Raw genomic sequence first — 56,756 nt, forward strand, 5'->3', positions numbered from 1 at the left:
GAGATAAGTTATAGGGGGAGGTGGATAATGTTTTGTGAATAAAGTATGAATCTGTTTTTGCATATATTATACAATGTGTTCATACCAATTGTACTGTTAATACTTTAGTTACCAGTAAACATTAATAAAAAGTGTTTGCCCTGTTTATTGGGTTTGTTTTCGGACTACAGGATAAACTAAAAAGGTTATAGAAAAAACTTGGATATATAACATGATGGCTTTTTACAATACCTTGATCAGGCAAAATTATTGAGGGTTGCGTACAAAGGGAGGGTGAGGTTATATTACCTAATTCTCATTATTTCAGCTAGTTAGTCTGGTCGCTAGTCTATGTATGTCTGAGTTGGTGTAATCTTAATTGAAGGACTTGTAAGAGTTGGTTCAGTCCTAATATAAGACTAGTAAGATTTACAAAGTCTTAATTTAAGAAAGACCAGTAAGATTTGGTATAGTCTTCATTTGAGAAGGACTAGTAAAATTTAGTAAAGTCTTAATTTATAAAGGATTAGTAAGAGTTGGAATAGCCTTAATTTGAGAAAAACTAGTAAGATTTTTTGAAATCTTAATTTAATAAGGACGAGAAATAGTTAAAATAGTCTTAATTTTAGAAGGACTAGTAAGGGTTGGTATAGTCCTAATTTAAGAAGGACTAGTAAGGGTTGGTATAGTCCTAATTTAAGAAGGACTAGTAAGGGTTGGTATAGTCCTAATTTAAGAAGGACTAGTTAGAGTTGGTATAGTCCTAATTCAAGAAGGACTAGTAAGGGTTGGTATAGTCTTAATTCAAGAAGGACTTGTAAGGGTTGGTATAGTCTTAATTCAAGAAGTACTAGTAAGGGTTGGTATAGTCTTAATTCAAGAAGGACTAGTAAAAGTTGGTATAGTCCTAATTTAAGAAGGACTAGTAAAAGCTGGCATTGTCTTAATTCAAGAAGGACTTGTAAGGGTTGGTATAGTCCTAATTTAAGAAGGACTAGTAAGGGTTGGTATAGTCCTAATTTAAGAAGCACTAGTAAGAGTCGGTATAGTCTTAATTTAAGAAGGACTAGTAAGAGTTGGTATAGTCCTAATTTAAGAAGGACTAGTAAAAGCTGGCATTGTCTTAATTCAAGAAGGACTAGTAAGAGTTGGTAGAGTCCTTATTTAAGAAGGACTAGTAAGAGTTGGTAGAGTCCTAATCTAAGAAGGACTTTTAATTGGGTTGGTATAATCCTAATCTAAGAAGGAATAGTAAGAGGTGGTTTATTCCTGATTTAAGAAGGAATTTAAGAAGGACTAGTAAGGGTTAGTATAGTCCTATTTTAAGAAGCACTAGTAAGAGTCGGTATAGTCCTAATTTAAGAAGGACTAGTAAGGGTTAGTATAGTCCTAATTTGAGCTACAAATATAATTTAATATCCCTGAGCAATAATCTGCAGTAAAGCCAAGGGGCCAGATGCTCGGTATCCTCAATAATATACCTTTGTCGCATCAAAGTTTACATGAATACCATCATAATACCTTTGCCCCCTTAACAGACCATCATAATACCTTTGCCCCCTTCACAGACCATCATAATACCTTTGCCCCCTTCACAGACCATCATAATACCTTTGCCCCCTGCACAGACCATCAAAATACCTTTGCCCTCTTCACAGACCATTCTTTGACCTTTTCCCCCTTCACAGACCATCCTTTGACCTTTTCCCTCTTCACAGACCATCCTTTGACCTTTGCCCTCTTCACAGACCATCCTTATACCTTTTTCCCCTTCACAGACCATACGTTAAACTTCGCCCCTTCACAGACCATTCTGATACCTTTGCCCTCTTCACAGTCCATCTTTATACCTTTGCTCCTTTCACAGACCATACTTATACCTTTGCCCCCTTCACAGTCCATCCTTATACCTTTGCCCTCTCCACAGACCATCCTGATACCTTTGCCCCCTTCTCAGGCCATCCTTATACATTTGCCCTCTTCACAGTCCATCTTTATACCTTTGCCCTTTTCACAGTCGATCTTTATACCTTTGCCCCCTTCTCAGTCCATCCTTATACCTTTGCCCCCGTCACAGTCCATCTTTATACCTTTGCCCCTTTCACAGACCAAACTTATACCTTTGCCCCCTTCAGAGTACATCCTTATACCTTCACAGTTTTTGTTTGTTGCATTTTAGAATTTTCAAAGGGCCTGTTCACCAGCCAAAAATAAAATCTTTTTAATACCAATATCTTTGCATCTTGATGTCGAAAACCTTTGATATCACAAGCTATGAATTGTGTTAAATCAAACAGTATCACCGCCGGGTAGGAAAAAAAATAAGTTAGAAAATTAAAGTTTGCGAAAACTTCAAAAAAAAATGTTCAACAAATTACAGAAAAGCTAAAGAGGGCGCCAGGACAAACTCCTGAAAGACAAACTCCTGAAAGACAAACTCCTGAAAGACAAACTCCGGAAAGACAAACTCCTGACGAGACAAACTCCTGACGAGACAAACTCCTGACGAGACAAACTCCTGAAAATAAAAACTTCTGAAATACAAACTCCAAAATATCAAATTTAAAAAAATGTTTCACAATTTATATTTAATCTAGCCGCAGCGCTCGGCCTAGAAATTGTCATAACTTAACCTAACCCATGGCTGCAGCGCCTGGCCCCCTAGCATGTCCTAGCCGCAGCGCTCGGCCCCCTAGCCTGTCCTAGCCGCAGCGCTCGAACCAGAAAGTGTCTTAACCTAACATAACCCTAAATAATAAAAAATAAATTATAAAAAATTTGCTGGTTATTCTGATCATTGTAATACTTTGCTGCTTGAAACATATTCAAATTACTAAAGATTGAGATTTTTTTCTAGGATATTTGCGGATTTTGTCTCTTAAAGTTTATGAATTTTATCATATTTCATTCAGAGAAAAATTTCATAATTTTAGGAGTTTGTCTTTCCGGAGTTTATACTTTTTAGGAGTTTGTCTCGTCAGGAGTTTGTCCTTCCGGAGTTTGTCTTTCCGGAGTTTGTCTTTCCGGAGTTTGTCCTGGCACCCTAAAGAGCATCAAGCGGAGTTTAAATTCATATTATATTAATCATATTTCAACGAATTAGGGAGTTTAGAAATTATGGAGAGTTTAGTTTTTGTCAAAGTTTGAAGAATATTTAGGAAAAGTTTGGTTTCTTTATGCTTCAACAATCCTCTGGTTTACATTTTGATAAAATTTAATGTTGGCAAAGCAAACATTTTTCTCATTGTATTGTAAAATCTATCAAAAAAATGTTCGATTAACATCATAAAATCTAAAAATAAAGATTTTTTTCATTCTTAAAAAAAAGGTTCACGTATTCGTAAATTTTCACAAATTAGAGAAGAAATAGTAGATAAGAACCTTTCATAATATACACCCTTTAGCTATCAAATATTTCCCTATAGCAAAAATATTAAACTGTAATTATTCGATAATCAATCAAGAACAGTTGTTTTTGCAAAGTTTTTAGAATTAAATAATATCAAAAAGTTTTGATTCTTTTTACAATTGCCATTAATATTTTACGTTTTGGCTTGTGAAGAAAATATCCTAATATTATATATATAGCCGCGAGATTTAAGGCTTTGTTTATGTCACACTTTTGTGCGTTCTTCAATGTGCTTCCTAAATGTGAGTCCTCAATGTGCAGTGTCCTCAATATGTAATGTGAGTCCTCAATTTGCGTCCTGAAAGTGAGTCATAAACTTTCAATGTGAGACCTCAATATGAGTACTAAATGTGCATCTTCATTGTAATTACATTATCGATTGTGTTTTATCCTTTGTGTCCTATTAAGTGAGTTTTATTTTTCAACAGAGAAAATGTTGATTTATGTTGTAAGCTTACATGAGGGTCCCCTATATATTATATATATACAGTGAACGCCATCAAACTTAGGTTTGAATGTCGTTTTTTTCTAAGGATTTTGAAATTTGCAATTATTGCAAATGTTCAGAGTTTGTTTGGATTTTGCTAATCTTAAACACTTGATCTCGATATCCAATGAGGACACCTCCCTGCAGGGCCAGGATGACTTTCGTAGAGAAATTAAATTAATCCGCAGATCTCTTCCTAAGATGGAGTTAAAAATTTGATCCCCAGATTCATAAAACAATAGTTCTGAATTCAAGCCACTTTTTTTAAATATCTTAGTCCAAGCGTACGTTCACATTTTTAGCCAAATCTTAGGTTTTAAAGCAAAAAGACGACAAGAATTCTAGTGTTTTCTGGTTCTCACTGTATTATATATTCCCCTGGTTGATGTTCAGGTTGTCACCTTGTGAAAGCTGAATATAAAGTTTATTAAAAATAATATGAAGTCTCAGGATTCATCAATTCATGTAATAAGGGCCGAGGGCACAAGTAGGGGCGTATACAAGGAGGGGGGGGGGGGCTTTAATGGCAAAGCCCCCCCCCCTTGCTCAATGCCTGTATACGCCCCTGGTCACAAGGAAAACTAAGAACTTGGAGAATGGGGGGGAGGGGGGGATTCGATAATACGGGGGAACATTCGAAATCTTTTTTTTGTTGCAGAAAATAACACATTTTTGAAGCCATTTTACTAAATTGGATTGTTCAAATAAATTCTAGTATTTTTTTTCGATCTTTAATATTAAAATTTCTTCTTCCTGTAAAAAGATAAATTTTTGGGTTTGATTCATTTTCATAATGAAATAAGACATATAAATGTTGCCTATAGCCGGCCAAACGGCTGGACCAATTGGGCTAAAATATTTGTTGACACGTATATGGGTGGCCGTGTCATAGGCTAAAAAAATCAATTTTTTTCAAAAATTTTTTTTACACGAGCAACGCCGGGTCCTTCATCTAGTTTTAAATATGTAGTTAGAGAGTAAATGGTGGTAAGGCCTGCATCTAGGATATATCTCTATCTATTACTCTATAGGATCAGACCTAGATTCCATTATTCTAGAATCAAATATAAATAAAAATAAAAATAAAAAGGGTTGGATGAATTTTATAAAGTCAAATACTATCCGTACCAAATGATAAATGATTTAAAAGTTTTGTAGTTCACTAGTTCACTTATAAGATTAAATTCTTGAAATCAAACTTTACGAAACATTATTTTATAAACTGTCCTTTTTTGAAGGACAGTTTACACGAACATTACAAATTTTCTTTCCGAAAATTAATAGTTTTCAATACAGGTTCTGGCATCTTGCGGAATTATGCCGAAGAAACAAGAATTTCAGCTAGAATTTCTTTTTCTTTTTCAGCTAGAACTAAAACTTCTTCACTGATTATACAAATAAAAGTTAAAAGTTATTGTCTTTTGAAATTAAGCTAACAATCTTTTTCATGTTTATGCCAGGGTGGGTTTGAAAAGAAGATTTTTTCTTTGGCTGAAATGATATGATTGTAAAAATTAGATATTGCAATATTTTTAGAGTTTACTAGCTGGAGTGCCCGGCATTGTGGAATTTTAACAAATCTAAAATTGACAAAAAATTCGGATTAAAAAAAAATTCGAATTATCCTCCTGGGTTCCCATGGGTTCCCTACAAAAATTTCAGTCCATTTGTTCTAGCCGTTTGGCCAACTACAGCTATGGACGAGACTGTAAAGACAACCTAAAACTCTTTAAATTTTATGATTCCAAGTTTAAGTCTTCTGCATTAAATATAGTCGCTAAATGCTTTTTTTTATTGATTTTACACAGATAGAAGCAAGTTAACAATTTTATGGAAGAATGAATATAAGGAAACAGACACTTTATTGTATATACAGTTGTCTCTGAAGTCTCATCCTTTGTGGTTAACCCTGTATATGATCAAATAGCTTTATTATATAGATTAAAAGTGTGGGTTGATGATGATGAAGGTTTTGGGAAAAGGAAAAACCCCCGGAAGTTTAATTTCCGTGATAAACACGGATACTTATTATGGGGTAGAAATAATGATAAAAATTAAGGATTCGGTGATGGACCAAACCTCTGTAGAGTAAATAAAGCAGATGTTAGTTCCACATTTTATAGAAAATATATTTCGGTCTTGGTTGACCCTCGTCAGTTCTTAAGATTGTTTCTGTCATGAAGATTATAGATAGTCAGATGTATTGTTTGAATACACTAGGATTTTCAAAATATATTTCAACCCCATGGGATTGGTGAGGGTGCTTAAAACGCTTTTGTTGCCTATGGGATCAAATCAATTCCTTTTAGAATACATCTTAAGGTCTGACCGATAAGAAGCCACGTGATCTCTAACTTCTGGAAAAGAAAGATCGCGAAATTACTCCTGTTTGTCGAGTCCATTAGCGCCTGATCCAATCAGGATTCAGTCATGTGTTTGATGTCTATTCTGAACCAATAGAAATAGTATGGCGGTAACATCTATCTTTCTATCTGTCTCATTATTGCTCTTTATCCAATTAGAGTTATGAATCCTTCAATCGGCGCTATCAGTAAATGGAAATATTCTTCTACTGAAACTATGGTAAAATTAGTGTACGTGTAATTTGATCTTTCATGCTAGATGACAATGCCCGATTCACAATGGTACCATTAAAATCTTTTTCTTATCAAGTAAGAATTAAATATGAATGTTTACAATTTTGAAACATGTTTCTTTTCCATTTGGATTTTCTACAAAAGTGACTTGCGCATTTCTACTGCAGGAAAATATATTAGAATTATCAGAAATAAACACTATTAAATCTCGAGAAACAACATCTTCCACATAATTGACCAGATAAAGGTTCCAAGGTACAACTTCAACCGGGCATTGCCATCTTTGCACCTCTGTCCCTTTAGTAACATTAAATTTAACCTAATGTCTGACCGCGTCAACCTTGTTGCACCGGCTAGTCCTATTGAGTGTCTGCTTTATTTACCCAATGTCCGGGCGGTACAGTACAAAGGTTGACCCGGCTAGGAAATTCAAATGTACTACGGCTGCCCGTGGGCATAGAGAATCAATTAAACTTAATCGCATGATCGCCACTAGGATATTAAGAAGTTTAGAAAGTTTTAGATTAGTCATATTCTATACAATATGGTCTGGCTTGCTTTCTTTGTCTTAATTAATGTTCCTTTCTTTATCAGTATTATACCTTTTGAATTTGAACTGAACCCAGCTATTTAACAGTAAAATAGATGAAACGTCAAATATTTTGAACTGTGTAATTGGCATGAAAAGAGGGGATTATGGATTAAGTGTGTGCTCCATATTGTAGGCGGGGGAAATATTCCCATAAGATATAAATTTTCTTAATTCTAATATTTAGTATAGCTCTAAAAACTCAGAAGTTCATTACGGGCATAATTAACCTTAATTTAACTAAAATCCTTGAAAGAGCTCACAATGAAGATGGGAGAAAGAATATTTAAAATTTCACAGCAAATCATTGGAAGAAAAATTGTCCTTTTGGAGAGCTGGCTTTTTAATTCTGTTATTTATTTTATGGATTTGAGTGTGTAAAACCGGATATGGTTTAAGCTGGAAGTGCTAGACCGGATATGGTTTGAGGTGTGTTAGAGAAGCTTAGATCAATACAATCCAGTTGTGGGGGGGGGAGGTTTAGGGAGGTGGAAGTTTTACTTCCAAAGTTTGAACCTCCCTCCCCCCTTCTCTAGTTGACTTACTCCAGTGCAGAAATTCGAAGTTTTGAATTATTCTTGATTCTATGATAAGTTTTGTGCCACCATCCTTTCCTAAACAGTATAGATCCTCCTCCTCCCTCCTCTGCTATTCTGTTAATATCATTCTCCGATATATCGGAGATTTAACCTGAATACACATATATTTCAACGTATATTTATATATATAATATAGATATATATCCACGTATATTTATATATATAATATAGATATATATCCACGTATATTCACTTTAAAAAAAATTATATCCTTTATAACTTTTTACAAACTGTTAATCTACAATGCTTTTTATACTTGAAATGTTTGATATGAAATTAGAGATTTAATTCCAATATGAGCATTTCTAAAACAGGTATTTTTTGGATCTATAGTTTTTTGTACTTCGTCATTAGCCAAACATTTTAATCTTACAGCTTTTAAACTTAATAGTTTCTTGTTTCTAGTTTCTAGTTTCTAGTTTCTAGTTTCTAATTTCTAGTTTCTAGTTTCTAGTTTCTAGTTTCTAGTTTCTATAGTTTCTAGTTTCTAGTTTTTAGTTTCTAGTTTCTAGTTTCTAGTTTTTAGTTTCTAGTTTCTAGTTTCTAGTTTCTAGTTTCTAGTTTCTAGTTTCTAGTTTCTAGTTTTTAGTTTCTAGTTTCTAGTTTCTAGTTTCTAGTTTCTAGTTTCTAGTTTCTAGTTTCTAGTTTCTAGTTTCTAGTTTCTAGTTTCTAGTTTCTATAGTTTCTAGTTTCTAGTTTCTAGTTTCTAGTTTCTAGTTTCTAGTTTCTAGTTTCTAAAGTTTCTAGAATAGTTTGGCTTTGAAATCAGTCTCCAACCAGCGCTGATATAAATCCCCGTCACTTTTTATTACGCTTCCTTCTCAGAATTATATAAAATATTTTATAAAGTTCAAATTGAAAAAACACAACTTAGAAAGGATGTAGGACTAGGTACGTACTTTACGATTTATGGGTTAAAACGTTTAAATTTAAGGTAACAGATAGGCCAATAATGTTACCGTTCTTTGTTTCATTAACAGTCCTTTGCAATTGTTTACAAAATGTTACATTAATTTATAAAAAACAAACTTTTGTTTGTTAAAGAAACCTCAGCTCTGGTTCATTAACGGAACCTCAGCTCAGGTTCATTAACGGAATCTCAGCTCAGGTTTGTTAATGGAACCTCAGCTCTGGTTCGTTAACGGAACCTCAGCTCTGGTTTGTTAATGGAACCTCAGCTCTGGTTCATTAACGGAACCTCAGCTCTGGTTCATTAACGGAACCTCAGCTCTGGTTTAATAATGGAACCTCAACTCTGGATTATTAATGGAACCTCAGCTCTGGTTTATGAACGGAACCTCAGCTCGGGTTTGTTAATGGAACCTCCATTCTGGTTCATTAACGGAACCTCAGCTCTGGTTTGCTAATGGAACCTCAGCTCTGATTCATTAACGGAACCTCAGCTTTGCAGGTTCGTTAACGGAACCTCAGATCTGGTTCGTTAACGGAACCTCAGCTCTGGTTCATTAACGGAACCTCAGCTCTGGTTTATTAGCGGAACCTCAACTCTGGTTCATTAATGGAACACCAGCTCTGGTTCGTTAACGGAACTTCAACTCTGGTTCATTAACGGAACCTCAGGAACCTCAGCTCTGAATGGAACCTAAGCTCAGGTTCGTGGACGAGTCCCCAGCTCTGTTTTTTTAACAAACCACGCGGCTCTGAGATCGCCCATTATTACCACAACCCAACTGCCAGAAAGCTTTTACTCTGCAAGATCTCTTACATAGAGGTTTCTAAATTATTTTTAGCTGGAGCAATTCTGATTGTTGATTTAGAGAGGGATTGCTAGAAATGGCAGATTTATTGGTTTTATCCGGAAATAAACTTACAATTTCTCCTATTACTTGCAAAAAGAAACTTAAATAGATAGATTTTAGAGATTAACTGGGTATCTCAGAAATTGCTGATTTGTAGGTAGAAAATCAAGAAAATTCATTTATACAAAACTAACTGCACTGTGCGCCTTTTTATTTTTTTCTCTCAATTAGATTCACAAAATTAAATACAGCAAAATTGCCTAGTGGAAAACTAAACTAAGAATTCTTCCGTTAAAAAAAAAATTGTTTTAAAACTTTTTTCTTTTTACCATTATTTTTTCTCTACTTATCTATTTTACTCCCATCTTAACGGACTGAACCACAATTTATAGCTATTCCCATATTCTCTCACATTTAATATCTTTTGTTTTCTGTCTTAATAAGAACAATTCTAAATATAGGAAATACAATCTTTATAAAAGAAAAGATGGAGATGAATGATTTACAAATACCGAACTAGATTAATATATTACAAGAGTAGAAACTTTTCTTTTTGCAATGGTTTCACTGTTATAGAACTAAATCAAGATATATCTATTTCTCAGGATATCTGATTATGTAAATGGATAACAGCAGTCAGCCAATCCAATAGCAGGCCAGGAAACAAATAAAACAAAACAATTTAATAAAATGCAGGAGGATAAAGGACTGTGGGAGGGATCTGTTGATCTTAAGATTCTTGTTTTTGTATCAAACAAACAAATATGCAAACTAGAAATAAAGATGCAAAAAATGTGTATGTTTTTAAAAGAAAAAAGAAAACTTTAAAAACATCTGACTCTGAAGGGATTAACTCTCTCTTTGGGATTCATACTCTCTGAAGGGATTAATAATCTTTGAAGGGATTATAGTACTCTCTGAAGGGATTAATAATCTTTGAAGGGATTATAGTACTCTCTGAAGGGATTAATACTCTGTGAAGGGATTAATACTCTGTGAAGGGATTAATACTCTCTCAAGGGATTTATACTCCCTCCAGGGATTTATAATATTTGAAGGGATTAATTCTCTGTGAAGGGATTAAAACTCTATGAAGGGATTAATACACTCCGAAGGGATTGTTACTCTGTTAAGGGATTAATACTCTCTGCAGCAATTTTCAGCATCAAGGTGTGTGTTTAATCGATACAAAAAGAGTATTATAGTTGTGAATTTTATTCAACACCTTTTTGGTTAATCCTATGTTCGTGCAATGGATTTTTTTTATATTCATTTAAAATTTAAACTTAATTTAAATTCCAGAAAGTTAGTAGTGGGAATAAAACATTTGTAATTCTTTTTTCATTTCAATAAATAGGTACAATTTGTCTAAAACATGTACTATACAAACTGTAGACACACTTTCAAAAGACCTTCCATTGAGAAATGTCCAATTAACAACGATACATTTTAAAACTTTGTCCAACAAATGATAAAAAGATGCATATTGTAATTGAAGAAAATTGATATTGATATCTAATTGTGTAAAGTTGGAAACTGACTTACGGATCTGCGCCGGCGAGAACATTTTAAAATATTGTTAACATCCTTATTATCATTAATTGATTAAAGGGTACCAAGGACAAATAATCAGATATGCCACCATTCAAATGGAGGGTCATTATTTGCAAATTATCTTTTTTCCATCTCATAATCTGAGTTCTTTTCCCTTATGTCCATTTGACAGCCCAAATTTTTATTTTGAATAATCTTTTTGTTTGTTTATTTTCTTGTGATTTTTACATTTTTTTTAATTTTTTTATCGATTTGATGGTTATTATATCATTAGAACTGACGAGGGTCAACCCAGACCGAAATATATTTTCAATAAATGTGGAACTAACATCTACTTTTTTACTCTACAGAGGTTTGGTCCATCACCATCACTGAATTTTAAATGAAATTTCGTCTACAGGACCTTTAAGAGTTTTACAACATTATTGTTTTAAACTTTAAATTATCAGATATTGTCAAGGTTTATTTTTATTTTGCAAGGATGTTTCATGACTGCTGCAGTTGGGATCGTAATGAATAATTAAAAGGTTTTAAACAGGTCTATACACACTTCACAGTACATAACATGCTTACTGCAGAGTGCTTAGAAATACACTTTAATAAATTAATCTTATTTTGTTTATTCATACTTGAACTTTGAAAATACGATAAAATTAAGAACGTAAAATTTTCTTCTAAATATTATATTTTCATTTTCAAAATCCTTTCATGTTACTGAGAATTTAATAATGTAGTCTTGAGTTTTCATATTTAAGAAATAGCCTGAAATTGATATTTAATTGAAAAGATAATAATCAATTTTTTTATGGATGAAACTTTAACGACAACCTAAAGCTATTTCATAACGACGAAAAGGTTAAAGTTGATAATCTTTTAACGGTATTTTAACGGTAGTTTTGCAGAATAAAAAATAAAAAATTGAGAATGATATAACATATATCGAAATATATATTTCAATACTGAGTAAGATCAATTATTTCCAAACAGTTTTAACTCAAAAGGTGTTTAAAAGGACTTTTTTATTCTACTGACTTAAGAGTTAATTACATCATATATATATAGTGGCTTTAGTTGACTCAGTGTCCGAGTTTAATGAGTTTGAGCCGCGTCTCAATTCCACCAAAATCCGGTTTCATTTGAGCCAAGTCTCAAATTTTAGCCACGGCTCAAATTCTTTGAATAAGACCTCTGACCTGGCTATACAAATATATTAATTATTTAATTGGTTTCCACAAAAATTCCGTTTATAATTTTGTTTTATCCAATATTCATAGCAAGGGGACTTATCTCCGAGAAGATGGGAAGGAGCTTAGAAATATGTAAAATAAGTCTCAACATTTATCTTTTAGAGTTTCCCTGGCTGCTGGTTAATATCCGGCTTCATATCTTGTTCTAGTTCCTCAAATAAATCAGGGAAGAGGCAACTGCAGGGGTATATATCCCACCTCCCACTTTTTAAAAAGATATCCCCCCCTCGCTGCTTACAGGTACCGTTTGTGTTCGCGAACCAGAGGGTGGGGTAATTTTTGAAAATATACACCTCTTGGGAACTGGAGACCAAACGTCATAAATAGTCAGGATATTTGCTGATACCCTCCATTTATTATTATACTCTCATGTAAATAGATAAGAAAAGATTATGGATATTGTTAAACTGTTAAATTGTTTATTTAAAGTATAAGCATCAAAGAGATAAAATTCTGGACAATTTCTAGGAACATTTTTTTTTCATAATGTCTGTTCTAGACGCAGCGCTACGCCCCCCTCCCTCTTCTAGACGTAGCGTTTGGCCTTGTCTGTCTCTTCTAGACGCAGCGCTAGGCCCCCTCCCTTTTCTAGACGTAGCGTTTGGCCATGTCTGTCTGTTCTAGACGCAGCGCTAGGCCCCCTCCCTATTCTAGACGCAGCTTTTGGCCATTTCTGCCTAATCATTTGAAAACAGTTTGATATCAAAAATATTTTTTTTAATATTTCAAAAACCAAAGTTTTTTTTATCTTGCGTGAGATGTGAAGAAATGTTACATGTCAAAACTCATTAAGATTTGATGGGGTCTCCCCCCGTTTCTCATTTTTCTTACTCCTCTCTTTTCCCTTCTCTTCTGAAGTAAATAATTATAAATAATGGTTTATTATACAGATGATAAATGGATCCTTTTTCCCACTCAGCATATTTCAAGTCATTAATATTTTTGCATTGTTAATATATATTTTGAATAAACCAATGAGAAGAACCGTGAGTTAATTTATTATTTAGTAATCAATTTATAAACATTATTAATTTGTTTAATGAAAAGCCATGTTTTGTAAGTATCATGTAACGTGTAAGTATTTGGTTACTGTTTTTTCTCCGAACCCAGTTAAATCTTAACTTCATTTTTATAAATTCTTAAAGAAATTTTTAATTACAAGCTAAAGATAAAGATTTAACAAGAAATTTCTTTAACTTTTACGACCTTTTGTTTGTTTGTATAACACAAAAATATTCAAATGCAAAATTGGCGGATTTTACTGTTTTCTTTTTATGATGATTTCTAAAAATCTAAAGGAATTGAGTCTTTGCAACAAACCCTGATTTTTTAATCAAAATATCTTTGGAACCAAATGTTGTAGACCTTAGATATTTCAAACTATGAATTCTGTTAAATCAAATAATCAGAGTTTGAAATATCAAAGGTTTACAACAACGGGATCTAAAGATATTGGGGTTTAAATATTTGATTTTGTTACAAAGACTCAATTCCTTTGTCAAGGCTTTGTACATTTTTTCAACCAGCTTATTAACCTTCCGTCTAGGGTTTCAAAATTTTCGTTCAATCTCTTTCGCGAAAATGTGAACGAAAACGAATATTTTCGTTAATTTTCGTTAAAGAAACATTTTAACCCTGTAGCTTAATTAATAAAAAAGTTATTACGCATTTCTGATCGGTTGACTGTCCTCCACTCTACCATATGCATAATATTTTTTTTTATCACGCACCTCTGACTCTTTAGTAAAAGTAAATTTAACCTAATGTCTGACCGCGTCAACCTTGTTGCACCGGCTAGTCCTATTGAGTGTCTGCTTTATTAACCCAATGTCCGGGCGGTACAGTACAAAGGTTGACCCGGCTAGGAAATTCAAATGTATTACGGCTGCCCGTGTTATGGCAAAATTTGTTCACAACTATAATTTTGAAAAAATTTAAGCATTCTAATGTAAGTCGTTTGTAAGTTATTTAGAAAAAATAAAGGGGGGGGGGTGTGAAAGCCGTGATAGGGTTATGAACTGTTTGATTGAATACTATATTACAGCATTACCCACAAAGAATGAGACCTAAGAGATGACAGTCAGAATTTTTTGGGTCTTTGTTTATCCATGAAATGTTCCCTGCAGCTTAAAAAATATGTTTTCTTTGCCAAATCATTGAATATACCATTCAAGAACTATATTCAAGACAGAGAGTCAAGTTCAACCTTCAGATCTTAATAGTTAAAGATTTTCAAATTATCATTAAAGTCTCATCCTTTGTGTGTAACCCTGTATATTCAAGGTTCAACAACAACAACAACAGGATACCATTACTAGATCTGGAAAAAGAAATGCATAAAATCACTGATAGCCAGTTTATTTTGTTAATTTTCATACAGACTATATTGAAACTAATACACAGGGTTATCCAAAAAGGATGAGACTGTAAAGACGACCTAAAACTCTGTAAATATGACTATGCAAGGGATTACATAAGCCTTCTGCCTTAAATGTAGATTTTTAATGGCGTATTTGATGATAATGGATACAAATTTCGATTGTATCTAACAAAAATTTTGCGAAAATGGGCTAAAAAATGTCGTCGAAAGTACATCGAAATTCGCAAAAATTTTAAACGAAATTCGTTAAGTTTCGTTCGTTCATTTTCGCCAATTACTTTTAACGTAAATTTCGTTGGAAACCGTTTTGTCGAGCCATGGGAGGTAAATATTTTGTTAAGTATATTTCTAAATTTTAGATGAAAGATAACTTTAAGGTTTTCATTTCCATTTATCAAATTTTGCCAAAATTGCATGCTTTACACTGCAGGGTATAAAGCACATTTTGCAAAATTGCTGAAAGAGCAATTCTCAATTTATGATTTATTTCAGAAAGAATGTTCAGAATATGGATTGAGGATAGAATAATGTTATCCCTGCTCCCCTTGAATACCATTATGAGTTGACAGGTTGAGCTAGTTTTATACTAGCCCTCCCCCTGTCCCCGCCCATACACCTCCTCGAGGTCATAGAATACCTTCAACATCATGATGTCAACAACGACGCTCTTGAAGATGTTGATGATGAATGTTTTCATCATTCTTCAGACAATATCCATCACAAGCTCCCTTCTCTCCTCCAATAGGTTAGTCCAATTCACATTGTTTTCCACAGAAAGGGATGGTTCATTTGGTGTACTATCCCGGTTTACCATATGTAGGCTGTATGTACTGTACACAACTGTACACAACTTCCCCTAACTGTTTAAAAATCTGGCCAGTACATCAAATGAACGGAAGTTTTTAGTGATGCACACAGGGATCCAAAGGTTGCCAGGTCTCAGACAAAATCAAGTCAAGAGTTTTTCCAATTACTTCTTAAAAACTAAGGTTTAAAAGAAGAGCTAGCGATACAAAAAGTGATGGTGAGTTGGCGAGGCAGAAGAAGGGCCTACGCGTTATGATATTCCAAAGTCAACCCAAACCAAACCATATATATTTAGCATGTTGCAAAGATATAGTTATAATAAAATTTAAGTTTGTGACACAAAAACTCAGTTCCTTTTACAAAATTCTCTTTGAACTTTTTAAATATATCTTTATCTGCTTACTTGCTGCTGCTGTACATTACTAGTAGACATGGAAAACTTTTTCATAGAATACTTTTTTAAGACAATATTTTCTCAAAAAAAATAATTTTACAGGGATTTCTCAACTTTTAATCATTACATTCCTTTAAATATAAACTTTACCAGAAATAAAAATGTATTTTTTAAATTCAATATGCTTACAAAAACATATTCAACTAGTTTAAAAAATATTATTTAAGGTATAAAGAAACTGAGTTTTTGAAAAGTTTCTTGTTTTCTAATACTTAAATCTATGCAATAGGATAGCGTAGACTGTTAGATCAAATAATCTTATTTTAGAAAATCAATGGTTTACACCTTCAGGTTGCAAAGATATTATTATTAGAAAATTTGAGCTTGTGGCAAAACTCAGTTCCTTTATATTACTGTCCAGTAAACTTAACACTTGGAGAATTGAATCAGAACATCCTTTCTTTATTGAGTAGAAAAGTGACCATTTTCTATTATGCAAGAACATGTTAAACAATCCAAATAGTCATATTTTCATACTCATCGTTACTTCGGCAATTTAGAAAAGGAGAATGGTTTTATAGATTCAGAGCTGGGGAACTTTTGTGCTTGAAACATAATCATGTTCGCTTGATCTCTATATCCACTGTGAGAACTTTAAATTTAAGAATCTATAAAAGTTTAAAAACTATACCTTTCCACATTCTTATTTTATTTACTCCTCCCTTGATCACAGGTTTCTACAAACCCCCCATGATTGGGTTTGTTTATCATGCGGGATATTAACTGAAGACTAAATTAATCTGAAGATTGATATAAGATATCAAGATTGAAAATTGATCTTGATTTCGATATTATCCACAATACAAGAGTTCCAAGCTCAGGATATATTTGTTTAAAAATCAGAACTTAAGTTTTATGAATCTCAGAATTAAGCATTGATCTCCATCCTTATACCGACACACGGATTATATGGATTATATCTTCTATATCACGTCGTGGTCTGTGGTCACAACCTGCAGGGGTAACTTGAATCCTCAAATTTAAAAATGCCCACATTGGATATGGAGATCTCCAGAAATCAATTGCTTTAGATTCGCGCCATTTTATACAACAGTTTTGACTTTAGATAAATATTTATTTATTTGAACATATGAATAGTTGCAGAGACGTCTTGCTTCATTGCTTCTTAGAGATGTTTTAGATTAGATAAAAAATATATACCCTCTAAAGCATCTTATTACTTTTGAAAAATTTCAACTGAGCTGAAAACTTTAGAATAGTGGATATCAGGATTAAGGCTTAATCCACTCTTTTTCTTTCTTTCGGAATTAAATATTGCTGAATTTAATCTTCAGATTAATTATCCGACGGGATATCTGGATATTTCATTCTAAAGTTTTCAGCTCTGGTTGGATAATGATCTTGACAGAAATAATTGCAAAGACGACTTGCTTCATTGCTTTTTGGAGATGTTTTAGATTAGATAAGAAATATATCCTCTAAAGCATCTTATTACTTTTGAAATATTTCAACTGGTTGGATAATGGATATCCCTTCATTTTTTGTAATCAAACTATTGTTAATAAAAGATTATTTCGAGAATATGGACTGTTCAATTTTAATAGCCTTTATTTTTATAAATAGATCTCATAAGTCATAACCAATGTATATCAAAAATGCTGATAAAATGCCAAGTTGACCAGAATAATAATAAATAATATATTCTTTAAGGATTGTTTTATGATTTTTAGATTGATTTATGATTGTTTCATTATATCCAGACTTTTCCAATTTATTTTCTATTTGATGATATATTTTTTTTTTATTAAACAGCTGTTATTAGGCATTATTCTACTGTCTATGGATACTTAAAAACCTTTCATTTATATACAGTTTTACCAATTTTAATAAGGAACTATAATTACTTCCCTCAAAATCTAATTTTCAATACACATAATCTTTGCAACCTGACGGTGTTCACCATCTTTAAAATTTCAAACTTTGAAAATTAGAATTTGAATACTTAAAATTCTAATAATCATTAACTTTGCATTTCAGATTTCTTATTATCATTTCGAGAGATTTCTAAAAGTGTTGATCTAACAAAAAAATAAAATCAATAGATAAAAAAAGTCTGAAAAATTTAAGGGTTGAAAGGAAGAGTCTGATAAGATAAGACCATGACGGTTCCAAATTGTAAATACTTTCTAGTTTGTGTTTTGCAGACTTTTCTAGATTCTGTTGAATGAAACTATGTAGAAGGAATTCCATATTGTTTTTAACTGGTATAAATCACAAGGGGAATACAGAGAGAATCCAAACACATTAATTTCGAAATAAAAAACATTTAGAAAAAAGATAAAAGAAAAGCTAGAATAAAATGTAATTTGGATTTAAACTGTAGGAAAGTTTATGCACAATTTCACAACTCTTGCTTTGAATATAACATTTCAGAAGTTAGAATTTAAATAAAAATAGTAGTTCATTTTTTCAGGATTTTCTCCCTTATATATATCTGTCTTTTCCAAAACATAGAAGATGGAAACAAAGTCAAAATCGGTTCCGATCTATTTGAAAAAGCACAGATCATTTCACCTAACAAGTTTATTTTATGCTAAGAGCTATTTGCTTTATAACAACATCAAATACACATAAATATTGCTTTACGGTCGTCTTCCTAGTTCATAGTTTTATGCTGATCACTGAATATACTATAGTTTAAACAAATTGATTTTAAGGGACTGTTTAGGTAATTTCAAGTGACTCTATATTTATAGAGCGGGATGTCCGATTCAGAATGGTACCCCTAAAACTTTTCCATGGCGTGCATGAGATATTCATTATTTTCCCTTCGAAAACAGATTTGTTTGCATTTGCTTGACATTTCTGCTTCAAAACATTTAAGGAAATTTTCCTAAATAAATTTTCGAGTTAGAAAAGCGAAGATACTCCTCTAAATATTGATCAAATAAAGGTTTAAAGGGTTGTGAGTCTGACAAGCCCTTTTTTTAAAATGGAAGGTCATTTTAAATCACAACGATAATCCCTTTAAATATATCCCTTAACTGGAACAGATAATGGATTAACAACACAATAGTTTCAGTACTGATGAATTGGACTTCAACGACGTGAATATCTCTTCTATTCTCAACTCCTTCCAGGAGGGGTATGATAAGCGGGTTCGACCCAACTACGGGGGTAAGTAAATCAATCAATCAACATTCATTGTACAGTGTGTCCCGCTAAACATGGAAGAGAAAACATGTAGTTTTCTTGACATGTACTGCAGTATTCATTCAGGAATCTAATTATCTTGAAAGAATTATCATATGGGGAGTTCTAGTATGTCCGAAATGTGGTCTGCCTTTTTCATCTGCAACAGGAACTGAACTCTGGCCTAATAAAAATGATCAAAACATTCTAAATATTTTTCATTTTTAAATAGAAACTGTGCAGGCTCTCATTTATAATGTTTACAGGGACATACTGTATACATGCATTTAACCTTATAAAGTCTCTCATTTATAATGTTTACAGGGACATACTGTATACATGCATTTAACCTTATAAAAAAAATAAAACATGATATATTTCTAAGCAATCTGTCAAATTCAGCCAAAAATGAAAACTTTGATTTTGTTCACATTAAAAAGAGTTTTTGCCAAAATATAAGTTTTGTGATCGTTCTTTGTTTTGTTGAATAACAATATGAAATGATGGTTTAGATGATTTGAAGAAACTTCTGACAATGTTCATGTTAACTGATTGTGAAATGTTAAACATTTTGTTTGTTCTAAGTAAATCTTTGATATACTGGATAGTATAAAGTAAGTAAGGAAAGGATGCTTATATCTGCATAAGGAACCAGCTAAGGGGTTTACATTTCCTTAAAAAAATATCTCCCCCCCCCCTCCAGATTTTAGGTATATTTGAGCAGAGCAACAATTTTTGTTTTAGGTATTATTAACTTAATTGATGGAAACTATTTAATTTGGAATCTGTATCAAAACGGGTGGAAAAAATTCCAAGTTGATCTCCAATTTTTCCAATTTTTTTCCTGAGCATCAAAAATGATTAAAAAGTCCCCCAGGGGAGGGGGATGTTTATTCTTAAATATTTATATCCCTAAACACAAAGAGAATAGAATATATATTTGAGTGGAATTTACTAGAAAAAAGTGTAAAACGGCCATTTTGTTGTACTGTTCCCATACTGCAGGTGTACTTCACATATTTATGCAATATAACCTTTTGGGCCCTGGAATATCATTTTATAGAAAATCTAAAATTATTGTTAAAAGAAAACCAAATTATGAAATAGGCTGGTTTCATAATTGACCAATGATCATTTCACATAGACTCTATGCCTTTCACTTTACAAACGATGATTTTCCGTTATAACTATAAATCAAATGATGTTTTTTATTTACCTAATTAATTTTATAAAGTTTATTTAACAGCTTTAACAAATTCGAAATTGAAATGGATAGTCTAGGGAACATACTGTATTAATGTGCTCTAGTGCATATAAATTGTGAACATTTACATGATGTGTACACTTTGAACTCCCTTTCAGGCTGAAAGGAACTGACAAAATTCATACCGAGTGATTGTCTAAATTCCACTCTAATATATATTCTATTCTTTTTGCCTAAACCAGTATACAGTATTAAGGTCGCATTTAAAGGAGACCATTTATTATGGAAAGCCAACATAGATCTAGTGGAAAAAGAGCTCACAGGAAATATATTTTTCAAACATATTTGCTGTAAACTCAAAATTGAAGTTTTCCAATGGTTGTAAAATTGTTGAATGTGTAAAGTTTTAACTGGTAAACCAGTCAGGCAAATTGGAACTTCAAATAACAGAAAATTGATCAAAAATTCACTATTCGGGTTTTCTACTTTTACCAAGCAAACTTTAACAAAATTTTTATTATTTCTTAATTTAATTTTTTTAACTGGCTGGCATCTAAGTGTAGGTGGATTGAAATATTCTACCTGGGTTGGAGTAAAACCTGTTCTTTTATCAATACAGAAGTTAGGAATCATTTACGGCCCGCTGAATCCGAAACAATAAATCACCAAAAACCAAGACTATTTGGTCTAAATAATCTACAGCTTTGCTCTGACCACCCCCCCCACTAAGCCAGTGGGGTNAACCCGATGTCGTGGACCTTTGATATTTTAAACTATGAGTTTTGTTTGAATAAATAGTCTAAGTTTGAAAAATTAGAGATTTACACCACTACCAGGTTACAAAAACATAGGGATTAGAAAATTTGAGTTTGTGGCGAAAGATCAGTTCCTTTTCAAAAACTAGGATATTATGTAATTTTTGTAAATAGGTGAACACTGAACAATCCCGTATCCTTATCTTTTTTTAATAACGCCGTAATTTTACTTTTACAGAAACCTGTAGTTAAATTTATAAATAGTCCCTTTAAGGACACTGTTGTGACAGACTGGATATTTTTAGGATCAAACTTTCCCCTGAGTTGTTGTTTTAAAGATTTAGATGATTGTGGTTTCAGGTCCGGCAGTGAATGTAGGAGTATCAATGTTTGTTTTATCTATATCTGAACTCTCGGAAGTCAGCATGGTTAGCAAAATAAATATTCAAACTCACTCTTCAAATCTCGACACTCGAAAAGAAAAATAATAAGAATATTTTTCGAAGGCCGAATGCTGAAAAGTGGCATTATAAAACATTACTTAGTTACCAAAACAGGTTTAAGGAAAGAACATTTCTTTACCATTTGCTCTGCACATTTTGCTGATAATATTTATTTTGTTTTAAATAATTTAACCTGGCGATAAATAGAAGTTTCCTTTACCTTCTAGAATTTTTGTTTACTTTAAATTTTGGAGAACCCCTTAAATCTCACTTAAACCAGTGGTAGGTTCAGGAATATGAAAATAATCAAAAAGATCACGAGGAGTTTTCAGTAATACAAATACAAATTACATGTAACAGACACTGCCAAACTTTTTTTAAAAGCTTTGAGATAAAAATGTGTTACACTTTAGAACGATATGTAGTGCAACACATCTTAAATTTCAAAACGAAGATCTTGTGTTTTCTGTGGGTGGAATCTTAAATTTATAATCGTTTCACAAACCAAGGATTAACATCTTTTGGTCTGACCAATTGAGATGAATGGTTTTGTCGCCACAAAAAAAGTCTAAGCAGTCTGTCAATAAGATCGCAGTAATTCAGTTTATTTCTTTACCAATTCAAAAAGTTTCCATTGTTGATACAAAAGTTACGTCCTCTGATTTGGCCCAGATTTGTACAAAAGTTACGAGCTCTGATTTGGCCCAGATTTGTACAAAAGTTACGAGCTCTGATTTGGCCCAGATTTGTACAAAAGTTACGAGCTCTGATTTGGCCAAGATTTAGACAACAATTCACACTGGTTCCTTTAAAGGAAAGGTTTTGGCCTGAAAAGTGAAAAGGCTCCACATAAATCAAGAGAGTTTTGAAAATTGGATTCTCTTAAAGTTTGCGTTATAACACTAACTTAAAGGTAGTGTTCGCGAAAATGAAAGGGGGTATAGGCTTATGTCAAAAAATATTCAATGGTGATTGCTACAAATCTTACTTCTATCTGTTGCGTCTATAATAAGAAAATTGATAAAAACCACTCATACCGAGGAACGTAGCGTCCAAACAAATTCAGAAAAAAACTTAATTTAATTCCAAACAAATTATTCAGATATTACAACCTATAATCATCGATTTTTTCTGCTGTATATAAAACAAATAAAATATATTATGAAATATCTATATATATACAAATGCATTGAAAAAAAATCAATGTTTATTGGTTTTAATATCTGAATGATTAGTTAAGAATTAAATTGATATTTTTTGATCCATGTCGAATATTGCAACTTTCTGAATTTGCATGGACGCTACATTCTTTGGTTTGAGTTTTTTTCAACAATTTCTCCTTATAGATGCTACAGAGAAAAGTAAGATTAGTAGCGATCACCATCAAATATTTTCGACGTAAGCCTTTACACCCTTTAATTTTTTACGAGCACTCCTTTTGACTGAGACAAAAAGAAGAAAAACAAACAAAATACATGCTTTGTTAACTAACAATGGCTTTTGGTTAATTTTTGCTTTCAAATTCTGTCAGATATTCTTTTTCGATTATGAAATAGATTTAGAATATACAAATTTGTAGTATTCAAAACTTTTTAGATTTGTTGTGGATAAAAATAAAAATGATCCTTAATGATACAAAATGAATCAAAAACCTTTGATCAATTTTGGTTAAAATACTTTTTTCACTCCTTCAACTTTGATTATTTTGTTATATTCGAACTCCACTGTTTGTATTTTTAGATAGGTTTTTTTTTTATTTTCAAATGTAGTTAAATTTAAACTTTATAAACTATTTGGTTTCACGGCCAAATTTAGGGATTCAGGGTTTGAGGATGGGAAGAATTAAAAAAAATATCAACATACAGCCCATATGAGGCAACCAATAAACACCATCATCTTAATAGCTAAACCAAATTTACTTTAAAATACATAGTTTGGAACATCTTTTTAATTGGGCCCGGTAAAGATTGTTTTTTCTACGCAACACTTTTTTTTAATCAGTATCATATTACCATACAAGTATTAGGTATCTAGTTATTTTAAATACAAGAGTTGGTAGTTTTTCTTATTTGTATAATATTACCATTCTTTCTTCACATTATACTTTAGGTTTTTATATTTATATTGTTTAGCTAAATAAAGATAAATTACCAATTTTCTTAAGGTTGGCTTCCAGAATTTAGATTTTCTATCTGCAGTAATATATTCATTAATACATTAACAGCAGACTGTTATCTTGTAACAAATATTAAATGGTCAAATATAATTTGACAATTATTGTGTAAATAAAATACACCTGAATTAGTCTCATTTCTCTTATTTTAAAATATTTTTTTCTACCACTTTAAACTTTTTAAAGCAAATATTTTTTTTTCTTTTGTTGCATTTTCATGGTTAGAGAATAATATTTTTTCGGAAATGAGGAGTTCTGAATACTCAACACTTTCTTATTTACTAATTAATTTAAACTGAAATAATTGTGAAAATTAGCTTAATCATCAACAAACCTGAAGTAGATTTTTTTAAAAATAATTATTTTCAAATAATAAAAAACACTATCATGTTGAAAATGATTATGAAGAAAATACTGTACTCTCGTAATTTCTAAATAAATTAACCAGTTAATTGTATAATTACAGGGTGCATTATTAGACTGCTATAATTATTGGTAAATAATTTATAATAATACTAATTAAATGGATTCATTATTAAATTGTTTCACAACTACTTTTTCGCTACCAAGCTAGGCGTGAGTTTGTCAAATAACTATAGGAATATATTCTTATATCTGTACAGCAATTTTTAGCTTTATCTAAAAATGTAAAAGTAAGAAAAATTTAGAATTTTGATATAAAGAAGTTTTAAACCACTTTACAAATGAATGAATTCAGACAAAACAGTTGCAAATATAATGTTTTGATTTTCTTTTGATGAGATGCTTATCACTGAGTTATTTTTCAATGCAGAGAGGTAAAAATAAAATATGTTATTTTGGCATTGCGTCTCATATGTGATTTGAATGCGTTTGCAACTGCTGTAAAGTTTGAAATGTTGGTGATTTTCCTTTGTTAGTGATGATACTTAAGCACTATGGATAGAAAGGGAATTTTCCTTTCTTTTTTAATTTGATTGATTGATTGATATAGTTGACTGTATAAGTTCCTATTGTCTAATATGGCACAATTTATTAACTGTCAGGATTTTGTAGGAATCCCTGTGACTGTTGGGGTAACAATGTACATTCTTTCCATCAGTTCTGTTTCTGAAGTTATGATGGTATTAAACCAAGTGGAAGCCATCAGTATCAAGTACAAATGGAAAAAGTTTAAACCTGCAGCACTTCTCTATTTCTTAAATCATTTGTTGCAACATTTAATGAATTTAATAACGTACAAAGCAATTTAACTTCAATTCTGTTTCCACACAGATATACTGGTGTATTGATGGCTTTCCAAATTCTATGTGCATTTGTGTTAATGCTATCTTGAATGTTAAAAAAAGGTTAAAAAACAAGGTCTTGGTTAAAATCTAAATTGTTCGGGTTTCTGTTTATGCAATTAAAAAATAAACGATTTATGATTTATGTAATGCAAAATAACCCCTAAATTGATTTATCTTTTACTGATTTGAAAACCGAGACCTTCTTGGACCTGTGGCTGTTAAACATGTACACTTCTAATTGTCTTGTACTGTCCTTCACACCCTTGCAGTACATTCTACTTAAGGGCATCTCTATTTAATTGAAGAGGAAGCGCTCTGTAAATGCACACTGTTTTATTGAAATTTATTTCAGTTAAAGAGTTGCACCATTTTATTAAAAGAAAAGAATTTCTTTTTCTAACCAAAGTTTATTCAATTACCATTTTTCTTCATGTTTTCAATTACAACTTTTCCTCTCTGGTGATTTGAGTGTATTTGCAGTGTGCTAATACTTGTTCTAGAAGCTATTAGATTTACACTGTAAAAACCTTTATATTACACTTCATCTATCATAGAAACAAACCAAGAATATTAACATACACATACAGGAACTCAAAAAAATAAATCAAATATAAGATAGTGGAAAGTGCCGATACACAAAGAAATAAGCATGACACAAGAAAATATGAAAAACAAATAAAATTTTACAATGAAAGAGATTGTAAAACCAAAAACTTTAAATATAAAGTTTTCTTTCATTCCACTTAAGCACATCTCAGAAAATGTCCCAGCAATCCCCCAATATTGTCATAAAATGTCAAATTCTGGCATCGGAACCAATTTTCCATGCACTGAACTTTGCTGACACAAATTTTGCATGGGTTGGACTTTAATATTCCATTCAACTACATTAAATTCAGTAATTCAAAATATGCAGCTTGGTCTTAATGATGAAACTATATTTGTTCTCGGCTTTTCAATTCATTCTCTTAAAACGTAAACCGCTCTGTCTAGTTTAAATTTGTCAATTCCTTTAAACTTGATCGAGTCAATTATACAAATCAAAGATTTATTTTCACAAAAACAATGGAAAACATAATCCAGACCAAGGGTGTAATGCAAGGAAAGTTAATTGCGGTCGTGTATACTCTGCGTACACATTGAAACCAGTTCTCTTTGGGCGGAATTTGTAAACAAGAATAGATGCATCAGTGTTCGTTTAGTATCCGAGGAGGTTAAAAGAATTAAATTTTGATAATTTTGATAATTCACATAATATTTTTTTATGACCAGACTATTTCATTGATTTTTTATGTGAAAGATGGATCCCATGTCAGGCTTCGACATCCGTCTTGTGTTTAAATTACCGCCCAGAGACAGTACACTGCAGTACAAAAGATGTGTACACTTCTGAAATAACTTTCCTTGCATTACATCCTTGACCCAGACTGCAGATTACTCCTATCCAGATGGACAAATAGTGAGAAACCTGTTTCCTCAAAATATACGCTACACAGTATACATAAACTGTTCACAATTTTTATTAATCGAATATTGGATTAATATCCCCACTAACTATCAGTCCTAACTTCCCACCTCCCACCCCCCTATTTGGCTTTCCTGGTTTTCAGTATTGGTTCTGTGTTCATGGTTATGTTTAATAGATATTGTATCAATTTATTAAGGTTAACAATGAACTTCAAAGTATGTTGGTATCAATTTCTAAATTTTAAGTGTTTACACCAATTTCATTTGAAAGGGGTAAAGTTAGGTTAGCCTATACTAAATAATAAATACTTGAAGTGGTATTTCAGAATTAAGAGCACTGTTGAATTAGCAGTAAAAGTAAAATAGATAAATGTTTAAAGGAACAGGGTCTTTCCATGTAACAGGAAAAATTATTAAACATAGAATCTACAGCTTTTTGCTTTCAGGGGCTTATATAATTTATTAATTTATTATTTAATTTATTAATTTATTTGAAAAATGTGTCTGAACCCAAGGTTGGCAAACACTGTGAATTGTATTAACCCCTGTACAAATAATCTTTTATTATATAATATATACACATGATATATAGATCCATTGGCCTAGCTATGCATCTTGTATTGGAGAAAATAATAAAATATACAATTACTTTTGTACTCCTTGTGATGGTTTTTATAAGCAATTTTATTACAACTATTTTCTTCTGTTTATAAATAATTAATCTTTCACCATGGATTCTTTGTTTTTATTTGAACTAAGGCTGCTTTAAAAAATGGAGTCTAATACATTTAATACTGTAGATTTCCCGAAGTTATTCTTTATTTTCTATTTCTCAATTGATTTTTAGCCTTGAGCTGTTTGCTTAGGGATATACAGAGGGAGCAAACCATTCAACCCTAATTCACTTTCACATTTCTTTTTATATATTTAAATTCAAATCTTTAAAAGAGAGGAGAAGGCAAGCTATATGAATTCCTTATATCAAATTGAGATTTTGTGTAATTAGTAATTACTAACCTTATTCCGACTGAGGGGGGGGGGGGGTCACTGTGACCTATATTTTTTTTTGCGATAACTCAAAAAGTATTTTTCTGAGGTTGTCCAAATTTTTTGACTTTTCTAACTAGGGTTTTATTCCTATTGCCTAAGAGTAAGTCCTCAGGCATACTGCCTGAATGCATTATTTTACCTTTACCAGACTAAATATAAATAAAGACCTACTTTATAACTCTTTGGAAAGACTACAACACAAGAAAGTAGATTTAAATTCAAGTCTTTAATTACGAAAAGAATGTTATAAACATAAAAATTACTGAGATATTCATAATTTATTTTTTCTTCACAATTTTTATTAATATAATTGTAATTTCAAAATGCTTTCTGTAGTTCGATGTTGCGAACAAAATGTTTTTTTTTTAACAGTGTGCCACATGTTTTTTTTGTTATAATTTTCTTTTCTTAAAGGGACTGTAAGCGTAATTTCAAGTGATCCTTCATACAAATATGACAATACCCGATTCACTGTGATTTGAAGGTTTCAAGCTCTCAAACAAAAATCTATGAGAATTTTGCCAATTACTTCTTAAAAACCAAAGCTAACAACGAGTGCTTTATATAGTGCTAAACTGTACATGTAAAGGTCTAGAATAAAGCATAGGTGAGTTAGAGCGGTAAAATCAAAGCCTAAGGCGTTGCGACACTTCAAAGTCGACCCTGTCTTAAAAATTGATGACATTTTTTTTCACAGCGTTATCCTTTAAACCGTTGACTTATCATCAAGGCCATAGTACTCTGTGTGTTTATACCTTAAACAATGACCCAGTTATTGTAAAACGGTTATTGAACTCAACACAGCTGATTTTTCATATATATAGGGTTATTAATCGTTTTTGAAAACGATCGTTAAACGATCGTTTTTTGTTTCGTTTCTTTTTTGGAAAAAACCATCGTTTTTAAAAACAACCCACTCGTTTTGAACTTTTAGAAAACGAATAGTTTTTTTATACGATTGTTTTCAAAAAAACTATCGTTTTTGAATTTTTTTCATTGATAAATATGTTAACGATCGTAACGAAGTGACGTCGTTAACAATCGTTAACGAAACGGCGAGTTTTATAAAAACGACCATTTTGCAAATTGATTGTCTTGAAAACGACCGTTTTGAAAAAACGAACTTTTTAAAAAACAATCGTTTCGTTTTCCTTTGTTTCTGTTGTCGTTACAGAACAAAACGATAGTAAAACGTTAACATCCCTACATGTATACCTTGACCAGATATTTTTTGTCCAAAGAGGGTTTTAAAAATGTGCTTCTATGTAGAAAGAAACAAATAAAATTTAAAAAAGTTCGCAAATTAAGTTTTCAAAAATTAAAAATCATTTCTGTAGATTAATATCAGTCAAAGGTTTAATGGAGTACTGTTGTGAATCCGACATTCCAGTCTTTTTAAATGAAGGGTCAAGTGAAATTCCACCTACGGTCCCTTTAAAGTAAAAAGGATAAAATGATTAAAAGCCCCCTCCCCTCCTCTCCCCTCCCCTCTCCTGTTTTCTCTCCAAGATAGAAGTTTATAGGGCAGATAAACAGTTGATAAAACTGGGTTTATCACCAGCATTACACGCCTTCATTTTATACACTGATACACTCAACCATCTCTTTTCACAACAAAATTTTACCAAATAAATTTAGATAACAAAATTCAACAAATAACTAGTTATTTTTGTAATTCTAAAATTATTTTCCTTTAAGCAAAGTTCATAGTTTTTGCCACAAACTTAAGTATTCTAGTTCCTTTATTTTTGCAACCTGATGGTGTAAACCTTTGATTATTTGATTTATTAGAAATCATAGTTTGAATAATCTGAGGTCTACGATTAGAAAATCAGAGTTTGTGGCAAATACTCAATTCCTTTAAATAAAAAATTAAAATTTTTGTTTTCCTAATTCTAAAACTATATTTTCATTCAGCAAAGTTCAGAGAAATTTGAATTTAAAAAAACAAAAGCTATCATCTATCACTATTATACACCCTAAAAGAGAAAAATTTATTTATGTTTATAATCAAAACAATGAAAAATTAAAATGTACTTTATCAATTACCAAGGGCTAACGGTTAGAGCAGAAAATGTGAATTTATCTGCTAAGATTAAGGTTTCGGGTTGTATAAAACAAAACTAAAAACATAAAAAATTGCATGGCTAATCAGATTTTTGGAATGATTTTGCATGATTATTTTTTTTTTTTTTGAAGCGCATGAACATGCAACACATGATTATATGCTTGAGTCTCCGACATTATCATTGCATACATCAAAAACTAAATCCAAAAGAGCATCAATGACCTTCAGGGGCTCAATCTGCAAAATTTTTAAATTAATGTTTTTTTTTTAATAATTGGTATAATCATCATGAACTATAAATTGGTAGATATATATTGATCATATTCTGAATCAATATTTTATTCTGAAAATGTTTACTTTTACAGAAATATTAAACCAGACATTTCAAGGCAGCATAAATAAAATGTAAAATTTTTAAATCTGTAAAAAATATAAGCTACACTGAACCACTGTGTTGAAAGATGGTCTATATATGTGAGTCATATTTCCCCTTATATTTAGGATTTTACTCTGGATATGTACTTCCGACAATTCTGGAGAGATCCAAGGTTACAGTTTGAAAAGAAAAAAGGTATCTTTATCATGCTTTAAACGTTGGACTAAGGTCCATTTAAATTTGAGCCGGAACAAACCCTTGTACCAGCCTGTCCAAGTATCGGTTCGACCCTATTATATGAATGCTTGGTTTCAATTTTGATGGCGCGGCCAGACTTTTTACAGTACCCTGCTTATGAAAGACCTATTTGCTCTATCCTTCTAGCTTGGTTTAATGTGTTTAAACAGTTATTTTAGATAGGGCTCTGTGTCATGTTTGAAGGATACAAAATTGCGCATAGTTATAAAGAAACTTTTATAAATGAGAAGAAATAACATGAAAAAAAAATATTTTTTGTTTGATATATGAATTATTTCAAATGTAAAAAAATGTGCAATATAGAATATGGAACAAACAAATTTGATTCGTTAAAATTTAACTTTGAATCGGTGGTTCAAATTTGAACCAGCAGTTGGTATAGTTCAGCAACGTGGCTTAAATTCATTAAATTCGGTCCTTAATTGGGCTCTTAAATTGATGCAATTAAAGAACTATTTTAGCAAAGTTTCTCAGGCAACACAATGCTTTGCTATGTCCTTAAAAAACAAGAAACAAGTAAAATTTTGATATGGCTGACTAATGCTTGGAAGCTAGTAATCAGAATTTGTAATGTTTTTAATTTCAAAATCACTTGTGAAAGATAATTAAAAGTCTCTTGAATTTAAGGAATTGTAATCTAAATTCTAATTGCACACCCTGTGAAGTGCAGTAGTGTCAAGGTTTATGTTTAAACCCAGCTATTTAAACTTACTGTTTACAGTGCTCTCAACTTAATGTACTAAAAGTCTTTTAACAACTTTAAAATGGAGAAATATATGTTTTACCGACTTTGCTTCAATTTTACTGACTATATCAAGAAATTTACAATTTTCTCTATTCATTAAATTGAAAAAGTACTTTAAGTTATTTGGCGACAATGAAAAAAATTAGCTTAAGGTCTGAATTTGTGAATATTGTCAATATTGAACGCTTGATCTTGATATCCAACGTGGGTATACTTTTAAATTTGAGAATCAACTCTTGATCAATAAATGAAAGTAATAACTGGAGGGTTTGTTCACCATGTATTATCGAATAGGAATAAAGTTGATCCGTAGATCTTCATAAGATGGAGATTATGCATTGATCCCAAGATTGACAACACAAAAGTTCTGACATTTGATTTTTCCTTTAAGGTCTAGAGAAGCTAGTGGTTGGAGCTGAGTACATAAATCTTATCTGGACTCCGGATACGTTCTTCGTTAATGAAAAAACAGCTTACTTCCACAAAGCAACAACGGAAAATCAGTTTTTAAGGCAGGTTATTTTTTAATTATTGCAACAATTTTTTAGAGCTATTTTCATAAAAATTTTGAAAGTTTTTATTAACTTAACTAAACTGTCGAATAAATCATCATAAAACAAGCATTACTTAGACTTCAATATTATTTTGTTTTGAAATTTCCGTTTTATTTTAAAAAGTTTCGCATAGTCTTATTGATTTAAAATTTAAAATATATTTTAAATTAAACTTGTTTTAATTAACCATTAAAATGCACTCCTTCCTATATTGTTTGGAGTTCCAAGAGAGAACAAGCAATTCTCCTGTCTGCCTTTTAATGTTTAATTAAAACAAGTTTAATTTAAAATTTAAAATATATTTCTGTTGAACAGGATCCTTCATACGGGAGAGATCTTGAGAAGTATCAGGTATAGTTATACAATTAATTAATACTATTAATGTTATTTTCACTTTTTTAATCTGCAGAAACGTAGGTTTGTAATTGTTGAACATTTTGTTTACAAGTTGTTTTATTTAAGGCACATTAATATTTACTTTCTAGAGGTCGTAGAATATAAATATTCACAATCGAGTTAATGAAAAACGATTTGGATATTTTCCAGGAATGAATGTGACGTCAGCGGCGTTGAGTTTACTCAACGATTTTAAGGGTACCCTTTAAATCGGGAATGAATGCTCCTTTTAAAATGGAAGGACACCTGAAATTAAAGGTTTTTTCTTTGTCAAAAATAAAGGAATGGAGTTTTTGCTACACACTCTGATGTTCTAATCCCGATTTCGCTTATAATGGGCCAACCAATCAAAACAACCAACTCTGGTTTGGTGGGTCCAAACTACAAAGTAAATTGTGATTTTTTATTTGTATTATCTCGTGATATAGGGGTTAGAAAATCAGAGTTTGTGGCAAAAATTCAATATCTTTACACTTTTGTTTAGATTAACTATTACTGCCTCCTGCCCTATGGACCTTCAATATTTCCCACCGTGTATGTTCATTTTTAAGCATGCACACTCTTAAATGTAGCATTTTTTTAATAAGATATAACACGCACCGTGTTTGTAATATCTACAGTAATACTCCTGATAAGTATGCTATCTTTCAATAATTAATTTAGTTTTTTCCTCACGAACTGCTTTATTATAAATATTTGAATATAAACTTACAAATAATTCAGAAATGGAAAAAATACGTAAAAAAATGTATCTTTTAAAATCTATTCCGACTTTATTGATTTATTTATCTATATTTGTATGCACATGATAACTCGTTAATAAACTTTTGTGATAAATTCATATGTTCAACAATCTTGTAAACGATAAATGATACGTAAATAAATATCTAGATTTCAAAAAATTTTACCCCTCAACAATGTGTGCTTGAAATGTTAGATTTAAATCACGACGGGATCTGAAAGTTGTTGCTTAGCCGAGTTTTAAAAATGTTCCTAATTCTAAAAAACCGAAGTTCTTTGTACTCTGAAATGAGCCGACAATCTTTTAAAACATTTTTGGAATATCTAATCTTTCTCTATCATTTACTTGTTATCTTTATCCAGTGGTGTCCATAAAATTGTGGAATATTGTTGAAACACAGATATTGTGCAGTGTCCACAGACCCATTTCACTTCATAAGATGAATACTAATAAAGCTATTTGCTTTATAACAAAAAAAAATACACATTAGCATGGTTAAATTTTGTTTTTCCTTTTCCACAGTTTTATAAATCTCACTGTAATTTCTATGCAGGTACAAACAAGTTAATTCAAAGTTTATATGCTTCATAATTTTATTTAAACAAGCAAACCTGAATTTGTTAGTAAACTTTTGATTCATCAGTCTATTGCATGTATTTCTGAAATATAGAAGATGACTTTGCAATCATAAATCTATGCATAACTTTAAATTAAAAGAATGTCTGGATGAACTTTTAATTTTCGATAAAACTAAATTTTCCTTCATAACAAAAACAGGTTTACAATAGAGATCTATTAATTATTATTGTCATTTTTACTCTTGATATCATTAATATCTTTTGCTTTAATAATATTCTTATCTTTTCTTATTATAGTTGGATATACAATGAATGATATTCGGTATGAATGGAATGATGGCCTTAATTCAGTTCAGGTAATTAAAAAACAATGTACAGTCATAATTAATTAGAAAGACCTGGAATTAATTTACAAATAATGGGACGACTTTACGATGAAATTTTACAAATATGACTGTTAAAACGATAATCACAAAATTACCCTAGTCCTCCGATTTTCAAAATGTGGTCTGCCTTTTCTGAGGATTAAAAGTCGTCTGATTATCTGTCAATTAATACCGTTTATTACCGATCATGACTGTATATTACAGAAAAATAATGTCAATGATATGGCAAAGCAGAAAACTAGCCGATTTAGAGTCTCAAAAGAGTGTTTTGAAACTTTTCAAACAAAAAACGTTTTGTTTAAAAAAATGTTAACTTTCAATTTGTCCAGATTTTGAAAATTCTAGAACAAATAAATAGATTAATTTAATATTTAATCAGCTGACTGAAATTAACTTTAAGTTATTAGTAAACGAAAGTTTACTGAATGGCCCCTATCAGCTAAGCTAACAAAGCAGACTGAAAAATATATTATCAAAAGCTCTATGTCTGAAACAGAAGACAGTAAAACTGATTAAAACCGTGTTTAGAAAATCCAGTTTTCAATTTTTCACAATTTAATGTTTTTAGAATTTTCTCCATTTATGATTATAATTGATCCATTGCTGAACGCCAAAGAATATTAAAGAAACCCCCGTTTTTTTATGTTGGGGGTGGGGGGTATGTTTTTTTGAGTTCCTGGTATATCTTTTTGGTTTCCCTGATTGTTTGAGGTTTAACTCCCTTCTCACTTTCCTCTTGATCAATGTTGCTTGATCCTCTACACTTCTCTTGTTACATGATTATAAGCCAAAAAGCCTGTTTATGGTCGATTTAGATGATAATGCAGACATTTGCATAAGTAGCAGAACAAGTTGTACTTCCCTTGTCTTATTTTATTTTTAATATTTCCACGAAGATAACTCTAAAAAGATAAACAAAAGAAAGTTTGAAGAGACATTTATATTTATTTGAAGTAACTTCTCCAACTGCAGAAAATAAAGAAGAAAAAAAACTATTTTTTAAATGTGAATTTTTGAACCCAGAAGATATTTGATCTAACGGACTGCAGTGGTAATTTCAAGTGACCTTCCATATTCCCGACTCAAAATGATACCCTTTAAACCTTTAAAGGGAGTGTTCACGAAAAATGAAAGTGGGTATAGGTTTTCATATCAAATATACATAACAAATATACATTCAAAATATACATTCAAAATATACATTCAAAATATACATTCCAAATGTACCTTATAAATATACATTCCAAATATACATTCAAAATATATATTACAAATATAAATTCCAAATATACCTTCAAAATATAAATTCAAAATATACATTCAAAATATACCTTCCAAGGATACATTCAAAATATACATTCAAAATATACATTCAAAATGTACCTTCCAAATATACATTCCAAATATACATTCCAAATATACATTCCAAATATAAATTCCAAATATACATTTAAAATATACATTTAAAATATACATTCAAAATATACATTCAAAATATACATTCAAAATATACATTCAAAATGTACCTTTCAAATATACATTCCAAATATACTTCCAAATGTACATTCAAAATATACATTTAAAATATACATTCAAAATATACATTCAAAATATACCCTCCAAATATACATTCAAAATATAAATTTCAAATATACATTCAAAATATATATTACAAATATAAATTTCAAATATACCTTCAAAATATAAATTCCAAATATACATTCAAAATATACCTTCCAAGTATACATTCAAAATATACCTTTCAAATGTACATTCCAAATATACATTCAAAATATACATTCAAAATATACCTTCCAAATGTAAATTCCAAATATACATTCCAAATATACATACAAAATATACATTCAAAATATACCTTCCAAATATACATTCCAAATATACATTCCAAATATACATTCCAAATATACATTCAAAATATTCATTCAAAATATACATTCAAAATGTACCTTCAAAATATACATTCCAAATATACATTCCAAATATACTTCCAAATATACATTCAAAGTATACATTTAAAATATACCTTCCAAATATACATTCAAAATATACATTCAAAATATACTTTCCAAGTATACATTCAAAATATAAATTCCAAATATACATTCAAAATATTAATTCCAAATATAAATTCCAATTATACATTCCAAATATACATTCCAAATATACATACAAAATATACCTTCCAAATATACATTCAAAATATACCTTCCAAATATACATCAAAAATATAAATTCCAAATATACATTCCAAATATAAATTCCATCTATACATTTAAAATATAGATTTCAAATATACCTTCCAAATATACATTCAAAATATACCTTCCAAATATACATTCAAAATATAGATTCCAAATAACCATATCTAAATTAATTTTGCAATAGAGTTAAAACTTTGAAACCACAACAATCTTAAACTCCACCAAGACAATTTAAGAAGATTTTGAAAAAAAGATTATGAAAATTAAAAATAATATATAAAAATTAGGACAACCGTACTGAAACAAACGTACACTCTTGATACCAATTCCATTGATCAACTAGTTTTTAAACTATTTTTATTTTTAACTATGTTAACAGTCCTTTTCTTTAAGCTTGGACCAATCAGAGGCAACATCAAAAATCTTGTGATATGTTCCGACCCTTTTCTTAATAAATGTTAGAATAAATTTCACAGAGTAAATTATATAGGTATCTGGTGATGTTTCTTTACCCCAGTTCAAGGTGCTCGGGCACAGGCAGAAGACTATAGAAGCTAGCTTATCAACAGGTTAATTCAAATCACGGGGTGGAGGGGGGGAAATGTTTACAGGGGCGTATACAGGAATCATAAAGGATAACATTATTAGAACTTTTCCAAGAGGGGGGAGAGGACTAAGCCCGCAATGCCCCCCCCCACCCTCTATCCTCGAATACGCCACAGGATATTGACCTGAGCTGAAAATTTAAAAAGCTTGAACCCAATTCAAAGCTCAAGTTAAGGTTCTAGATGGCCTAGCCTAGGGTTTAGTAAAAACCAACCCCTTTGGGGGTTTCGCTCTTAAAGGCTCGGGTCTTCAACAGCTGATGGTCGTAAATTTGATAAAAAAAACTATTATGTTTGGACATTTAAAACCTTGGAATTATTTGTCGTGTCAAATTTGATCTAAGGTATTAAATAAACATAAAACTATGAAAATAATGTATATACCTGATCTTAAAATAATGTACATACCTGATCTTAAAGGAATTGAGTCCTTGCCACAAATTCGGTTTCTTATCCGGCCCTATATCTTTTGAACCCTATGTCGTAAACCTTTGATATTACAAACTTATATTATTTGATCTAACAGAAGTCATAGTTTGAAATGTCAAATAGAAAATCAGAGTTTGTAACAAAGACTCAATTCCTTTATAAAGCGGAATTAACATGTATGCCCGGTATGGTAATTATAGCCTGCCAAACCGCAACAATTAGAGAGAAATGACAAAAAATATTACTTCAATATTAGATAGGTGGCATCTCTCTGTCCATTATTGAGGTATTAATCGAGTTTAAAATAAAAAATAATACCGAGGCACAATTGAGCCACAAAATGATTAACCCTATCTCTGCTGGGGTACTTGAAAACCAGGATACGCTGGGGGGGGGTCAATTTGACCCCCCCCCTCTAAATCCCATGTTTGATGTCCAAATATGACAAGTGATACATCATTAGAAAGCTCTTGTGCTCTACTTTTAGAATCTGCAAAAAAAATTGCAAATTTGCAAAAATTGAATTTTTTATCGCAAAATCCAGTTATATATAAAAAAAATTTGTGCAAAAAAAAATTTGTCAAAAAAATGAAAAATTATACATTTTTGAAAGGCCCTTGACCATGCCATTTCAAATATGGAAAAATTTTTGCAAAATTTTAAATAACCTGATTTTTAATCAAGAAAAACTAAAAATGTGCAAATTTCCTTTGACAGGTTGTTTGCAAAAAATTTGCAATTTTTTTTCGCAAAACTTGTGCAATTTGTTTCCTTTTGTCAAAGGCTTTCCAAAAAGCTAAATTTTATCAAAATCTGACAAGTGAAAGTGGGTCAAAACAAAGATTTAGTTTGTTACAGGAAAAAGCAGTCATTCAGGCAGTGTGCCTGAGGACTCAGGCAGTTAGTATTAAAGCCCTGTCTTAGGCCTAAAGGGAGGGCTATGGGTATGTAAGAAAAGTCAGAAAATTTCAACAGCCTCAGACCAATACTTTTTGAGTTATGTAAAAAAAACTACAGGGGGGGGGCAAATTGCCCCCCCCCCCCCCCAGCGGGAATAGGGTTTGCACCATGGGCAAAGACAACTTTTGTCACCAATAAAATTAAGTTCAATATTGTACCGAAACAATCCAAAATTAGAAGATAAAAGTTATATGATGAAAAGTAAACCCATGTGGTGAATTACGTGCGGGAGTTCCAGCTTGCATTAGTTCGTCCACAGAAAACGTTAGTTTAAGTCTCCCAACTGTAAAACTTAGGTTTAAATGTTCTCTTTGGTATGACTTGGTAAACACAACATTTTAAGAATGTGATTTTTAGCAGATTAGTTTGTTTTTAAATCTCTTAAAATGGCAACCACCTGATTTTTTGTTGACCATTAATTTCTCTCAATTGTTTTCCTTGTTTCTAACGGGCGCTTCTTTTCGAATATAAATTCAAGGGTATTAGCGCGATCCAGATTTTCAGGGTATCGGAATTACATTGGGAATTCAGTTCATTAAATAAAGATATATATATTTATATATTCAGATATACCCGAGATGGAATTAAAAGAATTTGAGTGCGGTTTAAATCCGCCAAAACCCGGTTTAAATCAAGCGCCGGCTTAAATCTTGAAACATTTGATACAATTTTAAGTGAAACCAACCATATTTAAACCGCGGCTTAAATTTAAACCGCCGCTCAAATTCCTTAAATTCGGCCACTGGATAGAATATGTTATTAAGCTCGATAATCCAAACCTACTGGATATTTAGATATACCTGGATACAATATGCTGTTTTCTTTAAAGCTCTTATGATCCAAATCTACTGGATATCCAGATATACATGGATACAATATGCTGTTTTCTATAAAGCTCTATGATCCAAATCTATGGATTGCCAGATATACCTGGATACCATATGTTGTTATCTGTAACCATGATCCAAATCTCTGAATATCCAAATATACTTGGATACAATACGTTGTTATCTATAATCATTATCCAAATCTACTGGATATCCAGATATACCTGGATACAATATGTTGTTATATCACAGCAGACTAAACAGAAGGTGATGGTCAAATTTATGCGTCATCACTGGTATGGCTTTGATACCTCGTAGCACCTCCAGTTTTGATTTTACGCACAAAGATGAAAAAATCAAATTTATCCCGGTTCAAAATCTAAATCTAAAACAGTTTGGTTCTACTCATGCAATTTACTTTAGTATTAAGTGACCTATAAAATAATCCGTCTTATGGCAGTTATGTGACCACATTTACTATCTCGTTCAATCTATTCAAATTATATTTCAGCTAGAATTCTAGAATTCTGAGACAACATTTTCTTGAAAATCCTTTCTACCAATTTCCCACAAATTGCACAATTTTTCATCATCTCAACTCAGTGCTTGAAGGAAAAAAACAAGGTCATGAAAGAAAATGATGTATCGCTACAATTCTGATTTTCTGACCTTTATATCTTTGCAACCTGATGGTGTAAATCTTTGATATTTTTTACTTTAAGCACAGTCTTAAATTCAAGATTTACTAGGCAGAGCTGAACACTTTAGAATGATGGATATCGAGATCTCTTTGCTAATCTCAAGACTAATTTAGTCCTTAGATTAATTTCCATAGATTAGAGATGCGCTCTTTAACTTTTGAAAAACCGGTTTTTAATTTTCCCGCATTTTTGGTGTCATATCAATTTGACTAATGATCGATTGAACGAACGTAAGTTATTGATTAATGTTTATTTAGACTAACGTTCAAAAGGACTATAGTCCTCAAATGTGATAAAGTATGTTTTTTAATAAGTTTATATTAACATAATTAAATTTATATTTGTATAAATGCTCTAAAAGCCGCGTAGTGAACAGCTAAGTTTATTTCAATCAGATATTAGTCCAATCGATATAGCATCGTATCTGTAATTGTAATCAAACGTTTCTTTATTATATGAAGTACCCAACAAGAGCGGATTAAAAAGAAAATTAAAAATTTCCACAGTGAATATTCAGATTTAGTTATCAGGATTAAGGGTATCCAATTCTAAAGTTTTCAGCTCAAGTTGCAAAGATATGGTTAATGGTTATAAGAAGACATGTTCCTTTCCTTCGACCAATTTTGTTTCAACTGAGTCCGAATTTAATGAATTTGAGCCGCGTCTCAAATCCGCCAAAAACCGGTTTCAATTGAGGGCCTGCTTGAATCTTGAAACATTGAATACAATTTTAAGTGGAACCAACCATATTTGAGCCGCGTCTAAAATTTAAGAGCCGCCGATCAAATTCTTTAAATTCAGCCTCTGATGAGACAAGTAAACTATCTCACAGAAGAATTAGTTCAGCTACTTCTCGTTCATTCATAAATTAGCTTCTGATAATGACGATTTTCCATGAAAATACGAAACCCACAATTCTTTGTGAACTAGTATCAGGGGCGGAAACGTCATGTGTGTGTGTCTGTACCAAAAGAGTGTGTGTAAGGAATACCGAACCGAAGGTGTGTACTGTAGGTTTATACAGTACGTAAGAATCTCGGTATTTGTAAAAGTCTAGGAGAGTACATTTGTTTATTGTTAATTGTTTACTTAAAAATAAGTTTAATATACATGTAATATATTATTTACATATTTAAGTCAACACTATAAGCCAAATTTTCATGCAAAGAATATAATTTGATTAAAGTTTACAATAAATTACTTGTTATTCAAGCTTAATTATAATCGACAATATCGTTCTGCAATTTCCTTGACTGTAAACATGTTATGTGTCTGTACCACAAGAGTGTGCGTGTGTTATACCGAATTCGTCTGCAAAGCAGTGCGACTGGCTTTCTCATGCCAGACCAGCGCCATTTCCTTTCCTTTCATTCCTATTCCCTGACTAGTATTAGTATTATTTTATGGTAAAAGAAATCTTTAATAATGTTTATTTAAACTTTTGATATGTTGTCAAAAAAAAGTTTTGTGTGCATTTGCATAATTGATAAAAATATACAAAGTTTGCCTAACTTTCCAACAAAAAGTAATATTTCTAATTTACAAAAATATTTTTCCCCACCCTGTGAAAGGACACATTACATTATTCAAAACTTTGAAAACTTTTAGTTCCGTGCTTCCATAAAAAATATTATTCCTTGGAAAGCATAGAAGCTAAAAAAGAGAGAAGGGAGGTGCGTACCTGTTTGGGGCAATTTTTTTCTTTTTATGGTTTTCATGATATGTTTGTTTAGTTGGATCAGTGTTTAACGGAAAAAAAGTCTTTTTCAAACTAATGGCATTTGCTCGGACGGTTAAAATCTAATATGTTTTCAATCATACCTTTTCATAGACCTAAGATATTTCAAACTATGAATTATGTTACATAAAATAATCCAAGTTTGAAATATCAAAGGATTACACCATCAGGTGGAAAAAATTCCGGTCGCAGGGATTAGAAAATTTGAGTTTGTGGCAAAAACTCAGTTCCTTTGTCTCCTATTTGTTCATGAGATCAAAAGTAGAGAAGCTACGAGGTCACAAAGTCGCACCAGTGATGTCGCATCAAGTTAACCTTTTCCTTTTGTCTAGATGAGAGTAAAGTTTCCAAAATAAACCTACTGACTTCTAGAAAAACAAATATTTAAACCCTTTTTGAATTGAAGGGGTTCCAACGTAATTTCAAGAATCAATAAAAATCTGCTTATTTTTACATCTTAACAGCCATATTTCAAGAATTTTCCTAGATGAAATAGACTAAATTTAGGTTTTAGATATTCCTTTAAAGGAATTGAGTTCTTGCTACAATCTTAAATTTTCTAACCCCAATATCTTTGCAACCCATTTTTGTAGACCTTATATATTTCAAAGAGATATATGAATTAGAAAGTTAGAGTTTGTGGGGAAGACTCAATTCCTTTCAAACAAACCGTTTATAAAGTTATATACTGATTAGTCACATGCTTTTCACAAGTCTAATTCTGAGAAGAAGGGGTTCATATTTTGCGTATTAATTGGCGTATCAGAATTCGCGCAGTAGACCGCGCAAAAAGCGCAATTTATAATTGTTAACTGGTTTAAATGTTTAGGTAACTATTCCCGTCTGGCCTGTGAGATCCAGTTTGTGAGATCTATGGGCTACTACCTCATACAGATCTACATCCCCTCCTCCCTCATAGTTGTCATCTCCTGGGTCTCCTTCTGGTTGAACCGTGGAGCAACACCAGCCCGTGTAGGACTAGGAGTTACCACGGTGCTAACCATGACCACGCTTATATCATCAACTAATTCAGGAAAACAATTATTTCGTAGTTTAAGCAATTTAAGAAGAGAATTCATATCATTCACTCCTGTAAGCCGAGTCCATGAGCGCCTGAACCAATCAGGGTTCAGTCATGTGTTTGTTGTCTATTCTGAACCAACAGAAATAGTTTGGCGGTAAAATCTATCTTCCTATCTATCTCATTATCCAATCAGAGTTGGGAACTTAATCCCGACTGCATAATCCGAATATCCAATGTGGACACTTTTAATTTATTGCTTAATCCACTCTTTTTTGGATATAATACAGAAAAATCAAAAACCGGTTTTCAAAATTAGAGAGTTCCTTCTGTAGTAATCTGTTTCTGTATAGTAATCTTAAAGGGCGGGCAAAATTTCAATTTCCCATTTCTGAATTTCTGAAACGCGACTCTGATTGGTTGAATTTTATTCACTTTTCAGGATATAAGTACAAGATTAGGTTAGTTTCAAGTTTAAAAAAAAGAGAGGATCAAGCAATGATCTCGATTTCCACCATTTTAAAGTTTTCAGCTCTGAGTTATGAATACTTCAATCGGAGCTATCAGTGAATGGAAATATTTACTTTACTAAAACTATAGTGCATTTTCCCATCTCACATTCATCTAAGATAAATAAATACAACAACATTTCAGTCTACTGTAGTCTTTTAGGGAAACGCTACTTCTAGTGACCTTTCAATTGAAAGCATGGCATGTCCGATTCAGAAATGGTATGAGATATCCTTATGGTTATTCAATTGGATTATTTAAAACTGTGGTTTCTCTACTNCTAAGAGGATTAACGATGATATCAGTATTGGAAGATTCTTAAAATAATGCTCTAATTATACTGTACAATAGATGAAAATTAAAGGGAATTGGAAGCGTTATTTCAAGTGATGGCAATGTAATTTCAAAAATGTGGAAATTTTTTTTTTAAATTTTTCTATGTTTAAAAGTGTTTGATTCTGTTAATTTGTTTATGTTTTCCTGAAGTAGAAATGTTTAAAGTCACTTTTGTACAGAAACAACAATTGAAAATAATCAGTTTTGAAAAACGTTAATATCTTTTTTTTGTGAGCAGACAAAACTTTGAAGGGGACCTTTTTGAATCTGCCATTGTCATCTTTGCTTGGAGGGTCACTTTAAAGGGACTGTACACAATTACGTGTACAGTCCCTTTAAATATATAAATTGTGCATTTCTAAGATGTTTGACGAACAATTATTTTGATATTAACTCTAACTTTGAGGAAAATTTTGTTTTGGAATTCGTTTAGCTTTAACGATTGAACCCGATATTCAGCTTAACACTTTCAATTCAAGGTTCATCTCCGAAATCGAAAACTAATTGTTTTGTCTCCAGCTTTACCTAAAATCTCGTATGTAAAATCTATTGATGTCTACCTAGCGGCCTGTTTCTTTATGGTCTTCGCTTCCCTTATAGGCAAGTCTTTATAAAGTTTATCTGCATACAGTGGTAGGCGATCATATCAATACAATCAAGACGACTATAAATTTTAAAAATTTTGATTTTAGAGGGACTGTTAAGGAAAAATAAAAGGGGGCGAAGGCTGAAACATAAGAATTTCAGGTTTTATCCTATACCCCCTTTTATTTTTTCCTTCACAGTCCCTTTAAATAGTCCATTAAACAAGAAACAGAGCAATTTTTTAAGCAATTTTAAAACTTCGTAAAACATTAAATACATTTAAAGTTGGTTAAAATTCGTCTTTCTTTCTATTCCACAGTTTTTTGAAATTCTTTCATTTTAATTCTATTTCGTTTTAAAGTTTTGTTAAAATTTGTAAGCAAAGAACAGAACAAATTATTTCTTTATGCTTAGAGAAAAAACATTAGGACAAGTTAGGAAGCAATAATTTAGCTTAGAATGTTTTTACCAATTCTTTATCATTTTTCTCTAGTTCTCTGAGTAATACAATATAACTGTTGGAAAATCCTTTAATGTTGGTTCTCTGTTTAGAGTACGCTAGTGTTGGCTACATGGCCAAGAGAATACAAATGAGGAAGAACCGGTTTCTGGCAATTCAGAAAATGGCGGAACAAAAGAAAAATGAGGCACTGCACTCCAGTAATGCAAACATTCATGAGGCGGTCAATGCAGATGTCAGCTCGAACATGCCAAAACAAACGGTAAGTTTTGTTTCATACTTTTTTTTACAAAAAATCCAGGATTTAATGGAGTGTTTAAAAAATTCATTAAAAGTATAGGGGTGCTGGATGGACCATATTTAAATCTAAAACTCTAAACAACGTGGGTAGCAAATATTCAAGGGACTGTCCCTGTATTTTATGTGAACCTTCATCTAAAGAGGGACATGCCCGATTCACAACGGTAACATTTAAACACCGATCAATTTTAAGAAACTGCACATTGAATATCTTGATCATTCTTCGGTTATGGTAATATTTGTGAATTTTACTGATGGAGGTTCACTTAGATTAAGTCTACTGTCTCTTTTAGTATTCATTAGTTTTCCTCAATTATTCTTTATATTAATATCAGATGAAAATATTCTATCATTAACCCCCATAGATGGGGAGGATTCACTTGGTGTACCGTCCCGTTGTAGTGTTTTTGCTGCTTGTATACTGTACACAACTTGGGCCGGTACATCAAATTAACCGGAGTTTTCAGTGGAACTCATTATTTAATTATGAATCATCCAAAAATCCACTATTGCTGATAATTCTTAAATCAGATTGCACAATTTGTTTTATGTTAATTGAGATGCATGGATGTAAAACATATAGGAGGGGGATAGAGAATTCGTTTATCTTGTTTTTTTCTTTCTAATTCCCTCAAATATTATCAGTAAAAAGACTATATTTGTACAAATTCCAAAGCTGATATTTGGGCAAAGATTTTTTTTTGGGGGAGGAGGGGGGGGGAATTGTACTTTGGGAAATTGTACGCGCTGAAAATTTACATTTTTTAAAATATCTTTGAGCAAATACCAAACACCAGTGTAATGCATGATCAATGTTCAATGTAAAATTAGCAAAATCCTGCGCATTTTTAAGAACTCTGAGTCGTATAGTGAACCTTATTCCTAGGAAGAGTGGTTTGAACTTTTTATGATTTACTCCCTTAACCACATACTGGCATTTAAAATATCAGTATCCTGCACTAAAAATGTTAAGAAGTATTTAAGACTTAAAAAATAAAATAGGCGCATTATGTGAAATTGAAAACAGAAGACCAAATAAATAACAATTTTTGTTGGTACTTGAAACTGAGATAATGGAATATATCTTTGATATATTAATCTTTATTATTCTAAATGACAATTTTTTGCGATAATTGCGTAGAGATATACAGTGTTTTATATTGCAAATTTCTCAGCAAACTTTTAGATTAATTATTAACACATGTTTTGTTACATTTCCTAATATGTTCACCACATTTTTGTATCATGTTCTTCCCTTCTCTTAGATTTGTGTGTTCAATCTTTTGCTCGATCCCCTTTTTTTCCAAATAAGTTTTTGTTTTATCATATTTACTTTAAAAATAGACTTAAGAAAGAAGAAATAGGTATAAATTAAACTTTATATTTTTCCTTTTATCACACCTAACTGTGTGAGTGAGGTTGGTTCTATCAATTATTCAAACTTTTGATATGAAAACTTTTGATTAAAGAGTATGGATTATTTTTGTCTTGTTATTCTTGTTTCTTCACCTTTCCCTTTCACATTTTTTTTAATGTTTTGTTTCGAATCAAAACTTTTCAATTAATCATACTTTTACCCACTAAAATATAATTTGTAATTTTAAAAATAAAAGTTCACATTTTTTTTGACTCTGAAAAATAGTTTTCAATTCTAATTCTATAAAAAAGAAATTTATTTTGGTGCAACATACTTTATATACTAGGCATGTTTTAGCACTCGAAGAAAACTGTTTATGAGGAGCTGAGCTAACAAACACACTTTTCCAATACGATAAATAAAATAGTGAATTATTTATGAACAGTAAAACAAAGCTTGAATACTAATACTATTTTCCCCCATATCCCCTTTACACATCTTGTTTCCTATAAAGTTACCGCTCTCAACAAAACTTACAAAATAGTAAGATTTTCTTTGCTTTCCAGGAAATCCGCCTAAACATGCATGATCCGTTGCTCCGGCGCAATGCCGGGAGCATGATGCGGGGAGGAGGCCAGGGGTTCACTGGTTCAACTAGTCATCTTCTTCCAGGAGCAAATCATGGCGGTCCATTGCCCCAGATACAAGATGGACTTTTGCACCACCAAGCCCCGCCTTTATTGCAATGTAAAAAGAATCTGCAGAAGATGGGTGGGATATCACCTTCAGACATTGACAAGTACAGTCGGGTGCTCTTTCCAGTAAGCTTTACATGCTTCAACCTGATGTATTGGATCATCTACATGAATATCTCTGAGGAGGTTGTACCCGATCTTGTGCTTCTTGGATCAACCTGAATCCCACCCATCCTTACCTGGTGCTACCTTCATAATCACATCGTCTGGACCAACCCTTTCATGGTAATTCAACTTAATGAATGTACCCCTTCAAGGTGTCTAACTATATCCTAATTCTTACATACCAAGAGATTTTTAGACACCCTGCATGCAAGGAAGGAATCTTACATTTCTTTATTCTAATGTATCTTCTTGTCTCAAAAAAAACGCAAGAAATTTGATGAAACTAAAAATATGAGAATATTGGAGTTAAACCTAAAGAACCCCTGGACCACCCACCAACTCTGCTTCAACTTCCCAGGCATAGGTCTTGTATATATACCCTGTCTGAAATCAATCCACTAAGAAAAATGTCCTAATGCTAGGTATGGTGATATTGCGACGGATTCGGATGCAAAATAAAGAAAATTTTCTCTCGTATAAATAGCTGTACTGTACTAGCTGCTTAAAAGTCAACCCGGTAATTGAAATGAACTGAAGTTTGCAGTGCTTTTCAAGGAAAAGTTATTTTGGAAAACTTTTTAAAATAGATGCTGGAGAGGGTTAAAAAAACTCCAAAAAGTACGAAAAATGTAACTACCATGCTTTGCATTATAAATTATTTTGATTGCTTTTAAACATGCTTTTTAGTATAAGATGGAAGAGTGAAATAGTCTGGACATACTTCCATCTCCCTCCAACCCCCTACCCTCTAACCGGATACGGTTAAGTAATAAGCAAGCGAACCCATCGCAATATTATCATAACTTGCATTGGATAATGTTGATCAGTGATATTTAGTAATTTAACAATTGAAAAACTTGTCCCTTGTTCTCCAGGTTTAACCCGTAGATAGTTAACACACGTAATTAGAAATACACAGTTCATTTTGTATGCAGGGAGAATCAAAAAAACCCTGGCATAGGAAGACGACTTTTAGACTCAAAGTATGACTTTAAATAAACCAAGTGAACACAGCATTTTTGCAGTGTAAACAGACCCGTTTCACTCAATAAGTGATCAAATAAGATATTATAATGACAATATTTGCTTGGGAACAACTTCATGTACACTAAATTATTTATTTGATGTCGTCATCCTTTTCCACAGTTTTCTGGTTCTCACTGTATTCATACATGTAAACAAACGTTGAAAAAAACTGTTTTTATAAATATTACATAACAGTTGCATGATTTAGGGTATAAATTAAATTTCTTAATTAAAAGTGATAAAATTATTTAGAATCAACATGACACAAGAAACAGTTGTTTTTGTACTTTTTTAGAATAAATCAATCAATAAATTAATATTTTTAATTTAAAAACAGACAGATTTGGTTTGAAGGGTACTACTGTTTTGACTAATTAATGACAGTACTTTCCATAAATTTTTAAAAACTTTTCCCATTTTGACTAATTATGTTTTTATTTGTTAATTTAAAGCTTTAATTTCGTTGCTTGCTTGGATTTTCACCAGTATAATTATTTATTAATTTGGAAAGTTTAATTCTGTATTGAAACTGTTATGTGGTTTCAACCAACCTATTTAATATGATTTAATGCCAATATAGTTTCAGATGAAATAGATTTTAATTGATAAAAGAAGATATTTTAAAATTACTGCACATAGTATCCTAACCTAATATTTGAATTCTAAAAAAAATTAGGCCCAAAGACCTTCCTGACGGTTAGAAAGTCCACCCCACCACATCTCTCTGTCAGTTTTCACTTAGAAAACCGGTTTCATCTCTTTTTAAAGACTTTAAACCAACGAATGAAAAAAATGTATATATAAAATATAACAAAAAGACCTTTCAATCCAACAGATAAATATTAAGTCTAACATATCTCTAAAAATGATTCTATCTGTTTCAACTGTGTTTAAAATTTCCTTTCACTGGTACGACTGTATGACCTCGTAGCTCTGTTAGTTTTGATTTTACCCAAATGTGTTAGCAGAGCAATTGATCTGATTATATACCAGAAATTAAAAACACTCCTGTTCTTCTCATATAGCTCTTTAAAAAAAGGAGTTTTAAGTGAAAACTTAAGATTTTAATCGTATATGCAATCTACTATAGTTTAGGTCAATTCGTTTATTATTGCAATCTAACAATACTTCAATCATCAATCCAAGTGTCATTTCGAGGTCTAATAACTTTCCAAATTACTCTTAACAATAACGTAGCGCAAACTCAAACCTTTCTGTGTTTCTAAACGTTTATAAACAGTTTCTTTGAAGTAAAATGTGCCAAAATAAAACAATATATCTAGTCTCATTTTATTTTGTCAAACTTTGATAAGATTTTTAAACTGAAAATAAGATAAAAAACATGGTAAGACAAAAAACATTAAAATATAATTAATTAAAATATCAGTCAAAAGTATCAAGCTTTAGAAATTATCGTTTTTAGTGGGACACACAAATCTCAACAATTTAAAACTTTCATATATCCTTTACAAGTATAGCCACTTTAATGATTTACAAAAATATACTTACGGAAACTCGCATGGAATTCAAAACATTATCAATTATACTTATTTTTTATGTTATGTTGTTTCGAATGTTTTATAATGATGTGACTAATTTTTGTGTTTGGTTGTTTTTAATTTTAACTGAAAAAAGAGTGGTACCAACTCATTACTGTATTAGTGCAGTGTACATTTTAACTTTTCTGTCTAGGTGTACACATTGACATGTATTTTGTTTAAAACCTGTATTCTGTTTAGAGAGTACAAATTAACCCATATTTTGTTTAGACTAACATACTAACCTGTATTCTGTTCATAGAGTGTACAAATTAAGCTGTATTCTGTTAAATACACTTTAAACTGTATTCTGTTAAGAATATACACATTAACCTGTATTCTGTTTAGAGTGTACATATTAGCTTGTATTCTGTTTAGAGTGTACATATTAGCCTGTATTCTGTTTAGAGTGTTCATATTAACCTTTGAATTCAGTTTAGATTATACACATTAACCTGTATTCTGTTTAGAGTGTACACTTTAACCTGTATTCTGTTTAGAGTGTACATATTAGCCTGTATTCTGTTTAGAGTGTACATACATATTAGCCTGTATTCTGTTTAGAGTGTTCATATTAACCTTTGAATTCAGTTTAGATTATACATATTAACCTGTATTCTGTTTAGAGTGTTATTAACCTTTAAATTCAGTTTAGATTATACACATTAACCTGTATTCTGTTTAGAGTGTACACTTTAACCTGGGAGTAAAAAGAGCCCCTGAACACCTAGAACTCAAATATAACACCACTTTGTACAAGCATAATAGGTAAATAATTTTCTAGAATTGTATAAAATTAAATCAAGGAAAAAACACCAGAACCTTTAAATTTGATTCGATAGATTTTCTTAAAGATCAGAATCCTTCCTTTTGGAACCTCGAATCTTATTTTTTTTTCTCCCGGAGTACATATTTTGCGTACACTGAGGATCCTGAGGCCGAAATTTAAAAGAGTATCGTTGAACAAAACTCCCGAGTTTCCTTTTTGGGGTCTTTACTTTTGTGTAGATTTTGATTTTAGAGATTCGAAAAAATGGATAATATAAAAAAACCTGAAGAAATAATATGTCATTACAAAAATATTGATAATCACAAAAGTGCCTAACCCCATTCGTGAAACCCGGGTTTTAAAACTGGTTTCACTAACGATACTCTGTCTTAAGTTTTGGGCTCTGGTGTATCTTCCTTATTTTTAACTTTTTTATTTCGTTTGTCCGTTCATCTAAATCGTTCGTTCAGAATAAAATTGTTTGTTCAATAAAATCGTTCGTTCAATAAAGATCGGTTGTTTTTAAAAATCGTTTTATAAGAAATTCGATCGCTTTCTTAAAATTTTGTTCCCAGAAATCATTCGTTAAGTAAAAGCAACTATCGTTTTATAAATCTTTTGGAATTTCGTTGGTTCAGTAAAAAGTCAATCGTGTTTTCAAGTTTGTACAAACAATTTTAAATTGCTCATTATCGTTCTTTTTGCTTTTTTTGTTAGTTTTAAAAAAACTATAACGTTTTCATTTCTCTGAACAATCCATTTCGTTTGTCCAAAATTTGTTTTTTTTTCTAAACGACACCTGTTTGTCACCTTTGTCAGAAGTTAAAAAAAAAAACATTTTAATGTTTCAGTATTCCGATGAACATGGTTCCTCTCGCTGCTCCCCTATCTATTAGATCACACAGCCATATCAACAGTATGCTTGGTATGGCAGCCTCCGACATAGACAAATACAGCAGGATAGTCTTTCCAGTTACATTCTTCTGCTTTCAGTTAATGTACTGGGTTATCTATGATCACCTTGCTCAAGTTTACATTGATGATCTAGTTCTTCTCAACAATTAATGATCAATAATCAGTGATCAGGAGAAGACAAATCTAGAACGAAGGGAGGGGGGGGGGGAGGATTTTCCTTTATGTTTTATTTTATTTTAGTTTGGGACCAACACGGGCAGTGATTTTTTAACCCTTCTAGCTTGACGTCTTTCTATTACTCCCCCCCACCCCCACCCACCTGCTAAAAACATCTTTTTTGTAATTGTTCATTATAATAAAAAGAATTAAAAATGTCTCAAATTTTTGTTGCTACTTAAATCATAATGGCGCATTGCCCCTTTTTTGAGTAATACTGATGTGAAAAGTACACTTTAAAGTGTACTGCTACATATTATGGTGTACAAATAATAATTATGTCTGGAACATATGTTGGTGCACAAAATATGTAAACAACAATTAAAATAGAACCTTCCATATCTAAAATGTAGAGTTTTAATGTCAAAATGCTTCTTATGTACACGGTGTACACACTCACAAACTTTAAAAGATATTTATGTACAAGTAAATCCGAATTTAAATGTATGGTAATGAAATATTTATGTACCCCCCCCCCTTTCCCAAAATATGTACATAATGCTATGAGAATCATATATATAAATATATGTATTCTTAATGTTAATTTAAGAATGTAAATTTTAAACTAATATTTCTTTTTATAATGATTCTATAATTGTAAGGAATATTAAACAGTTATTCTAAATCTTCAATGATCTACACATTTTGCGCAAAGTACATGATCACTTTTGTGTACAACAATAAGATACACAGAATAAGAATAGCAGTCCGATTTTCACGTATTCATATCGAACAATCTAATAAAGTTTTTAAACCAAAGAACTTAATTCATTTTTAAACACTAGGAATCAAAGAAGTCCTCAAAAGTCTCAATTTAAGATAATAGGACTTAATGCAGTTATTTCAAAATTCCAGGACTTCATGCAGTCCTGAATCCCCCAAGTTAGTGCATGATCAATTGATTGTGATAATCTAGATACAAGTTATCTACTATTTTTGTAGTGTAAGTATATAGCTATGTTTAATATAAATGGTTGTGTCACCAAATATTTTCTAAAAAATTGTGTTAAATCTGTGAAAAATGCTAAATCTATTAAATATGTAAGAATTTATGTCAAAGTATCATTTTTCAATTAAACCATTTTGTAAAATATATCTGCAGAGAAATATATGATGTAAAATATTGATACAATTAAATTCATTCAAATTTAAAATTTATTTATTTCCTTTCCTCCTTTCATCCAAAGAAATAGATAAATATAAAGAGTAAATTGCAAGTAAAATGTGCGCAAAAACTCAAATTTGTTATGTGCATTTCTAACCTTACCCAACAAGATTTTGTTGCTCCTTCACATGAGCAAGAGCGACTAAATCTTCTAATATAATGAAAGCTAGGCCAAACTGTTATCGCAAATCACAGTTCTCTGCATGAGATAAGGATGAACCGTTACATCCGTGTGGCACTCCAATAATTTAAGATTTTAAATTGTGCTTTTTAAGCGTGATTGTGAAGTTTAAAAATTTGCGGATTTTTCTTTAAACATTGATAGATTTTACAATTAAAAAAGGCATTTTTCCAAAAATTTATTTGCTTTTAACTGTTAATGAACCTTTCAAGACTCGATCGGTTTTGCCGTTTTTAGAATTCATTAGAATTCAGAATATTCAATCTTGTGATTTAACAATTTTTTTTTTTAATGAAAAATCCTGGCTGACTTGCTGATTAGCAAACCCGATTCATCCTTGCTGATTAGCAAACCTGATTCATCCTTTTAGATTAGCAAACCTGATTCAAACTTGCTGATTAGCAAACCTGATTCATCCTTGCAGATTAGCAAACCAGATTCATCCTTGCAGATTAGCAAACCCGATTCAAACTTGGGAATTAGCAAACCTGATTCAAACTTTCAGATTAGCAAACCTGATTCAAACTTGCTGATTAGCAAACCTGATTCATCCTTGCAGATTAGCAAACCCGATTCATCCTTGCAGATTAGCAAACCCGATTCAAACTTGGGAATTAGCAAACCTGATTCAAATTTTCAGATTAGCAAGCCTGATTCATCCTTGCTGATTAGCAAACCCGATTCATCCTTTCAGATTAGCAAACCTGATTCATCCTTGCTGATTAGCAAACCTGATTCAAACTTGCTGATTAGCAAACCTGATTCATCCTTGCAGATTAGCAAACCCGATTCAAACTTGGGAATTAGCAAACCTGATTCAAACTTTCAGATTAGCAAACCTGATTCAAACTTGCTGATTAGCAAACCTGATTCATCCTTGCAGATTAGCAAACCCGATTCAAACTTGGGAATTAGCAAACCTGATTCAAACTTTCAGATTAGCAAACCTGATTCAAACTTGCTGATTAGCAAACCTGATTCATCCTTGCAGATTAGCAAACCCGATTCAAACTTGGGAATTAGCAAACCTGATTCAAACTTTCAGATTAGCAAACCTGATTCAAACTTGCTGATTAGCAAACCTGATTCATCCTTGCAGATTAGCAAACCCGATTCAAACTTGGGAATTAGCAAACCTGATTCAAACTTTCAGATTAGCAAACCTGATTCATCCTTGCTGATTAGCAAACCTGATTCAAACTTGCTGATTAGCAAACCTGATTCATCCTTACAGATTAGCAAACCCGATTCAAACTTGGGAATTAGCAAACCTGATTCAAACTTTCAGATTAGCAAGCCTGATTCATCCTTGCAGATTAGCAAACCCGATTCAAACTATGGGAATAGCACAAATGCACACAGACGGGGTGTCCCATATAATATTAGATCGCTTATAAACACAGACAGGGTGTCCCACTTCATATTAGATCACTTAGCTCTAAAATGCGATTTTCGGGACTAATCACAAAATTTAAAAAAATGAATCATTTAAAAAAATTCTATAAGGCTGATATAGAAATTTGTATGCAGAAAATACAAGGTTTTCGAGTGTTATGTGCGTATTTTGGCGTTAAAGCCTGGAGATAATTCAATGTGATATGGGACGCTCTGGATATAAGAAATAGATATAATTTGTGGTTTAAATTCCCAACTTAAAAAAAATACGATAAGAGTAAGAGCTTTTTAATTCAGCTGCATTGTATCATTTTAATTGTGCTCTTTTGTGATTGGTAACTTGGTCTCTATTAATCACAAGTATACTACGTTTGATAAAGGTTGGCTGGAAATGACATTTTGGTAATTTCTTATTTGGATATGTCACTTGTGTTTATTATTATTTTTTCTTTTTATATATCCACCTGTCAAATCAAACAAAGCATATGGAATATACAATATTGATCATTTTTAGTCTGGACAAAATGTTAGTAAAAAAAACAAAATTTTGATCAATAATATTAAATTTTAGCCAAAAACCACAAATTTCCGATCAATAATATTACATTTTAACCCAGAAACACAAAAATTGCATTCAATAAAGTTAAACTTTAGCCAATAAACACAAGAATTCTGATCAATAATGTTAAATTTTAACCAATAAACACAAATTTCCGATCAATAATATTAGATTTTAACTAATAAACACAAAATTCCGATCAATAATATTAAATTTTAGCCAATAAACACAAAAATCCGATCAATAATTTTAAATTTTAACCAATAAACACAATAATTTTGATCAAAATTGTTAAATTTTAGTCAGCAGATGGAAATAACTATGGTAAATATGAACCATTTTATTTATATTTCTGGACTACTAGACACATATTTAGCCTTTAAAATACGTTTTCTAAAACTTGCAGAATTCTTATCGCTGTAGAATCTTTTTTCTGAAAAAGAAAAAAGTTAAAGATAAGGTAAACATTTCTAAGTAAATTTATTGGTGGTAGAAAGGAAGAAAATAAGAATATTTATGGGTACTAAGGTAGGCATCTCTAGATAAACCATTAGAATATTTTATCTAGATATATTTCTTGCACCACCATGCCACCAAAATATTCAGATGTTATATCTCTGTTTTGATAAATAGTAGACAATATTTTTTGAACGGAAATTTTTTTCCGATTTATTTTTTCCCTCGTTGTCTTTTTAATTCAATTTCCCAGGATTCATTATAAATAAAAAACTTATTTTCTTAAAAAACCAAAATTAGAAACATAAAGTTTTCAATTCCATGATTTTTTTTTTTAAATTGTTGGTAACTTTTTGGAATTATGGATACAATTCCCTTTATGCTGACAAAAAAAACTGCCATGCATTAGCAAATCGGAAAATTCTTTTATAAATAGAACATATTTGTTATCTTTTGAAAGTAATCTATTAATTTCTGTGCAAACAAATATTTAATTTGATAAAAAGTTTATTTTATTTTCTTCTGTTTAGATTTAGTTTGGTTCAGTTCGCACCTTTCTCTTTATTGAGACTGTAAAGGTGATTCTTTGCAGTTAAGTGTGAAGAGCTGGAGATATACTTTCTAAATTGAATTCTACAGTTGAAATAAAACCGGTTTATTGAACCATTTGGATCTTGGAGAGAAACATGGTTTGGTTTGGGTGTTCAAAATGGCGGCCGGAATAGTTATTAAATTTAATTTTCTAAAAATCTTCTTATTTTAAAAACTTCAAGACAGCATGTTTATTAATTTTGAAACAGGGAAACTTATTAGAGACTAAAATAGACTGTACCTGCATTTTTCGGATCTGATCTATAGCTCTATTTAAGTTTATATTTTCACGGGAGTTAAAGAAATGCTTAGCTGAGGGTGAGCTTGATAACAGTTCTAACGATGCCATCATCTTGCAGCGTGCAGAAACATGCTGGATTGCTTGAAAAAGCGTTTTCCATATATGGGTTGAATGAATTGTGTAAAGTGAATAGGGACCAGGGACTAAGAAATACACAAGAAAGACATTTGATCAGAGCTGAAAACTTGATAAAATATATATTTGTTTAAATGCTCTAAAAGCCTGCCTGTGAACAGCTGACTTTAATTCAATCGGATATTAGTCCAATCGATATAGCATTGTAATGTAATTGTTATCAAACGTAACTTTTATACAGTAGAAATATCCAAAAAGAGAATTATAAGAAGAAAATCAAAAGTGTGTACATTGGATACTCAGATTAAGCGATCGCGATTAAAGATATCTCATTCAAAAGTTGTCAGTTCTGATCAGACTTTTTTTTGCGCTTTTCTTACACATTCAACGTTCATTTTACAGCTGTTGGAAGTATAATTTTTTTAACACAAGAACAAGTCATGGGAATACGATATAATGAAAAATCACTATATATTAAGCACGGAGCCAAACCTGCAAAAATTGAAAAGTTCAGTTTTTTCGACTTCTAACCCTTAAATCATCGCTTTCATTTTTTCAAAAATTCCCCCCTCCCCTCTCACAAAAGTACTACTTGCGAGTTGCGTCCGTGGTAAAGTGTGATCGGAAACCCTTTTTCTTAAGAATTAGACTTTTATTTAATTTTCACATTAAATTCATTTTCCTTTCCTTCTCCTCCTCTCGTGAAGTAAATAATTATTAATAATGGTTCATTACCAAAAATGATAAATAATGCCTTTTAATCCAACCCAGCAAATTTCGCCTTTGCTCATTTTTCATTGCACAATTATTTATTTGGATATTCATATTTATTCATAAACTATCTTGAATTATTAGAATAAGATTGAATATAAGAATAAAAATATGAAACAGAAATACTAAATCGCAAAACCGAATTCTTATGAAGTATTGCTATATTTGTGAACCTGATATTTTACAAATATAGTTCTTAAACCAATCTTGATTTCCCTTTTTTCCTACCTTTACGTCGGTTATAAAGGCTCGAAAATAATACAAACGAGCAACATATTCACTCTAGAATCTAAAAGATATGTGGAATATGAAGAGATTAAACCATAATCTCTCTTAAGCGTCCTGGAAAGTAGCGCGGAACCATCAATGTTCCGTGTGAGTCTAGTCCTTCCATATTTTAAATCAGATT

At 31.4% G+C, this 56,756-nt stretch overlaps 1 protein-coding gene across 1 annotated transcript; it reads left to right on the forward strand.

Moving 5' to 3' along the window:
- The first annotated feature begins 15,275 nt into the window (after positions 1–15,275).
- Positions 15,276–51,978, forward strand: LOC111700728 (gamma-aminobutyric acid receptor subunit beta). Its single transcript, XM_023471741.1, has 15 exons — positions 15,276–15,346; positions 18,900–19,000; positions 24,626–24,693; positions 29,945–30,014; positions 31,214–31,334; positions 31,692–31,727; positions 32,257–32,306; positions 33,390–33,448; positions 36,191–36,269; positions 41,790–41,993; positions 43,347–43,427; positions 43,965–44,134; positions 46,096–46,440; positions 49,639–49,721; positions 50,574–51,978. The coding sequence occupies exons 1-15, from the start codon at positions 15,276–15,278 to the stop codon at positions 50,785–50,787; spliced, it is 1,752 nt and encodes a 583-aa protein (XP_023327509.1). The 3' UTR covers positions 50,788–51,978.
- The last annotated feature ends 4,778 nt before the right edge of the window (positions 51,979–56,756 follow it).

The sequence above is a fragment of the Eurytemora carolleeae genome, unplaced genomic scaffold, assembly GCF_000591075.1.
Source record: "Eurytemora carolleeae unplaced genomic scaffold, Eaff_2.0 scaffold415, whole genome shotgun sequence".
NCBI lineage: Eukaryota > Metazoa > Arthropoda > Copepoda > Calanoida > Temoridae > Eurytemora > Eurytemora carolleeae.

Excerpts from the sequence above, each read along its gene's own strand:
- LOC111700728 (XM_023471741.1), top strand. The coding sequence starts at position 15,276 with ATGTTGATGATGAATGTTTTCATCATTCTTCAGACAATATCCATCACA. Across the intron at positions 41,994-43,346 it reads TATATCATCAACTAATTCAG|CTTTACCTAAAATCTCGTAT; the intron begins GAAAACAATTAT and ends TTTTGTCTCCAG. Across the intron at positions 49,722-50,573 it reads ACTTTGTACAAGCATAATAG|TATTCCGATGAACATGGTTC; the intron begins GTAAATAATTTT and ends TTAATGTTTCAG.